We start from the raw sequence: 72,089 nt of genomic DNA on the forward strand, positions 1-72,089 counted from the left end.
CCTGTAACACGGGTGACTTTAACTAATAAACTGTACCAATTGGCCCAACCAAAAATTCTAGAAAAAAATCTGTAGACGGAAATGTGAGTCTAGTTCCAGAAAAAAATTACAAAACTGATTTTCGAGTTCTAAAACTCAAGTTATGATTTTTGAAGCGACTAGTACACAGATTGGCAGCTTGTCTGGAACTTTTCAATAAGTGGTTTGAAGTCTGTTAACACCTCGTGTTCGACTCCGGCGACGGTCTCGGTTCGGGGTGTTACAATTTTATTGGTATCAGAGCCATGGTTTAGTCGGTTCTAGGACTACCATGGCACGTATGAGTCTAGCTATACATGCCTTAATGTTAATGTTTAAACGTGTGATGACTTCTGACGGTTAAAATGTTTTTTTGTTTTGATTAGTAAATGGATCCCGAAGTAGAGAGAACCTTGGCGGATGACGTCGAAAGTGTAGCGGCTGCTCCTGCACAAGGGACGCCGCTGTTGAACCTCGGTCATCTGCGAATAATCAAGGTGAGGGGCTAAACAAGCCTTCTTTACCATGATGAATGAGTGGGTCGCATAATATGCCCGAACTAATCCATTGTCCAACAAATCCGAATTTGAATAATCCACCCAAAGAGCCCGTAATGCCATCGATTCGACCACGTGAGGGTGAGTAAGCCACCTGTAGATTTGATTAGGAAGCGGGGCTGAAGAGTTCAGGGCCGTAATTCGATGATGATGCCGAAGGGGTAGAGTTCGCTTGACAACACCATTGGTGTTTGATTATCATGCACACCGATGAATGTCTAAAGTGTGCTATATCCTTGTTGCGGGACTCACCTACTATTGGTGGAGGACCTTGATTTCCATAGTTCCAAAGCGAACGAGTTACTTGGGATTTCTTTCAAACGGAGTTTGAAAGAAATATATTAGTCAACGGTTCATTGATCAAAAGCGTAAGGAATTCACGGAACTCAAGCAAGGCCGCATGACAAGATCTCGAATCTGAACATGAGTTCGTAAGACTCGATCGGTATGCCGGGAGTGTGTGGCTGATGAGGTTGCTATGTGCAAGAGGTTCAAGAAGGGTTGAATGAAGATCTAAGATTACTAGTGGGTATTTTGGAGATAAAAGAATTCGTAACACTAGTTGAACGAGCACGCAAGGCGGAGGAACTTGGAAAGGAGAAGAAGAAGGCTGAATTTGAAGCTAGAGACTATCGCAAAAGATCGACGGGTAAAGCTCCGTTTTAACTGTAAAGAAGTTCGGGAGGACACCAATAGATCGAGGACGATTGCGGGGATTTCCATTAGACCACGACCATTGGCGGACTCCGAGCTACTTGGTAGCTAGTGTGGGCAATAACCGTCAAGAGAAATCAATGCCCCAATGTGGGAGAAGACACATAGGTGAATGTTGGGGTAAGACTACCAATAAGGCTTGTTACGGATGCGGTTCAAGGACCACCTCATTAGAGATTGCACGGGCTCGATGAGAAGAATAGGATGCAAGGTGCGAGACCTAGTGGAATGACAGCTAGAGGTAGACCACCAAGAATTTCGGGAGGTAGGGGTGGTAGTCGAGAGAGGGCTCTTGTCGATTATTCGATCTGAGACTCAAGCGCTCTGCTAGAGCATATGCCATCCGCACAAGACGAGAGGAGGCATCCTCCCCGACGTTATCACCGGTACTTTCACTCTTTTCGATACTAATGTGATTGCTTTGATTGACCACGGTTCTACTCATTCTTATATATCGAAACCTTAGCATCCAGTAAGACTTTGCCTATTGAGTCTCTTGAGTTTGTAATTGGTGTCAAACCCTTGGGTCATTACGTGCTTGTCAACAAAGTGTGTAAGAAAAGTCCCCTAGTGTTTGAGGTTTTTGTTTTTGGCGGACTTGATGCTTTTGCCGTTCGGCGAATTTGGCGTTATTCTTGGGTTGGATTGGTTGACCATGCACGATGCGGTTATAAATTGCAAAGGCAAGACTATCGATCCGAGGTGCGCTAATAACGAGATTGTTCGGGTTGAGTCTACGGACTTAAAGGGTTGCCACCGTAATATCGTGATGTTGGCCCGAAATATGTAAGAAAAGGGTGCGAAGCGTACCTTGCGTATGTGCTCGATGACAAGGAGTCGGAAGGAAACCCGAATTTGTGCGATGGTTTGTGAATTCCGGATGTTTTCACGAAGAATTACCGGGTTTACCACTGTTCGGAAATAGAATTTGGCATCGAATTGGTACCGGTACCACTCAATTTCGATAGCTCCGTGTCGTATGGCACCAATGAATTAAAGGAGTTGAAAGCTCGGTTGCAAGAATTGGTGGATAGAGGTTTTGCTGCTTGAGTTTTTCGCCTTGGGGTGCGCGGTGTTGTTCGTGAAGAAGAAGGATGGAACCATGCATTGTGCATCGACTATCGTCGACAACAAAGCGGCGATAAAGAACAAATATCCGTTGCCACGTATTGATGACTTGTTCGATCAATTGAAGGGAGCCTCGGTGTTCTCGAAAATAGATTTGAGATCGGGCTACTATCAATTGCGAATCCGAGATTGACGTGCCCAAAGGCGCCTTGAGCGAGATATGGTCACTATGAGTTCCTAGTGATGCCGTTTGGGCTCACTAATGCCCCCTACGGTATTTATGGATTTAATGAATCGAATCTTTAGACCATATTTGGATCGATTCGTAGTCGTATTCATTGATGACATCTTGGTCTATTCAAGAAATGAGACCGAACATCTTGAACACTGCGGTTAGTCTTTGCAAATTTTACGGGACAAGCAATTATATGCTAAGTTCAACAAGTGTGAGTTCGGTTAAGAGAGGTTAGCTTCTTGGGTCATGTGGTATCTGCATCGGGTATTCGAGTCGATTCGAATAAAATTTCAGCCATACTAAATTGGAAGCCTCCAGAAATATTCTTGAGGTTGAAGCTTTTTGGGGCTTGCGGTTATTACCGACGATTTGTAAAAGGCTTCTCAACGATAGCCATGCCGATGACGGCTACTCCAAAAGGATGTTAAGTTGAATGGACGGAGAAATGCCAAAAGGTTTCGATCAATGAAAACTTATTTGGTGAAGCCCCAATTCTAGTGCAACCCGAGTCCGGCAAGGAGTTTGTTATCTATAGCGACGCCTCTCTACTTGGGTTAGGTTGCGTATTAATGCAAGAAGGTCGAGTTGTGGCCTATGCGTCGAGGCAATTAAAGCCACATGAGAAAAATTATCCGACTCATGATCTCGAATTGGCCGCCATCGTATTCGCCTTAAAGATTTGGCGACATTACTTATTTGGTGAAAGGTGCCATGTATACTCGGATCACAAAAGTCTCAAGTATTTGATGACCCAAAGAGACTTAAATCTGCGACAAAGACGTTGGCTCGAGCTGTTAAAGGATTATGAGTGATCATTGACTATCACGGGAAAGGCGAATGTGGTTGCGGATGCCTTGAGTCGTAAATCGTTATTCACTTTACGAGCAATGAATGTGCACTTGTCTATCCGATCCGACGGTGTGTTAGTGGCTGAATTGAAAGCCAAACCATTATTGACACACCAAATTCGAGAAGCTCGAGAAAGTCGATGACGAGTTGGTTGCAAAGCGGGCTGCGTGTGTTCGAACAAGGACTCGGAGTTCCAAATCGACGATGACGATTGTTTGAGGTTCAAAAGTCGTCTGTGTGTCCCAAAGAATTGAACTCATTTCGATAATTCAATGAAGCCCATTGTAGCCGAATGGCAATTCACCCGGAGTACGAAGATGTACAATGATTTGAAACGTCGATTTTGGTGGCATGGTATGAAGCGAGACATCTCCGACTTTGTTTGAGATGTTTAATATGTCAACAAGTGAAAGCGGAACATCAAGTGCCTTGAGATTACTTGACCAATCACGATACCCGAGTGGAAATGGGATCGAGTCACAATGGACTTTGTATCCGGACCGCCATTGTCGACAAGTAAGAAGGATGCGGTTTGGGTCGTGGTAGATCGATTGACTAAGTCGGCCCACTTTGTCCCCGTCGTCACGGATTTTCAATGGACAAATTAGCGGAATTGTACGTTGCTCGAGTTGTGAGATTACGGGGTGCCTATTTCTATCGTGTCGGATAGAGATCCGAGATTTACCTCGCGATTTTGGAAAAAGTTGCAAGAAGCTTTGGGTACCAAGTTGCATTTCAAAGACCGCCTTTCACCCCAAACCGATGGTCAATCCGGCGGATAATTCGGATACTTGAGGATATGTTAAGATGTTGCGTCCTCGAGTTTAGTGGTTCATGGGAGCAGTATCTGCCGTTGATTGAATTCGCTTACAACAACGACTTTCAATCAAGTATTAAGATGGCACCCTACGAGGCCTTATGCGACGGCCGTAAATGCCGTGACGCCATTGTTTTGGGTGAGCTCGGTGAAAGCAAGATTTTCGGTGGATTTGATTAGGGATCTTTGAGCGAAAGTGAAGGTAATCCGTGAAAGTCGAAGATAGCCTCCGATCGTCGAAGTCGACGCGGATCGAGGCGTAAGGATATCGAGTATCGGTGGGTGATAAAGTGTTTCTCAAGGTATCGCCTTGGAAAAAGATACTCGAGTTTGGTAGTAAGGGCAAGTTGAGCCCGAGGTTCATTGGACCATATGAGATATCGAGGCGAGTCGGTCCGGTGGCATATCGCTTGATTTTGCCCCCGAACTCAAAAGGTTCACGATGTCTTTCACGTTTCGATGCTTCGACGCTATAGATCCGATCCATCGCACGTGATTAGTCCATCGAAATTGAAATTCAAGCTAATATGAGTTATGAGGAAGAACCGATTCGTATCCTATCGCGAGAAGTGAAAGAGTTGCGAAACAAGCGGGTTTCGCTAGTGAAAGTGTTATGGCTCAAGCACGGGATAGAAGAAGCTACTTGGGAGACCGAGAACTCTATGAAAGAACGATATCCAAACCTATTTACGGTAAGATTTTCGGGACGAAAATTCCTTAAGAGGGGGTTGTGATGACCAAAATAGACCCTAGCCGGAATGTGGTTTGGGACCACAAAACCGAGGCATAACAATAATTTAAAATTTATTTGATGCCTATAATATGTGAGTATTCATGTATGACATTTTTGATGATTGATTTAGTGTTATAAAGGTGAATTTCACTAGAAAGGACTTGTGTGAGAAAATTTAGAATTGAGATAGGCAAATGTGGAAGTGGCCTATTGATGCACACTAGGAAATGTTGTCCTTGCATGTCAAATTCCCCAAATTTGACTATAGTGGCGGCCATGGTGATGAATATGGGCAAAAGAAAACATGTTTCAAACATGTTTTGCTAGTGGTGCATGTTAGAAATAATAAAATAAGAGTATGAAAAAAAAAGGGAAAAAAAGTGTTCATCTTTCACCATTGCTCTTGGCGAATGTCCTAAGGAAAGAAAAGAAAAATTTTGCTCATCCATTTTCACTTCTTGGCGAAAATACTAAGGAAAAAGGGGAGGATTTTTGCTTCATGCTTGGTTTGGAAGAGATCTAGAAGGAGATTTGGCTAAGTTTGCATCAAGATTAAGGTATGTATGAGGTTGTGTTAGGGGTTTCATGCATGTCTTGGTTGCTAACTTGATGTGCATGTTAGCCATGGCTCAAATCTTTGTTATGCCATGGAAATGGTATTTGGCCAAAGTTGTTATGGTGTTAATGCCATTGCATGCTAAATATCAAGCTTGATAATGATTCATGTGATGGTAGATTGAGGGTTCTTAGATTTTCTTTTAGCATTTTTGAATGAGATACTAAGTTCTTTGTTTAACCATGACCAAATTGAAGCGGTATGGTGTTGTGGTATTCGCCATGTTGTATCCATAAATATGATTCATGCATGTTGTATGGTGAGTAAGATTTAAGCTTTGGATATGTGTGTATATTTGGATATAAGCCACTTGAGAATTGGCCATTGCACCTACATGAATATATGTTTGCACATGATGAATTGGTATGACATGTATACTATTTTGAGGTGTCTATTTGCTTGTGATGTTGTTTGGTTATGAAATAAATGAGAGATGTGTATAGAACTACAATATGTGATCGTTAATTAGGAAAATGTATGCTGTTTTTTTGTGTAGTATAAGGTGTAAAATTTGCCTCCACATAGACATGCATATTCGGCCAAAGGAAGTAGATTGGTGTGCATGTATTCGGTTAGAGGCAACCATATTGAAGCCTTATCTTGGCTTAGATTGTTGACCAAATGGGTAATAAGTGAGGATGGTTGCGAATATACAAATATACATATACATGTGTAATTGAACTATAAATGTATAGCAAGATGATTAAACTAGTTTATTTATCTATTAAGCCCAGAAGTTAAAGAAGGAGAAACAAGCAAGGGCAAAGCCAAGGACATCGAGTAGCCGGGTTGAAACCGTTATACTCAACACAAGGTAAGTCCTTAAGCACTTGTTGTGAGAACTCCTTGGATAGATATTTTTTGAGTGATTCTCCTATTTATTATTATGATTATATGTACAAATTGAATTTAGTAAGTTGCTTTACCATGATGAATTGACATAAGGCACAATGTGTGCAAAGACCATATGGCACTATGTGTGCGATTCACTATGGCACTATGTGTGCGATTCACTATGGCACTATGTGTGCGATTCACTATGGCACTATGTGTGCGATTCACTATGGCACTATGTGTGCGATTCACTATAGCACTATGTGTGCGATTTACTATGGCACTATGTGTGCGATTCACTATGGCACTATGTGTGCGATTCACTATGGCACTATGTGTGCGATTCACTATGGCACTATGTGTGCGATTCACTATGGCACTATGTGTGCGATTCACTATAGCACTATGTGTGCGATTTACTATGGCACTATGTGTGCGATTCACTATGGCACTATGTGTGCGATTCACTATGGCACTATGTGTGCGATTTACTATGGCACTATGTGTGCGATTTACTATGGCACTATGTGTGCGATTTGCTATAGCACTATGTGTGCGATTTGCTATAGTCACATTCGGTTGTGGAAATAAATTGTGCATGAACGAGGTAAGTGATTGAGTTACTAACTAAATATCGAAATTGGGATTGTACGGTTACGCATAAAGTTATCTAGTGCATTGTTGTTCCAACTTGAGGAAGCGGATTCAAATCGATTGGGCTGACTTGTCGTTTGATTTGGTTGAAGGATTGGGCATGAGATCGAACCAAAATCTTAGAAATTGCAGTATAGTTTGATATGGCTGGAAACATCTATTTTGTATTATTTGATTATTCACTTATGATTGTTATTGTTGATGGTAGAGTAGTGCTTACGACTTACTGAGTTATGTACTCATTTGGTGTGCTTATTTGTTGTTTATTTAGGTTCTTGATCCATTTTGCGTGCTCGGGACTGTCATCGAAGTCATCACACCGTCTAGCGACTTTTTGGTATCTTCTTCTTAGATGGTTTAAGAAAACATTTCGGCATGTATAGGCTATTATGTTTTGTTTGAACTCGGTATGTAAAATATTGCCTAGCCATGCGAAAATGGCTTATGAATGTTTTGAGCATAATGTTATAATTATTTGGTATGTATATGCTCATTAAGAGGCATGGAAGTGTTTGGCAATGACCAGCCATTAGAATGGGTCATCATGCTTATATTTTGGACCATATATGAAAAAGGGGTGGTTGAATCATAGAGACTATGTGTTAGAGAAAGTCTATCCTAGAATATGATGCTGGCAGCAACAGTGACGTGGATGTGAAAATCACTAAAAATAGTAGGAATAGAATTAAATAGTGAATAAATTATGTAAATGAACCTTGATGAGTCTATTTTCATACGGAGGAAACGAAACTGTTATATGAGTTGTATGTTGAGAGATATTTGGGTTTTAGTGGAACGGGGCCAGAACGGTTTCTGGATTCCCTGCTCGGACTTTGAAAATTCATTATAAATTAACCAGAAATAATTAGGAGTCATACCATATATGTATGAATTCCTCTTTGAGTCTAGTTTCTATAGAAACAAACGGTACCAGTATTGAAGTCCTGCACAGGGAGTTATTTGAGTTGTAACGCGCGAAGGTCAGTGTAGTCGGCCCCTGTAACACGGGTGACTTTAACTAATAAACTGTACCAATTGGCCCAACCAAAAATTCTAGAAAAAAATCTGTAGACGGAAATGTGAGTCTAGTTCCAGAAAAAAATTACAAAACTGATTTTCGAGTTCTAAAACTCAAGTTATGATTTTTGAAGCGACTAGTACACAGATTGGCAGCTTGTCTGGAACTTTTCAATAAGTGGTTTGAAGTCTGTTAACACCTCGTGTTCGACTCCGGCGACGGTCTCGGTTCGGGGTGTTACAATAGTAATGGATCCTGATCCCGACCGAGCGGTAGCTGATGATCTTGAGAGTGTAGCACCTGCTCCCACACAAGGGACAGCGCCGGCGGACTCTCAACCTAATGCTAGTAATCCAAATGATGAAGCTAGACAAGCATTCTATAGCGTGATGAATGATTGGTTCAACCAATACATTCAAACTAATACGGCTGTTCCACAACCTCCATTCCCAACAAACACAGCCCCCGCACCTACAATACCTCTGGTAACTGACCAAATAAGGTCAAATAAGCCCCCAGTTGACAGAATCCGAAAACATGGGGCTACTGAATTTAAAGCTACGGATAGCGACGATGCCGAGCAAGCTGAATTTTGGTTGGACAACACTATCCGGGTACTCGATGAGCTATCTTGTACACCCGATGAATGCCTAAAGTGTACTATCTCCTTGCTACGCGATTCTGCCTACTATTGGTGGAGTACTCGACTTCATTGTGCCGAGAGCAAGTAACTTGGGAGTTTTTCCAAGCGAGTTTGGAAAAAGTATATCGATCGAGATTTGTTGATCAAAAACGAAAGGAATTTCTTGAGCTTAAGCAAGGTTCTATGTCGATCAACGATTACGGCGAAAATTTGTTAGACTTAGTAGATACACTCGGAATGTATTTCGTCCGAGGCTATCATGTGTAAACGCTTCGAGGATGGGCTGAATGAAGATATAAAAATGTTCGTTGGCATTCTTGAAATACGAGAGTTCGTAGTACTTGTCGAGCGAGCTTGTAAAGCCGAAGAGCTTAGAAAAGAAAAACAAAAAGTTGATGTGGGAACTGGAGAGTTTCATAAAAGATCCTCGGGAAAGTCTCTTCAACAGGCATCGAAGAAATTTCGTGATGATGTGGGCCGGTCTAGAGGCACTTCGGGCCTTTTTAGACGAGATCGTGACCTACCCCCTGTGGGTACACGAGGAACTTCAGTCGCCAGTGTTGGGAATGAACGTCGAGACAGAACGGAGTGTCAGCATTGTGGCAAATGGCATTCTGGAAGTTGTAGATTCCATGACCGCTCCTGTTACAAGTGCGGATCAGTTGACCACTTCATTAAAGATTGCCCGAGATTGTCTGAACAGAATGTAGATCAGAGTGGGAAACCGGGCGCTACCACTGCTCGAGGTAGACCATCTAGAAATACGGGCAATGCTAGTGGTGGTCAGAGAGGATCTAGAGATGCTACGACCAGATCCGAGGCTCGCGCTCCTGCTAGGGCTTATGCAATCTGGCACGCCGAGGATGCTACCTCGCCAAATGTTATTACGGTACTTTCACTCTCTTTGATACTAATGTGATTGCTTTAATTGACCCTAGTTCTACTCACTCTTATATATGCGAAACCTTAGCATCCAGTAAGACTTTACCTATTGAGTCTACTGAGTTCGTAATTCGGGTGTCAAATCCCTTGGGTCGTTACGTGCTGGTCGACAAAGTGTGTAAGAAATGTCCCCTAGTAATTCGAGGTTCTGTTTTCCGTGGACTTGATGCTTTTGCCGTTCGATGAATTTGATGTTATTCTTGGGTTGGATTGGTTGACCGTGCATGATGCGGTTGTGAATTGCAAAAGCAAGACTATTGATTTGAGGTGCATAAATAACGAGATGATCCGAGTTGAGTCTACGGACTTAAAGGGTTGCCGGTTGTAATATCATCAATGTTGGCCCGAAATATGTAAGAAAGGGTGCGAAGCATACCTTGCGTATGTACTTGATGATAAGGAGTTAGAAATAAAACCGAATCTGTGCGGTGGTTTGTGAATACCGGATGTTTTTCAGAAGAATTACTGGGTTTGCCACCGGTCGGAGATAGAGTTTGGTATTGAGCTTGTACCTAGGACTACGCCGATTTCGATAGCTCTATATCGTATGGCACCAACCGAGTTAAAAGAGTTGAAAGCTCAGTTGCAAGAATTGACGGATAGAGGTTTCGCTCGACCAAGTTTCTCACCTTGGGGTGCACCAGTATTGTTTGTGAAAAGAAGGGCGGAACCATGAGGTTGTGTATTGACTATCGTCAGCTAAATAAAGTGACGATAAAGAATAAATATCCGTTACCGCGTATTGATGATTTGTTTGATCAACTAAAGGGAGCCTCGGTGTTTTCAAAGATAGATTTGAGATCGGGTTATTATCGAGCTATGATTTGAGATTGGACGTACCCAAAACCGCTTTTAGAAGCGAGGTACGGTCACTCGAGTTCTTAGTGATGCCGTTCGGGCTCACTAATGCCCTGCGGTATTTATGGATTTGATGAATCGGATCTTGAGACGATATTTGGACCGGTTCGTAGTTGTGTTCATTGATGACATCTTCGTCTATTCAAGAGATGAGACCGAACATGCTGAACACCTGAGATTAGTGTTACAAATTTTACGGGATAAGCAGTTGTATGCTAAGTTCAGCAAGTGTGAGTTCTGGTTAAGGAAGGTTAGCTTCTTGGGTCATGTGGTATCTACATCGTATTCGAGTCGACAGAGCAAAATTTCAGCCATACTTAAGCGGAAGCCTCCAGAAATATTCTTGAGGTTCGAGCTTTTAGGGACTTGCCGATTACTACCGACGGTTTGTGAAAGGTTTCTCGATGATAGCCACACCCATGACGAAGCTACTTCAAAAGATGTTAAATTGAATGGACGGAAAAATGTCGAAAAGTTTTGATCAATCGAAAACTTATTTGTGGAAGCTCAATTTTAGTGCGGCCGAATCGGGCAAAGAGTTTGTCATCTATAGTGGCGCCTCCCTACTTGGGTTAGGTTGCGTATTGATGCAAGAAGGTCGAGTTGTGGCCTATGCGTCGAGACAATTAAAGCCACATGAGAAAAATTATCCGACCCATGATCTCGAACTAGTCGCCATCGTATTCGCTTTGAAAATATGGCGACACTACCTATTTGGGAGAAGTGCCATGTATTTTCGGATCACAAAAGTCTCAAATATTTGATGACTCAAAGAGACTTGAATCTGCGACAAAGACGTTGGCTCGAGTTGTTAAAAGATTATGAGCTTGTTATTGATTATCACGGGAAAGGCTAATGTGGTTGCGGACGCCTTAAGCGAAATCACTTTGTTTACTTTCTGACGATGAATGTACACTTATGCATTCTACCCGACAATGTGTTAGTAGTGAATTAAAGGCCAAACCATTATTGATTCATCAAATTCGTGAAGCTCGAGAAAGTCGACAATGAGTTGGTTGCAAAGCGGAAATGAGTGTGTTCGAACAAGGAATCGAGTTTCAAATTGATGATGATGATTGTTTGAGGTTGAAGTTGTCTGTGTGTTCCAAGGAATTGAACTCATTTCGATGATTCTGAACGAAGCCCATTGTAGCCAATTTCAAATCACCGGGAGTACGAAGATGTACAACGATTTGAAACGTCGGTTTTGGTGGCATGGTATGAAACGAGACATCTCGACTTTGTTTGAGATGTTTAATATGTCAATAAGTGAAAGCGGAACATCAAGTGCCTTGAGGTTACTTCACCGATCACGATACCCGAGTGGAAATGGGATCGAGTCACAATGGACTTTGTGTCCGGACCGCCATTGTCGACAAGCAAGAAGGATGCGATTTGGGTTGTTGTTGATAGGTGACTAAGTCGGCTCACTTTATCCCGTCTTGCGGATTTTTCATTGGATAAACTAGCTGAATTGTACGTTTCTCAGATTGTGAGATTACATGGGGTACCGATTTCTGTTGTGTCGGATAGAGATCCGAGATTCACCTCGCGATTTTGGAAGAAATTGCAAGAAGCTTTGGGTACCAAGTTGCATTTCAGCACCGCCTTTCACCCCCAAACCGATGGTCAATCCGAGCGTATAATTCAGATACTTGAGGATATGTTGAGATGTTGCATCCTCGAGTTCAGTGGTTCATGGGAACGGTATTTACCTTTGATTGAATTCGCTTACAACAATAGTTTTCAATCAAGTATTAAGATGGCGCCTTACGAGGCCTTGTACGGGCATAAATGCCGTACACCATTGTTTTGGACCGAGCTCTATGAAAGTAAAATTTTCGGGGTGGATTTGATTAAAGATGCTGAACAGAAAGTAAAAGTAATCCGTGAAAATCTAAAGATAGCCTCCAATCGTCAGAAGTCGTACGCGGATCTGAAACGAAAAGACATTGAGTATCAGGTGGGAGATAAAGTGTTTCTTAAAGTTTCGCCTTGGAAAAAGATACTCAGATTTGGGCGCAAGGGCAAATTGAGTCCAAGGTTCATCGGGCCATATGAGATATCCGAACGAGTCGGTCCAGTTGCGTATCGTTTGATTTTGCCCCCTGAACTTGAAAAGATTCACGACGTCTTTCATGTTTCGATGCTTCGACGTTATAGATCTGATCCGTCGCACGTAATTAGTCCATCAGAGGTTGAAATTCAAGTCGATATGAGTTATGAAGAAGAACCGATTCGTATCCTAGCTCGTGAAGTGAAGGAGTTGCGAAACAAAAGGGTTCCGTTAGTAAAAGTGTTATGGCTCAAACACGGGATGGAAGAAGCTACTTGGGAACCCGAGAATTCTATAAAAGAATGATACCCAAACCTATTTACCGGTAAGATTTTCGGGGACGAAAATTTCTTAAGTGGGGGAGAGTTGTGACAGTCCAAAATTGACCCTAGTCGGGAAGTGGTTTCGGGACCGCTAAACCGAGTCACCGAAATGTTTGAACGTAATATTTATTGTCTAGAATATGTATTTATGAATGTGTGAAAATTTCAAGCTTTGATTTAGTCGATTGCATGTGAATTCAGTTATTAGGACTTGTGTGACACTTTTGAAATGTGATAGGCTAATCTATAAGGACCTAATAGTGCATGTAATCAAAAGGGAGGACTTGCATGTCAAATTTCCCCCCCTAATAGCTAGTGGCCGGCCATGACAAGGGATTATGGGCAAAACATGTCATGAAACATGTTGTGACAATGGTGCATGTGAGAAAAAATAAAATAATGAGCATGGGAATTGAATAATGAAAGGAAGAAAAAAAAAGAAAGAATGTGTGTGTTACCCTCCCCATTGCACGAGTTGAAGAAAAGAGAGAAAAAAATTGTTGTTCATCCTTTTTTTCATTTCTTTGAGCTGAAAATTCTAAGGAAGAAGGAAGGGGTTTTTGCTTCATGCTTGGTTTGGAAGAGGATTAGGAGGAGGTTTGGCCATACTTGTATCTAGATTAAGGTATGTTGAGGTTGTGCCATGAGATTTATGCATGTTTTTAGTTGCTAGCTTAAGTTCTTTGTTTAACCATGACCAAAATTGAAATGGTATGGTGTTGTGATGTATTCGGCCATGGTACATCCATAAGTATAAATTATGCTTATTGCATGGTAGGTAAGATTTGTGTTTTGGATTTAAGTTCATGTTTAGTTATAATCAACTTTGAGATTCGGCTCTAGCATATATATATATATATATATATATATGTTTGCACATGATGTATTGGTATGACATATAAACTATCTCAAGGTATATATTTTCATATGATGATGTTTTGGTTATGAAGTAAATGATTGATGCGTATTGAGTTACAATATGGAATCGTTAGTTAGTAAAATGTATGCCGCTTATGTGTGGTATTAAGTGTATAATTGGCCTCAACATGGACATGCATATTCGGCCACATGAGGGGATTGGTGTGCATGCATTCGGTTAGAGGCAAGCATATTGATGCCTATTCTTGGCTTGGAAAATTCGGCTAAGGAGAGTACTAACTAATATGTTGAGTTGATTCATGATTTCCGTACATATGTGACTTTAATGTCTAATGAAAATATGTGGGCTAAGTACCTTGAATTCTCTCTCGATGCTCAAATGATTAAATCAATTTACTTGTTAAATTAAGCTCAAGAGCAAAGGGAGCTAAATCCGATAAAGGGAAGGAAAAAGTGGTCGAATAGCCATCGGAATCATTCAACAACATCCGAGGTAAGTTCTTGAGTAATAGAGCTTAAATTATGATTTGATTAGATCATGTTTTAAGCAAATCAAATCATGCTCTTTGTGTGTGGCTATTGAGCGAAATTGTAAATATGATAAGTGTCTTGTGTTTGAGCTTTGGTAATGAGAATGTAATAAGAATGTGTATTGATTTGTTGATATATGTGCTTGGTTATTGAATGGTATCGGGCTAAGTCCCGAAGGCTTTTGTGCTAAGTGACTAAAACCGGGTTAAGTCCGAAGGCATTTGTTCGAGTTACCAAAACCGGGTTAAGTCCCGAAGGCATTCGTATGCGAGTTACTAAATCCGGGCTAATTCGAAAGCAATTGTGCGAATCACTATAACCGGGCAATGTCCGAAGACAATCGAGCTAGTCGCTATATCCGGTTAAATTCCAAAGGTACGTGATTCGGGAATGAGCAATCTTGCTGTAAAATTTCAGTTAATACACTTGCAAAAATTCCAGCAATGAGGTATGTTCGTATGTGCATTGGAATAGTTGAGTTCCTTGAATAATATTCGCTCGGTTGAGTAATGAGCTTAGGTATTTGGCTAAGATGATCCCTTATGTATGAACATAGGGGTTGGAATGTAAAGTAGAAATGATTTGAAAGTATGTATATACGGAATTATCCGTTTAGTTATATGAATGCTATACCTCGGTTGTGCTTAAATTCTTCGCTCAAACTTACTAAGCATAAATTGCTTACTCCGTTTCTTTGTTTCTTTGTTTTATAGATTTTGGCTTGTCATTTATCGGACTCGGGATTTTGGAAGTCGAAGTCTCCCACACTATCAAAGCCCCTTTTGGTACAATTTGGTTGAGCTTTGAAATGGCATGTATAGGACTACCCTTTGTTGTTTTTCAAGTACTTTTTGTGATGTATGTGTACGGCCATGCGAAAATGGCTCGTAGAAGTGGAGTATGGCATTAGACCATTTGTGTTTATGTATATATGTATGGTTTCATGATGTGACTATGGATTTGGAATGGAAGTGTTGGGCAAATGATCAGCCATTGGAATGGCTAAATATGATTATATGTGGACCTATGTATGACAAAACTCTAGTTGGTCCATGGGAACCACGAAATAGGTAAAGTTTACCTTGAAAACAAATCTTGACAAAGCAGAAGTGGTGTGGATTTGAAAAATCACTAAAATTTGTAGGAATGGAATTAAATGGGGAATAAATTATGTAAATGAACCTTGATGAATATACTTTGATATTCAAGTTGTAACGCGCGAAGGTCAGTGTAGTCAACCCCTGTAACATGGGAGACTTTAACTAATAAACTGTACTAATTGGCTTGACCAAAATTCTAGAAAAAATTCGTAGATGGACATATGAGTCTAGTTTAGGGAAAAATTACGAACCGATTTTGAGTTTTGAAACTCAAGATACGATTTTAAGGCGACAGTGATGCAAGAACAAACTTGTGCGAAATTTTTTATGGATTGTGAAAACAATTAAGTTAAGTCTGTGTGCACCTTGTGTTCGACTCCAGAACGGACTGGGTGCAAGGGTATTACAAAGCTAACATAAGGTACCTTTCTTGGCTGATCCTTTCGCTTTATGGCGTGCTCGTTTGGGTTGGGCGTCACTAAGAGTGCTCGGGCGTGGATTAACTCCAGTCTCCAATCAGGTGTGTATTTCTCGCTACTCTAGCTGTAGGATGGCTACTTCGGGCCGCGATGGGTCAAAAGGGGCCATGTGGGCCCAATGGGCCTACAAGCCCAATTGGATAAGTTGTTTGATTGTGTAGTAAATATTGGACTAGGCTAGGTGAATCTCATATCTGTGGCTAGATTTGGGCTAAAAGGGCCACACGAGTGTGGGCCCATTTGGGTCGAGAAGGGCTTTAGGCCCATTCGTATTGTTATCCCCTTTAGAATACTTTAGTTTACCAAATTCTTGAAATACCTCCGGTTGTAAAATTACCAAAGTACCGGTTTATAAAATTACCCAAATATCCTCGATTTGTAAAATTACAGAAATACCTCGGTTTGCAAAATTATGAAATACCTCGACATGTAAAATTATCAAAGTACCCTCGAATTACAAAAATTACTATTTTACCCTCGATTTACAGAATTACTATTTTACCCTCGATTTATAAAATTACCGTTTTACCCTCGATTTAAAAAATTACCATTTTACCCTCGATTTATAGAATTACTATTTTACCCTCGATTTACAAAATTACTGCTTTACCCTCGATTTACAAAATTACCGTTTTACCCTCGATTTACATAATTACTGTTTTACCCTCGATTTATAAAATTATCGTTTTACCCTCGATTTTCAAAATTACTATTTTATCCTCGATTTACAGAATTACCGTTTTACCCTCGATTTACAAAATTATCAAAATACCCTTGTAGGGCAGAAATGCTAAAATACCCTTGTATGGTAGAAATACCGAAATACCCCTGTAGGGTAGAAATACCGAAATACCCCTGTATGGTAGAATTACTAAAATACCCCTGTAGGGTAGAATTACCTAAATACCCTTGTAGGGTAGAAATACCGAAATACCCCTGTAGGGTAGAATTACTGAAATACTCCTGTAAGGTAGAATTACCGAGATACCCTTGTGGGGTAAAATTACCATTTTACCCTAGGGTGTTAAATGACTATTTTGCCCTTGTGGGCAAGTGGTGACTTAATTTGTGTGGTTGTGAATTTGATTGTGAATATATGTTGGTGATATGAATGACTTGACTGTGACTATTTGATTCAAATATGGGCATGATATTACGATTACGTATGTTGTATGCCATGACATTTATATCATTGCATGGGTTATGGGTTATATTGATGGAGGAAATCTTGAAAGTGGCTTGCCCACGTCTTGGAGGCTTTGCCTCAACTTATCGATAACTGAGCGACAATCTTGCAAGCTGTGGAGTGTAGGGTGAGTGGGTTGAGCTATTCCCACATAGAGTGTAGAAATTTGATACGGTGGAGTGTAGCGGTTGGTTATAATTTGGATTGGGTTGGGATTGCATTCACATCGATTTTGATTACATTTGATAATCTTGATTCGATTTTGATTACATTACCTTGTCTTGATTTCGATTCGATTACGTCACCTAATTTTGATTCGATTCGATTCTAGTTCGATAATGTTTCTTATTACGTAATGGGTTAAAGCCCATCTGCATCTTGTCTGTTATAATGGGCTAAGGCCCAATTGGTATTGAAACTGTAAGTAAGGTGGGGCGGACTTTTAATTCTTTTATATGACTGACTGTTCCTTTTATAGTAGGGGATTTCACACTGAGTTTTCGTAAACTCATCCTGTTTATTAACCTTTCAGGTAATTTCCAGCCTTAGACGGATTGGAGCTGCGAGGGGCTCGGAGGAAGCCACACACACTATTTATGTTACAATTTTGATTATTACTTTTAAATGTTTTATGTGGGTTGTAGTAAAGCCGTTGCAATTTTCTGGATTTCAAATTTGGAATTTTATTTATTGTTCTTATAATTGCTCGTATTAGAACACGGTTTTCCAAAGCAACTCATCGTCGTTCAAAACATCACGTAACCGCAATTGTTTTTAAATTAAGCTTCCAAGAATCGCCAGATTTTTACAAAGTTGTTAAGAATGTTATTCAGCTGAGGTTTTCTAACAAGGTTTAAAAAGGGTATAAGTTTTTAATTATTAAGAAGGGCTTTTAATGGAAACTTGGTTTTCGAAAAACACTTCAATGTGACACGCCAAATTCGAGCCAAACTTCCAGGCCGAGTTTGGGGGTTACACAACTTATCCATAACCTTTTTTTCTTTGTGACCCATGCTTTGTAATAGGACGACATGTAACCGTGTTAGTTATGGATATTGGCAACCAACACCGGGATGGGGATCTTGGGACTCACCTTCACCATCGGTAAAATAATGTCAAAAATCATGTCCGAGTCTAGCTTAGGATGATCCTAACTTACACATACAAATTACAAGTTAAAATAATGTAATCGAAAAAAATAAAGACCCTGACCAAGTCATATTATGTTAGAAAATGGAATGATCGCACTGCGCACTTGTCGTAACACAAATATGTGGACCAGAATACTTCTTTATCGTCCACAAGTTAGTCTTCTTCTGCAAAAATGCCAGGATTTTCCATTTGCACTTCTTGTCGCGATGTGCGTACTTTCCTTTAAATTTCTCCAAACAGGACTTCGTGACGTGATAATTCATGCCGTTCTTGAAGCTATATCACTTCAATGCAGCAACGAAAGAATATTTGTTTGGGTATTCCATGCCAACTTCCAATACCCAGACATCTAACAATGAACTTGCATGACCAGTTATTCTGTGCGGTAGCTGCCGAAACTCTAAACCACCCTCAATCAAGAGCTCGATGTCAGTTATGTGGAACAGAGGTTCATATGCCCTAAATCTTGGATCTGAATCCGGAGCATTGTCTAAGCCTCCATCATCAAAGTTGCAAGGTTTTAACTCTGTTGGAACCTGCTCTATTTCAAAAAAAAAAGTGTCTGAACCATTCGGACCACACTGTCAGATTGGATATGAGTTTGACTCCGATTCGTCAACTGCATCTGATGCCCTTTCTTCCTCACTTGCATCTTATTCCTTGCCTGCATCTTCTTCTTCATCAGTGCCTTCTTCCTCATCTACACATTCATTGTTACATTCAACCAAGGGATTCGATGTACCTTCGTCGGACCCAATTGTAAGAAGTAAGTCCTCAGTAATTCTGTACCCAATGTGCCAGCCAAAATCTACACCAGATTGGTGTCCGGTGTAGGTTGATGCCCTATGGTATAAGTGTTTCAGCCCTAGGACATCAATCCACAGAAGTTGAAATTGAATGCACTAATTGAATGTCGAGCTCGGGTGTCAAGGTTCGATTTGCGCTCATACCCCAACTGGTAGTGGCCACTGAAGTTTAAATGTGCCACAAACTGAAAAATGTCTACCCATAGACGTTTCAAGGCCATCATAGTAGAAGTTTTGTAAGAAGCCAATGAACCCACTGCACAACCGTGTAGTAGGACTTTCTACTTCAGCTTCGGTTCCAACATTAGCTGCAACGGTGGCTAAAGATGGACCACCTTCATCAGCCTCAACAAACTTAACATATAACTCCATTACATCATTTCCGCTTGAGCAGTGCGATGATATGACTACCTCGAGATCGAGCTCGCCTTTCATATCAAATAGCTCATACCTATAAGGGTTAACAGAAGCAAGATATCTACATTACAACCTCGAAATTCTTCCCTGGCTCGAACCCCCTAATTTTCTCCTAATTTAGTCCAAAGCTCAAGCAATTGAATGACAAGATTGAACGCCAATTCCACGGATTGGGCTCCTGTAAATACCACCCTGACTTTCGTATTATATATTTGACTATCATAGTAAATGGCGTATCTCACTTGTCGATTCATTTCAATATTGTTTACGAATTGGATGAGTAGAAGAAAAAATTCTTCAGAGGATTATCCAAAGAAATGCATACGACTCTCTCAACTCAACTCTTCGAATATGATGCGTGCCTACGTTATGAATATTTCGTTACTTTAATAGGTAAATAGAACAAGCAAAGTGGGAATGTATGCTTCAGAATCCATTTTTGAGGACACGCTTTAATCGAATAATGATAATGAAACGCTCTTCAGTGCTCAAAACCACGTTTCATAGATTACATATAAATTTCATCAGAAGTGTGTTTCAAAGGGTATTAAGTTCCTCAAAACATGCATAAGATTTCACTGTGATTCTCGAGGTCTAGTACTTCTTTTTTCAACCTTTAAGAAAAATATTAATTAAGGCTAGTCTAACTAGGCGAGCCTTCACTAACATTTTCAAAATCTGGAAAAAAAGTACTTGACCCCAAGAATCTTTCTGCAAATTTGAAGCACATTTTAAAGATATTCGATAAAGATGTCGGTCTTGCGGCGCATTTTTAACCACGAGAATTTTTTACTTTGCAATCTCACTCTTCCAACAAGCCTATAAAAGGGGCTTTCACTTCATACTCCATCATCCCTCAAACATTATCTCTCCCAACCTCCATCCTTCCACTATTTCTCTTTTTTCGTTTTCTTCCCAACTTCAGTGTAAAAAAATTCGATCGCTAATAAAATTTTCGTTTGAGGTATTCTTGAGTCGTCGGTGATGCGATATTGTTCTGAGATGCAAACATTTCATATATCCTATCGTGATAAGATCATTACCTCTGAAACTTATCCTTTGAAAGTCAGGTTCCGGGGTGATTTTTCTTTGTACAATCACATGTGGAAGTCTATGTAGAGGTCTCAATCAACGACCATTATGCAGTCATTGATCAGGGTATAAAGGGGAAATTAGTTGACGGTCATTACATGAGCACAAGCTCAAACTTTTCAAATACCTAAAAATGTTGCCTTATAAATACCATACAGAAGTTTGATGGCATAATCATACAGAAAAACTATGGGACTTCCCATTATAATCGGTGTAATTTTTTTATCAATTTCCAAGCAGCCGGTGCCTTTAATCTTCCTTCTTATTCGAAGGTTGGCACCGTCATGGATGCAAGAAGACTCTTCGGTGGGGAGCGACTATTTTGGTGGAGTAAAGGTGATGCTCCTTTCGAGGTGACAACGATTGTCGTTATTTAATATCCCATTAATAATTATAACCGTTGCCGCGCCAACTTGAGTTTGACCTATACTTCTGCCAAAACATTCGCTCTCCTCTTAATAGACCTCTTGTGTCCACATCGGTGTCAGCCTTCAAATAAAAATGAAAGGTTAAAGATTACTTGGAAATAGAGAAAAAAAATTACGTTGATTACATAAAAAATCTCTCTGTTTTACCCTATGATTATGGCCTCAATTTTATGTATGGTATATCTAAGACATCATTTGCGGGTGTCTAAAATGCTTGAAGTCGTGACTGCATAACGACTGTCAATTGGCCCCTATTATACTCGAACTCGTGATCATATCACGACCGCCAACTAGGATTTTCACCTAGACTTCGACTCATGATCGTATCAAGCACTGCCACCCCAAATCTCAAGTTCCCTAGGATGGGTTTCTGAGGTAATAGTCTTATCCTGCCATTATATATGAAATGTATGTGTTCTGAGGCGCATTATCATATCCTCGACCTCTTAAATCTACCTATAAACTTCAGCATTTTCACCCTTAAACCTTTGAAAAAAACTCTAACCTTAACAAAATTAATAAACCTAACAAAATTAAAAAACCCTAACCTTAGAAGAGAGTGTGAAAGCATGTCCAACCGGACGCGCTTTCACACTCTCTCCAAAATCAACCTAGTTTCCTAAATTTAAAAAAAAATGCCTAAAAAGCCAAATAAAAAAACCCAACATGTATCATTAATTTAGCCATAATATATAATAACATGAATTTTATAATGGAATTATTGATATTTCTTTCAATAGTGAAATTGACCTTTTTTATTTAATTCATTATTAAATATAATTAATTTAAATTTATGTAAAATTAAAAAAATATATAAGTAAACTATTATTTATTTAATTAAAATTTTATTGTCATTTTACATTTATTTTTAATATTATTCTATACAATCAAACAATTATTCGTATATTCAATTCAATCTAGCTAAATATTATAATATCTATTATTTTCCCATTCCTACTAACTATTTCATTCTTACCATTAGAGTGACCCAATCCTGCCACTAGCTTCTTTGCATTTTATTCCCAAAGAATAAATTGAATGGCAAAATCAATTATCAACTATGGAATTAAAAACCATTTCATTTAACTGAATAACATAATAGTAAAATATATTACACTTTTAAAATAGAAAACACAAATTCAAACCTTAAACTTGACACTATTAAAAGAAACAACCATAAACTCTAGTCATCAACAGTAAAATAGATGAAAGATTAAAAAATACATTTCATTCATTAAAGCCACCGCACTACAATGCCATTAGTCATTGTTGTCACAAATAATCATGTTCAGATGATCCACGTTTAAGTAAAAATACTATGAAAACCCCTACATTAAGAATTGGATTACAATTACATTCTTTACTTAAAAAATACATAAATTAATCTCTTATATATTAAGTCAAAGAGAAAACAAGTTCTTCTATTAAAAATTTAATTCATTTCTACTGTTAGAAACTAATTTCTATTTGTCATCATGAAGTACACGTAACGTGCCTAATTATTTCATCAACCACGCCAATTTTTAGCAATACAACAAATGAAATTTTTAACAAAAAAAAAAAATCAATTTACTCTTTGATCTAACGTATAATGATTAATTTGCTACTTTTTAAATTGAGAAAACAAAATACAATTTAACTCCTAGAAAAAGGACTTCCACAATACTTTTACCTCCAAAATTTATCACGTTAAGCATGAAAACTATAAATGGTGGGGGAGCATTATCCCTTCCATCAAAATGGATGAGCTTGAAAACGGTAGATCAACAAAGTCAATTGCCCAATGATCTAAAAAAGTGCAAATACTCCACTGTTCCCTAAATACGTAACAATAGGGTCAATTATAAACGAGCAATAGCTTAGTAGTAAATTTAGCACAAGGTGATTCCTTCGTGTGCTTGAAACTCCGTCCTCCCAATCAAGCAGTGCGTAGAGGTGGAGAAACCAGTATGACTCCATCTCCTCTAACAAAGAGGAATGGAACTGTACGCCTCGTAGTCTGAAACGGAGGGAGGAAATTGGGTCATCATCTAAAAACAATAAAAAACAAATCCTTTTTCTTTATCACATTCTGATTTGACTTGAAAAGTTCAAGTTCAATAGCGGCGTTAACATTTGTTTCTGCTGCAAATTCCTGATTCTTGCAATACCAGGATAAAATGAGTTCATTCTGTTTATCACTTGGCAAACACTTAAGTAGAAAAGTGCAAGGATAGAAATAGAACTGTCCAAAGGCCAGGCCAGGCTACAACCCGAACTTATTATTCTCTTTGCCTAGGCCTTGGCTAACCTAACCTGCTGGTCTGAATTCACTATTCAAATAATATTTTTAAAATATTTTTATAGTATTTATACATTTTATAGTATTTATTTCCAAATCTACCAAATAATTGATGGATAGAAAAGTCATCTTTTTCCTATTTTTCTACCTTTCTAATCAAGCACAAAATATATATTTTCTATCTTTTCACTATCAATTTTTCATATTTTCAATTTTTTTTCTACCCTACCACACAGTGTCTTAAAGTAGTTCCTTCATTAACTATCCCTTTAAGGAATCTCAGCAAAATGCACTTAGCTGTCGGTATCAGCTAAAGGAAACACTTCTCTTCAGATGAAAGCAGAAACAAGTTTCAATAAAAAGTTGAACTTCATAATTCAAATGAAAAACTAAATAACTTTGCAAATGCTAACACCAAACAAAACAAGCAGAAGCATTCTTCATGGAAAATATGGGCTTTAAACCTTAACATCAGAGATCTCAAGTTACCAGTGATCACTACAGCCAAAACTTATCAAACTCACATATCATCTATAATTCATATCTTAGCTTTCAGAACAGTTAATGCTATACTCCAAATTTTTGAAAAGGAGGCAGTGAAATAAAGCATACCCGAACAATCTCTTCATAGGTTTCATCATCTATTTCAACTGTTGTAACAATCTCTTCAACATCCCCCAGAATCATATTCAAATGCTGATCATATGCCTGCAAACCACATTAGAGAAGAACCGGGTATCAAACAGAAGGGCTACAACATTCTGAAACATTATGAGCAATTATATTGGAAAGTATTGAGAAAATAATTGCGAATTAATCAAAGTGATTTTGTAAGCACTAAAGAAAGCCATTGGCAATACAACAGTTTATTGAGACAAATAATATTATCACAATAATAGCCACATGCTGTAGTGAACCAGTGAATGGAATATGTTAACAAAACTAGCAAATCACGCGATGCATGTTTAGATTAGATCAACATTGCACTTTATCCAACCCCCAATATCACTAGTTGTCTACAAACCACTACATTTTGACTAAAAAATATTTAAAATATTATTAAAACAGATGGTGTTATTTGAAAGAAGAGAGGAAGAAAAACTGAGGATGAAGTTGGATTTGAGCAATACAACAATTCCATTTAAAGTTCAAAAATGATTTGATACCAAAGAACCTCAGCCAGAAGCATAGACTTTGTTTTGAAGTTCAGACACAGACATGAAAAACAAAAGGTGATCTAAAAGACTAGACTAGAACTTATCAGTGCTGTATGTCATAAATAAGCTTCTACACTTAACAATCATCCAATAAACTCACTCGTATGTTTATCCACGGAACAATTTCTTCTGAAGCTGCCAATTCAGAAAATATACTCATCGCCCAAAATTTTTAATCATTCCGTTTAGGCATTCCTTAAGCATGGCCGTGCAATCGACAGAAATTCATAAATAACGAAAATAAAAATTGCAATATCCAAAATGTGCTAACTTAAACTAGCACAATTAACAGAACCCAAGAAAACCCTAAAATGTGAAACCCTAAGAGCATCTGAACAGTAAAAATCGGAACCTAAAGAAGAACAAGTAAAGGGAACCCTAAAGCTTTATAATGAAAGCATAACAAAGTTAAAACGTACATGGAGCTTGCCACGAAGCTCGCGGTCGGAACGGAGCTTGACGTAAATACGCTCGTCGAGGCTAAGCCTTATCAGATCCAAGGGCTCCTTCACCGTGCTGTCTTCCTCGGTGGCCATTCCCGTTCGCCCTTTTTGTACACAAAGAGTAAACCAATGGTTTTAGCCTGCAAAAACAAAATTTTAAGTGCTACTGTTCTTCTGAGCGTGAGAAAGAGCCCGAATACATCTGGTAGAACCCGAGCACCCGATTTAACTGTCATTTTGGGCTTTGGCATTTTGGGTTCTAAACTTGGCCACTTTATTGTAATCGAGATGAACGTAACTAGATTAGAGTTACATTATTATAATTATAATCAAATCGAGTCAAAGAAATTAGTGTCAAGTTTGAATAAAAACATTATGATTTATTCGCAATTTTTAGATAGAGTTAGTCACATATAACAATTATCTGTATATAGTTTATTTTTCTTCCAATTAAACTTTTGTTTAATGGGAAAGAGGGTTCCTCATTTAGGTTAGTTTGAATTTTGTTAATTTATTCAATTAATTATTTAATTTTGTGCTTGTAATGATAAATTTTAATTCTATCCATTGATAAATTTGTTATGACTTCCAAGAAAAATAAACACTTCTAAAGATGATATAATAATAACAAATTATAAATAAATAAATAAAACATTACACAATAACTAAAATTTTATTAGCTAAAGATAAAGAATTTGAAACGATGATGCAAGCTCATTAATAATCTAAGCTCAAAAAGGAAAAATCATTTATCAACAACCACTAAAAATAAAAATAGAAACCCATAAAGAAAAAAATATCATTTTTTAGCCAACAACCCACCAATTTGCTAACGGTGACAATGAAGAAAACACAAATTGAGGGGAGTCATGATTCTAGTGAATGACTGCTCAAAGGAAGAAAAGAAAGTTCAAGGTAAGCAAGAATAATATTTTATTTCATGGAGTGAATTAAGGGTCGATTTACCCAAAAAAAGAATAAATTTAATTTCGCCTATTGGTTTTCTTTTTTAAAAAATTTTATTAATTTACGTTATTTTTGGAGATAAAAAGAAAATACGTCCTATAAAAGGTATTTTCAATCACATTAACTGAAAACGTATCTTATACAATTTATCTTTTTTGTCGATAGTTAAATATTAATGTTTTTGTCATTAAGACACGAGTTAGATTCTTCTCTTATTCATAAATGTATTTTTTATTTCATATTGTTTTAAGTTTTTTAATTAATATTTTGATATATTATCTCTTCATGGTTCTAATTTTTGATATATTATTTCATATGATTTATTCGCAAGTTTTTTATTTGAAATATTTATTTTCTCCACCTATATTGTGGGGTATGGTGATTTTAATATTATAAAATCAAATAATTACTTCAAATATCATTCTTATTTCAAATAAGTAAAATATTTCAAATATTATTGTTTTTCATCTATTATGGGTATAATATTTCAAATATCATTATGTTTATATGTGAAATATTTTAAATGATTATTTCAAATACACATACAAAAATATATAATATGTCAATTTACTACACTCATAATATGGATTGAAAAATAAATATTATACATATAAAATTTATTTACTGAAAATAATGATATTTGCAAAAACTATACGATTTTAAAAATAAAAATTATTATTTAAAAATATATTAAAAGATGAATTAAAAATAAAAAAATTGAAAACAATATATTTATTGATTATAAACATTAATTAAAAATTTTAAAAAAACTTGAAACAACATGAAATAAAAATATATATTAAAATGCTCATAAGAGGAATCAAACTTAGGAGTTAAAAGATGAAATCACAATTATCTAACATCTAACCCAAAAAAAAATAATGTGTCAAAATATTAATTAAAAATAAATAAATAAAACTTAAAACAACATGAAATAAAAAAAATACAAATGTAAATAGGAGAGAATTGAACCAGGACTAAAGAATAAAAGCACTAACATTTAACTATTTGACAAAAAAATTAAGTTATTAATTTTAGTGAAAATGTTTTTTATACGACGCATTTTCATTAGTACGACAATAAAAACGCGCCCTATAAGACGAGTTTTCCTTTCTGTCTCCTAAAACAATAAATATCAATAAATTTCTAAAAATAAAAACAACATAAATGATGAAATTTAATTTTTTTTCAGCATATATAGGTAAATCGACCGTGACTTAAGTGATGAATATCTACTCTTGAAAATAAGAATAGGGAACAAATAAAATAAGATTGAGGTTTATATATAACAGGTCCACATTAAAATATTCCAAATATATATAATAATAAAAATCTCCATTAGGTTTGTGAGTTATTTTTGGTATTAGAAATACTTGAAACTTAGATCACTTAATAATTAACGATTCACGTGATAATGATTGAATTTAATTTAATTTTTTAAATTAAACTCAAATAATTTATAAATATAAGTGTCTCAATTACATCTCTAGCCTCAACCTTGAATAAGTAAAAAAAAAAAAAAAATCATTTTCACTATTTTGCAATATTCTACAAAGTGAGTCAAAGTCTTGCATTGTGCAAGTTGTTTAGTCAACTTGTTGAGATGCACAAGGAGAGGCTAATGAAGAAGCTGAAAGAGTTGTAGTAGTTGAAGTTAGAGCTTAGGAAATAGGGTGGTTAACTTGTAACACTTCAAAGACCGTATTATTTTAGGAAGTGTATGAAAATTCGTGAAAACAAAATATTCGATTAATTACAATTTGTAGTAAAGTGACACATCAGAGAATTGTTATGAAGTATTATGAACTAAATTGAAAAGTTATTAAGTGATAAGGTATTAAAGTACAATTTTTCAAAAAAAGAAATCAGTGGAAAAATTAATATGAGATTATTAAGAGGGTATTCTAAACCTTCCATAAGAATTATTTAGTAATTAGATTTTATGAATTTTTTGAGTGCATGGGAATTATTGTTAACATTAGATTTTAGTTTAAAAACATGAAATAAATTATAGAGCACATATAACATCCTGTTTTTAATGATGTCCGAAACTGTGGTTTTGGGACTATAATTCTAACTGTTGTTTTAATAGGGTCAGAAGCGTGTAAATTATTGTACTAAAAAATCACACAAAGTTTAATTCCCAGGGAAGAGAGGTGGATCACAAGGATCTCTTAAATACCAAGTCTTTCCTTAGTCAGAATATTCCTTCTATCGTAATTTAATAGGACAATTAAATACTACTATTACACCCTCAAATATTGAAAGAAAAATAGGACAAGAAAGAACACAAGAATTTTAACGAGGTTCGGTAAATTATACCTATGTCCTCGGGCACTAACACCAGATGATAACTTTACTATCTCCAAAATATTACGAACAAATAGAATTCTTTAAGAATTCTCAAATGGGAGAAGAGAAAACTAAGAGAGAAAGATTGGTTGGGATGGTTGAAATGAGAAATGGTTAGGCCTATTTATAGTTGAGGTTTAGGGACTAACTTGCAAATGGCCTAAAAAAATTAGGGACCAAAATTGCAATTATCCCTTTCAACTTTAAACAACTTGCCAACTTTTTTTTCTTTCGGTGCCAATTGCACCTCCCACCATTTTTGACTTTTCAACACTTACCTTATTTGATTTTTCAACAATCTCCACCTTGAAGATTTGATTAGGATAATCACATCTTCACACATTTCCTTCAACTCCCCAAATTCGATAAAGCTATCTTTTGTAGTGCCTTCAAATGCGCTCTCGAGCGCCATACACCTGAAGGTGCTCAAATTCTCAGGATGTTAATCAAGTTCAAACAATGATTAAACTTGATTGTTGTTACCACCTTGGTCATCATATCTGCGGGATTATCTGTGTCGAAATCTTCAAGTAGAATTTTTCCTTTTCAAAGACTTCCGCACAAAGTGATATCTTACGTCGATATGCTTGGTTCTTGAATGATAGACTTGATTTTTCGCTAAATGAATAGCGCTCGATTGTCACAATATAGACTAATGTGACTTTGAACAACTCCCAAGTCTTTCAACAATCCATTAAGCCAAATAGCCTCCTTAATGACTTTCAGAATCGCCATATATTCGCCTCTGTAGTAGACACACCATCAGAGATCGTAAGGTAGACTTCCAACTCATGGGGCTTTAGCAAGAGTAAACAGATACCCCGTAGTTGAACGACGTTTATCTAAATCACCAGCAAAGTCGGAATCAACATATCCAACTACAAACTGACCAAGTGCTTCATCCTGCTCAAAAACTAAACCAACATCTACGGTTTTTCGAAGATACCGTAGAATCCATTTCTGACTTGCCAATGTCCTTTTCGAGGATCATGCATATACCGCTCACAACTCCAACAACTTGTGAAATGTCGGGGCAGCGTACACACCATCGCATACATCAAACTCCCAACTGCATTAGCATATGGGACTTTTGCCATATATTCTCTTTCTTCTTCAGTTTTCGGAGATAATTGAGCACTAAGTTTCAAATGAGAAGCAAGTGGGGTACTTACATGTTTAGTGTTTTCATTTACACCAAAACATTGTAATACCTTTTTCAGATATTGCTTCTGATTCAAACAAAGCTTGCCTCTCTGTCTATCTCTACTTATCTCCATGCCGAGAATCTTCTTGGCCTCACCTAGATCTTTCATCTCGAACTCTTGATTCAACCGAGCCTTGACTTATCTATCTCTTTTGGCTCTTGAGCGATTAACATATCATCAACATACAAGAGTAGATAAATGAAAGATCCGTCATCGACTTCTGCAAATACACACAATTGTCATATTTGCTTCTTGTGTATACGCTTTTCATAAAGCTATCAAATCGCTTGTACCATTGCCTCGGGGATTGCTTCAATCCATATAGCGATTTGTTCACTTACAAACCCAATTTCTACCACCAGCATCTGTATCCTTCGGTGAGTCATATAGATCTCCTCTTCTAACTCACCATGCAAGAAAGCCGTCTTAACATCAAGTTGAGCTAGCTCCAAATTCAACTGTGCTACCAAGGCCAACAAAATTCTAATGGAGGAATGCTTCACAACAGGAAAATACATCATTGTAGTCAATTCCCTCCTTTCGGCGTAGCCTTTAGCTACCAACCTTGCCTTGTAGCGAACATCTTTCTTACTAGGAGATCCATCTTTCTTTGCAAATACCCACTTGCATCCGATTGCCCTTTTACCTTTCGGTAATTGCGCCAACTCCCAAGTATTGTTCTTGAGAGAGATTGCATTTCTTCATCCATGGCGCTTTTCCATTTATCACTTTCTAAGCTTTGCATTGCTTCTTGATAAGTGATAGGAATATCATCATCAACAACGGAAGGCGCGAGGCCACCATATCAATAAATCGAGCGGGTTTACGAATTTCTCTCCTTGGCCTTGCAAGCAGAATCGGTTCTCGTGTACTTAATGGTTCTTGGGTCGAACCTCTTCAACCTCTAATTCCTCCATTGTGGTGGAGAATTAGACTTATTAACTGGGCAAATCCCCATCCGCTCAAACTCCACTGTTTTGGAGTACACTCCACTGCTTTGTGGAGTATCGCTTGTCTGAATATCTTCATCTGCTACCTTTTTCAATGTGGCGATTCATCAAAGGTAACATCTACTGCTGAGATCATTTTCTTTGTGCTTAGCACCAAAGAAAAATCCCTTCACTCGAAGTGATTCCCATAAAGAGAGCTTTCTTTGCCCTCGGATCTAACTTTGACTCCTTCACATGGTAATATGCGGTGGATCCAAACACATGTAAGGAATCATAATCAGAGGCAGGTTTTCAGACCATACCTCCATAGGAGTTTTTCTTTCTAATGCGAGATGATGGCAAGCGATTAACAAGATGGCGGCGTATGTCACACCTCACCAAAATTGCTTGCCCAACCCAAAGATTGGACAACATACATCGAACTTTCTCCAGAATGTTCGATTCATACATTCTGCCACTCCATTCATTGTGGTGTATCCCTAAGCGTGAAGTGTCGAACAATACCATACTCTTGGTACACATCAAGAACGGATCACTTTATATTCCCTCCATTGTCCGTCCCTAAGCCGCTTGATTTTCTTGCCGATCGGTTTTCGATCATAGTTTTCCATTTAAGAAAAACTCCAAGCACTTCATCTTTAGTTTTCATGGTATACACCCAAAATCTTCGGAAAAGTCATCAACAAAAGTAACAAAGTAGTGTTTTCCTCCCAACGAAAGTGTTTTGGAAGGCCCCACACATCTGAGTGAACATATTCCAAAATACCTTTTGTATTATGGATAGCGATGTCAATTTCACTCTCTTTTGCTTTCCCGAACACAATGCTCGCAAAATTTTAATTTGCAAGCCTTTGCACCTTTCAACAATCCTTGCTTTGCTGAATTTGCAAGGATTTTTCATTTGCATGTCCCAACTTCATATGCCACAACCGCATTGAGTCCAATTCTTTGTTCTTAGGAAGCTGCAATGATCGCTTCAATAAGCTGTACTACCTTGGTAGTAATACAAGTTATTTTTTCCGATGCCCTTCAATCTCACAAGTCGCCAGATGTCACTTCAAAACCCCATCTCTCATAGTAACAATGAACCATTGGATTCCAAGGCTCCCAATAAGATTAGATTTTTCTTCAAACCGGCACGCATCAACATCGTTAGAAATCTGGTTGATCCATCTTGATTCTTTAATTGGATTGAACCTATCCCAACAGCTTTCTGAGCATTGTCATTGCCCATATAAACAACTCCTCCATTTAGTTCTACTAAATCGAGAACCACTCCGGTTAGGGACATATGATAGGTACAACCCGAATCCAATATCCACTCATCGAATGGAATGACGATGATGATGCAACCGATGATAGTTCGAGTCTTTGGTATCATGCTTTACAACACAAGCATCTACATGACTTTTCCCTTATTCTTGACTTTGGACAATTTTTCTTCCAAATGGCCTTTCTCATGACAAAAGGCACATTCATCTTTCCAGTCTGGATTTTGACTTTGATCTCCCTTCGAGTTTTCTTCCGAGTGTATGAACGACCTCGGACTACTAAAGCTTCAGTATCTCGATTGAGTTTTTGTTTGTCCTTCTTTCTCTGTTCATAATCGTATAAAGGTCGCATGACTTCGCCGAGATATATCACTCCGCCATGAAGTAGAGTAGTTTCTAGGAACTCAAACTCCTCGGGAAGTGACCCCAACAACATCAAAGCCAAATCTTCATCTTTGAATGTCTCATCCATATTTAGCAAATCAGTGACTAACTGATTAAATTTGGTGATGTGATCATTCATTGTGGTACTTGGGACGTAAGTGAAGCGAAACAGTCTTTTCTTCAAGTGGAGCTTATTTTGACTGTTTTTCTTCAAAAAATTTTCTTCAAGTGCCACCCACAACTTATTTGTAGAAGTCTCCTTTGAAAAAGCATACCTCTCTCGAGAAAGGCATGATCGAATTGTGCCACATGCCAACCGATTGATCGCCTTCCAATCTTTCTCCTGTACATCATCTGGTTTCTCTTCATCAATGGCAATGTCTAGACCCTGCTGAAAAAGGGCATCTAGAACCTCACTTTGCCACATACCAAAATGGCCCGTGCCATCAAAGATCTCCACGGCCAATCTTGCATTTGCAATTGTCGGTCTTGTCCACATAGACGATGTTGAAGCTCCTACATCGACCTTTTTCTCCATAATCTTTCAATATACCTAAGGAAATCTTTTACGATGTGGAAGATCGGTTTAAGCTGCAACCACAGAGCATACTACGATTAACCTTCTGACTCGATACCACTTGTTGTTTCAATAGGGTCAAGCGTGTAAATTATTGTACTAAAAATCACACAAAGTTCAATTCCCAAGGAAGAGGTGGATCACAAGGATCTCTTAAATACCAAGTCTTTCCTTAGTCAGAATATTCCTTCTATCATAATTTAATAGGACAATTAAATACTACTATTATACCCTCAAATATTGAAAGAAAAATAGGACAAGAAAGAACACAAGAATTTTAACGAGGTTCGGTAAATTATACCTATGTCCTCGGGCACTAACACCAGATGATAACTTTACTATCTCCAAAATATTACGAACAAATAGAATTCTTTAAGAATTCTCAAATGGGAGAAGAGAGAAAACTAAGAGAGAAAGATTGGTTGGGATGGTTGAAATGAGAAATGGTTAGGTCTATTTATAGTTGAGGTTTAGGGACTAACTTGCAAATGGCCTAAAAAAATTAGGGACCAAAATTGCAATTATCCCTTTCAACTTTAAACAACTTGCCAACTTTTTTTTCTTTCGGTGCCAATTGCACCTCCCACCATTTTTGACTTTTCAACACTTACCTTATTTGATTTTTCAACATTAACAAACGAGTCAGTAAATATTATTAATTTAATATTTACGAGTGTATATTAAAGGTCATACTAAATTTTAGTTATGAAAATTTAATGTTTAAATAGTTAATTAAGTAAAAAAAGGATTAAATCGTGCAAGTTGTTAAAGTAAGTCATTATTAAATTATGTGTTGTATGGTTATATAATCAAGAATGGAGGGTTTTAATTAGTAAATTGACATATTGAAAACATAGTGGATGGTAATGTAGTGGGTTAGTATGAAATTTGATTTAAAAGAAAGGTTAATTAAGTAATTTAATAAATAAGTAAAAGAAAAGAAAAGAAAAACTAAACTAATAAAATATTATATCATATTTCTTCTCCACTACCACTGAAATTGGAAGGGGAAAAACACCATTGTTGCATCCATAAGGTTCGACAAGCTATAAATCATTGCATGGTATGAATTGTTAACCTGTTTTTAGTCATTTTTATGCTTTTGAGTTCGTTTTAGCTTAATCTAGTTAATTCGAGGGTTAATTTGTAAAAATTTTAAAATTTTAAGGACCTAACATGAATGACATAAGTGTGTTTGTGAATTTAGTTGATTGATTCTTGAGTTTAATAGTTAAATAGAAGTATTTTATAAAATAGTTTTGATGATTTTATTGTTTAAGGATGAAATGGTGTGCATGGTAATTATTGTGAAATTGTGTTAGACAAGGGTTGTAGTGAGGTCCTATGAAATTCGATTAGTTTGGATTTTGTCTATTTGTGGTCAATTTGTGAGTTTTTAATTTAAGGACTAAATTGCATAAAGAGTAAAACTTTAGGGATAATTTTGGAATATGATGTTAGAAGGACTTAATTTATAAATTTTGTTTATTTAAGTTTTGGAATTGTATTAATGAAATGAAATTACTATTTAGATCAAGAAACAAACCAAGTGGAGTTGAATCATGGGAAAACTAAAGGAACGGAATAGTTATCGATTCTTGCAACAGTTTTTGGTTAGGCAAGTTCGTAAGTTAATTTAATAGTTAATTAATTGATGATTTGTAATAAAATGCTTATCTATATATGATTGATTCATCAAATTCATTGGATTGAGAAACGAGAAAGACCATGATTGAAAGATATCATAGCATTTTACCTGAAATGTGTAAGACCATAGTTGAAAGATATTATGGCAGTAAACCGAAAATATGTAAGACCATAGTTGAAAATTATTATGACATTTAATCCAATACAAATAAGACAATAGTTGAAAGATACTATGGCACCACATCGGTAACGATCAAGACCATAGTTGAAAGATACTATGACACTACTTTGGGAATGCATAAGACCATGGTTGGAAGATACCATGGCATCCTTTGGAATGATGAATTATTTGGAAAGGTACATCATTGGAGTGAATATTTCATTAAACTATCGAGGTTTGTTGTACGAAAATAAATCAAATAGACATATAGATGCTTTATGATTCAATGCATAATTAAGTTTAAATACTCTTGATTTAGCCAATTATGTTACATTCTATACGAGCTTACTAAGCATAAATTGCTTACACTGTTTATATTTTTCTCTTGTAGATTTTGAAAAGCTTGATAGTTGGAAGATCGAGTCCGAATACACACACTATTTTGTTCATCATCTTAGTAGATGTTTTGGGTCATTTGGTTCTTTTGGTTAATTTGTTCATGTTTCTATGTCTGGTACTTGAAATGATGATATTTTGTAGTCATGTATATATGTTTGGTATTTTGGTTTAATGGTATTGTAGTAAATGCTTTCAGTCTTTAGTGGATGATTTATGATGATAATTATAAATGTTGTTTAAAAGATGTGAAGAAATGAAATATGATTGCAATCGTAAACCAACTAAAAATTCGACAAAGGCAAGTGTACCTATCAATTAATAGTATAGCTGCGGTGAGCACAAATATCGTTCCCATGAAGACTAAAAGTACTATAATTACTGTCTTTCCATTATTTAACTAAAAAATTAGAGTTATTGATTAAAACTAAAATTAACTAAAGAACAGGACAAAGAACGAATAGGAAAACAAATGATTAACAACCAAGAAGCGAAGCAATACCCAAGAAAGAATCCACCTAGATTTCATTTGTCAGTATTAATCTGAATTAAACAATTTCTTCACTTAATATCTTGATTCGTAGAAATCCTTATCTCTTTTGAGAGTAAAAGCAACTATCTCTAGGTTGATTAATTAAAATTTCTTTCTAAGTAAAACCGCTATTATCGCATTAACTCAATCTATAGATCTCCCTATTAGATTTGACTCTAATCCGGTAGATTTATGTCGTCCTATTTCTAGGATTGGATGCAACTCCACTCAATTATGCTAGATCTACTCTTAAGCATGGTCTATTCCTCCTTTGATTTAAACACATCAAACATGGATCAATAATCTAGAAATATTAAACAAATAATTAAGCACACATAATTGAGAACAAGATCCAAGTATTTATTGCGTAAAAGTGGAAATCAAATAAGAAAATCCATCCTAGGTTTCATCTCCCTAGGTATTTGGAAATTTAGTTCATGATAGCAAATAAAAACATCCTAGAGACAGTATAACCACAAGAAATAAAGAAACTCATAATAAACTTCAAAGAAATCAAAAGGAGATCTTCAATCTTGATGGAAATCTACTTCAAAGTTAGCTTCAATGGTGTTTTCCGAGTTGTTTTCTTGAATATTCTATGATAACTCCCTCCTATCTTCTTATTTGTGTTATATATAGGTCTTAGAATACCCAAAAAACCTAAAAATTGTGTTTTCCTGCATGTTTGGAGTGTGATTCGTGAAATCTACATGGTATGACACATGGCCGTGTGGCAGCCCGTGTGTAATGACTCAACCCACGTGGCTCTTGGAACTTGCTCTGATTTTCTTATTTTTGCTCGTTTTTCGCTCGTTTTACTCCTAATAATGAACTTTAAAGAAATCAAAAGGAGATCTTCAATCTTGATGGAAATCTACATCAAAGTTAGCTTCAATGGTGTTTTCCGAGTTGTTTTCTTGAATATTCTACGATGACTCCCTCCTATCTTCTTATTTGTGTCATATATAGGTCTTAGAATGCCCGAAAAACCTAAAAATTGCATTTTCCCGCATGTTTGGAGTGTGATTCGTGAAATCTACATGGTATGACACATGGTCGTGTGGCAGCCTGTGTGTAATGACTCAACCCATGTGGCTCCTGGAACTTGCTCTGATTTTCTTATTTTTGCTCGTTTGTCGCTCGTTTTACTACTAAATGTTCTCCTAAGTATAGAAACATGAATTTAAAGGATTAAGAGCATAAAATTCACCATTTTAAATCTAATAATCATCCAAAAAAGCATTAAGAATGAAACTAAAACATGTTACTTTTGGCATTTATCAAATATCCTCACACTTAAACGTTTGCTTGTCCTCAAGCACAATCCTCAATCGACAATCAAATTAGCCTCCCTCAATATATTGTTTTCACCAATCATGTTTTAGGACAATTCATAGATAATCATGCATTAGAAATTCAAACTAAAATGACACTAAAAAGAACAAGCAATTCAATAAGAGATTCTTAATGCATAAAAACATTAGGCATCTCTCCTATCTTAATAATTACCTAAAATTCAAACTCAACAAGAATTGACATCCTCACTAAAGATCATTCAAAGTGTTTAAAGTTCTAATAATATGCACTTAACATTTGAAGGAGAAATGTTATTACCATATGCTTGCTTGAAAATCAAATCTCCACCATTATAAAATGAGACGGCACACCAATCAGGAGGTCTTTCCAAGGTTGTAATGGGGCTTAGGTTAAGGGTATGAAAAATGTCATAAAAGTTGGTTATAATTGAGAGTCAAGTTGATAAGTTATAAAACTAGAAAAACAATCAGCTGCTGAATTAAAAGAAACTACATCAACAAGAATACTCACAAATGGAAACGAGCTTGTCAACAGAAAATGACACTAATTATTCAAGCTCAATCAAAATTTTTTTTTCTCTTTTTTATGTTTTTTTCTCTTTTCATTTGTTTTTTTTTCAATTTTTTTCTTTTTCTTTTTTTAGAAAAAATTATAATAAAATAAAATTCAACAATTCAGAAAAAAAATGAAATATAGTTTGGCAACTAACCAAATTAAATCTCAACAAAAAAGGTAGTCATTAAAAAAGGGCACATTGGGTTAAGGGTTAATGTTAACGGATTAATAAAAAAATATGTTAAGAGCAATGGGGTTTACTAGTGGTTAACACAACAATTAAGGTGGTTAAAAATTAAATGGGTTAAATCCTAATTGCCTCTATTATCTTAGTATATCAAATCAATAATGTGGTCTAGACATGTATAATCGAAGTAAGTTCTAAAACTCCAAATCAAGTTGACATACTCACAACAAAAAATAAAATGAGCAAGAAATAAAATATATGCTCTATAGGCTCAAAAGCTCACAAGAAAATATGATTTGATATCAAACTTGCAAATTTAAAATTTCAAAAAAAAATTTCAGTTCAGGGAGACAACTTAAAATTATAATTTCTAAAAAACAACTTATCATACTTGAATCTCTCGTGCTTTAAATTATAAACCACACAAAGCACAAAAATCCACAAATTATTCCAAATCCGAATAAATAAAAACGTCAAATTTAAAGAAATTAATTCAATGTTAGGTTCGATAAAATTACTTAAACACAAATAATAAATTCAGGGGCTATATCTCACAAACAATTGCTCACACTTAAGATGTATATCGCCCTCAATGTACAAACAATTAAAATCATAGAATAAGTACAATATCATAAGGAGGAAGAGTACTGAAACTGCCATTAATTTGGATGAATTCGTCAGAATATTGAAAATCAGAATCGTGGGAAATTCTAAATGAAATGCATGTTTTTGAGCAAACTAATAAAAAATAGACAAAAATGATTAAGAAGATAAAGAGATAACAAAATAGAAAAACAACCGACAAAACAATAAAAGTACAGTGCATTGTAAAATAAAATAAAATAACAAAAAAATATAAAACTAAATGAAAGCACTTTAGTTGGGGTAGGAAGGAAACAAATAAAGAACAAAAAAATTAGCTTTAAAAATGAAAAAGAAGTACATGGTCATATGCCACGCCATGTGAGCCACATGGCCGTTTGGCCAGGTTGTGTGCGCCACATGGCCGTGTGAAATCACCTGAATCATGTGTGATTCAAAAATAGAGAAAAATAAGTCCAGTAATGACACGGCCTAGGACACACCTGTGTGTCCAGGCTGTGTGTCAGGCTGTGTGCGATACTCCTTCGTTTCTCCCACGCTCATGTGCAAACCCGTGTGTCTCACACGGCCATGTCTCTAGCCCATGTAACTCTCTGTACCCGTGTGTGACAAATTAAAATTGTAAAAATTAGCTTCAGTATGCACATGGCCTGAGACACGTCCGTATGTGCGGACCATTTTTTTTTTCAATTTATTTTCTTTCTTATTTTCTTTTTTCTTACATTTTTAAAAAAAAATTCTTTTAATTTTTTTCATTTTTTTTTCAAATTCTTTTTAAGGTAATAAAATAAATGTACTAATTTTTATTTTTTTCAATTTTTTTTCAAAACTTTCAGATATTTTTGAAATATTTTTTTATTTTTTCATTTTTAAAAATTACATAAAAGTAAAATAAATAAACAAAATAAAAACACTCGGGTTGCCTCTTGAAAGCACTTATTTAGAGCCTAAGCTTGACTTCCCTTTTTTAAGCTCACGGTTAAGGTGGATCTTGGAGCTGAAGCTCCTCTCTCTCGTTTTCAGTATTACCACCAAAATAAAGTTTGAGACGATAATTGTTTACCTTGAATGTGTCGTAATCAGGGTGTGTTACCTCAATGGTTCCGTATGGAAATACGATTTTTACCACACATGGGTCGGACCCTTTTAACTTAAACTCTAAAGGAAATATTTGTGGATCCAATTTTTCTAACAGCACTTTGTCCCCAACTTTGAATTGGTTCATTCTCTTTACATGCACATCATGATGTTGCTTTGTTACTTTCTTTTTCTTTCTCGGTTTCTCTTCAACCTTCGTTCACCATTCATCTAGTTCATCGAGCTGCAACATTCACTCCTCACTTGTCCCTTGAGTTCTGTCACTTTGAATAAAATATGGCTCCAACACGTTTTCATGAAGGATTTCCTACAAAGAACGTTGAGCCACATGATTACTAACATTAACAAAACAATTAGTACCATCTCGCTCACTAGGGACACACAAAATTACTTGCTTGAAGAGTAATCTTTTCACCACCTACAAGAAGCACAAGCTCACTAGTACCTACATCAATAACAACTCAATCTCATCATGTAACATCCCAAAATAGGGCCTAAGAGTTTTAAGGGTATTTTAGGAATTTCAGCCTTAAAGTGTGCAGAATTTTGCAACATTGTATATTGATAATGTTTTCAAATATGGTTTTTAGAAAATTAAAATAAACATTGTATATTAAGAGTTTGATTTTTTTTTTAAAAAAGGGTAAAGTACATAAATGGTCACTAAACTATTGTTCGCATTTTAAGTTGGTTATTAAAACTTTTAATTTTTTTTATTTACTAACTAAACTATTCGAAATCAAGTTTTTTGGTCACCAAACATTAACAACCATTTGAAATTTGACGAAAGCGTTGACATTTGCTTTTTTATTGGTATAATAATAAATTTAGACTTCTAATGTTTACACATTCTATCAATTTGTTTTTAAATATAAAAATTCAAAAATTTAGCCCTTAGTGTTTACAAAATTTGTCATTTTGGATCAAATTCTAAAAAATCAATAAATTTAGCCCTCAACATTTACAAAATGACAAATTTTTATTTTTAAAATTTTGTAAATTAAAAAAAACTCAACACCCAAACCTCTATTTCTCCGACCTTTATCTATAATAACATATCAATTCTCCTAAAACTCACTATCCAGTCCCTTAATTATTTTATTATTTATTTAAAATAAAATACGTGATTGTGAAGTTATTTTATTTATTTTATTATTTATTAATTTAATTGTAAAGTTTTTGAAAGTTGTTCTTGTTAATTTCTTGAAGAATTAGACTTGAAAAGATTTTAAGCTTAAAATATGAAGAGGGCTAGACTCTAAAATTAAATTAATTAATTTTTAATTTTATAAATTAGAAAAAAATTAAATAAATGTAAAAGCTAAACTTAAAAATTATTTAAAATTTGTGAACATAATAAAAATACTAAAAAAATGTAAAAATTATAACAAACATTAGTGTTTTTCAAAACCATAACATGATAATTGTTTTTTAGTGGAAGAAATACTATTACAGCTGCAAGAGTCACCGATATTGCCTTCAGATCATGATTTTGGACAAGTTCAACTTATGTGTTAAAATTATTATTTTGCCCCTATACTTTTGACCTTTTTACAATTTAGTCTCTAGGCTCGTAAAAGTGAAATTCACGAAATTTCACTAAATTCAAGCCTAGCCGAAAATCATATATGTTCATATCAGCCCATACATTTCACAAATTCACAGATTTAATACAAATTTTTTTATTTCTCAATTTAACCCTAATTCACATTTTCATTAAAAATCACTTAACAAAAGTTATTTAATTAACAACAAGGATTCATTTTCTTCCATTAAACTTCAAAAAATACTAACATGCTCTCATGGTAAACCCTATGTTTTCCATCATTTTTCAAATTGGTCCCCTAGTTAGTTAGGTTAAGCAACAATGACCCCGAAAACACAAAAATCATTAAAAACGAACACCAAAATCACTTACATGCAAGGAAAACAATGGCTGAAATTTGAAGCTCGAATAATGGTGTTTCTTTTTTATATTTTTGATGGAAAATGAAAGAGAATGATGACCAATTTGTTTTATTTTACTTTATTTAGTTTTTATTACCTAATTACCATTTTACCCTTACCTAACTTTAAAATTTTCGCAAATATCATGCCATGCACATCCACTAACTCAATTAGTGGTCTAATTACCACATAAGGACATTCACTTTAAAGTTCTATGGCCATTTAACACCTTTAGCTAATAGAACACAACTTTCGCACTTTATGCGATTTAGTCCTTTTTCACAAATTGAGTATACAAACGGTAAAATTTCTTAAGAAAATTTTTATACCATAATACTATCATGCTGTAGACCACAAAATAATATTAAAATAAATTTTTAAAATATCGAATTTGTGCTCCCAAAACCAATGCTCTGATTTCACTGAAAACGGGCCGTTACATTTGTCCCATCAACTTGTCTTTCCTTTATCCTTGCCATGTGAATCAATTCATTGTGCCTAGACAAGTACATTTCACCTTTTGATTCATTTTTCCTTACTCCCCTCTCCCCTCCCATTGTTGTCCCTCTCCTTACCTCCTCATTTTCTTTTAATTTTTATTTGTTTTGGCTACCTTTCCACCACATTTGCTTTTAGTTCTTCTCCTCTCTTCCACCACCCATTGCAAACTGAACCACCATTGGACCTTCTCCTTACTGCTACTCATCCCATCCATTTTTCTCCTGTAACACCCCTAACCCTTATCCGTCGCCGGATAGGGTCACGAGGCATTAATGAACATAAACACAGTTTCGAACATTCTCATATTATTGAAAGTCATATTCTTATATACATATAGAGCATATAACTAATTAAATATAGAACATTTTGCATATACAAATCACAAGTTAATTATTTTAATGATAAGTAAATGCCAGAATAAAATTAAATATTTTATTCCTTAATTCTTTATATGTGCAGGTTTGACCAATAAAGTCATTTTACAAGGCATTAGGTCTCTTAGCATATAAGGCATTTTCAATCCCACAAATGATTAGAAATAATTTATGAAACATTTAAGTTACACCAACTCCATCTTTCCAACTTAAGTTAGAAAGTTTACCAAATACACATCAGCAATCAAATATAAATACTTGTTACTTATTAACTAACCATTTTGCTATCAATACATACTTAACACCTGCTCAATATTTATCTTCATCAATTGTATCTATTTTACAAATAATATGGGCATAATATATGCATAAATATTTCCAAAACAAACTGAAACTTAATGACAAGTATCATTCGATTATACACATATACCAACCCCAGTATAAGCGCAATATACATATACATATATAAGTTCAATTAACAAAGCATATTTGATTAGATTAGCACATATCTTTTACCATAACGAACAAATCATGAATTATACATATCATTATTCCGAACCATAAAGGAACGCCGAATATACCTCTTGCATATATCTTGATTGTTACCTAACTAGTATATGATATACTTAGCTCATTTAACAACCATTGTTTATATCATGTAACCAATATGAACATCATATACCTTGGATGTACTCCCAATATAAGCTTATTCCAAGACCAAATATTAACACAACCCTTAACATTATAACTACCACAATTTACAGAAAAATATATGTATGTGCCGAACTAACAATCAATTATATTCATTATCTCTTATTATCATTTAACCGAACATACTTGTCAACTAAATGAGATTTTTACTAACATTACAAGTCACAACCTAAACATTTTAACCAAGAGTAATATAACAAATATAATTTATACCTACAAGTATATCATGGTTGAATAATTCATACTACATCCAATTCACCAATCAATTTCAAAACACAATAACATACATCATAAATATCATTCATCCATACCAACTAATATTATAACCAAAATGAACATGAACCATAATCAAACATAATCGATTTCAAGCAAGGTATTTAAGCCATTTTCACATGGCTTATATCATACATAACTAAAGTCCAACATTTCAAAAGTATGTCTCAGCTTATACATGCCATAATTCAAGTTCAACTTATTAAATACCGAAATAGTAGATAGTGTGATGAACTTTGTTGACGATCCCCGAACTCGTAACTTGATCCAAAATCTATAAAACAGAAACAAACGCACACAGAGTAAGTTTTTATAGCTTAGTAAGTCATAAGCAAATAAAAACCCCAATAATATAATCAACTCAATCAAATTAAACCAAATTATATCTTCATTACCACATTTAGTCTCAAAGTTACAAATTTCATAAATAATACATTTTCATACACAAATACTACCTTGGCCGAATGCTCATATAGTCAATTTAACATAATATTATACAACTTCTAAAGCCAAATAATCATTATAAAACCTAATCCACATACACGCAAATACATAAGCTTATGTATCAAAATATAACTTCATATACATATTCTAGTTATGTGGCCGAATATACCAAATCATGTATGCACATAGTTAAGAGCATCTCAATAATACCCAAATTATTTATTCACAAGGCCGAGTACACATACCATATTCATATATATTCTTCATTTGCATCACACGTAATTTGTAACAAATATCAAGTTGTTTATCTACCTTATTTCAAATAGGTAATAAGCTAATTCATACCTGGTCATTTAACTCGTTTCACATATTCGTTCACAATATACAATTTCCCGATGAACCATTTAGAATTGGATAGGACACTTGGATAATCACACATATATCGTACAATGCCAATGTCCCAGACGTGGTCTTATATGTAATCACATATCGATGTCACTATCCCAGATAGGGTCTTACTCGCACACATATATCGGAATCCTATGTCATGACATATGTATCCTAGCTATTCCTAAGGTTCATACGGAGCTTTCAGACGTCGTAACTCGGTCGAAACAAATTTAGAAATATAGTAGCCAAGCTTGTGTACATTCGGCTATTATAAATATAAATTCATATATTTCATTTCAGCATGTATAAGTTGCTTTTAATTAAAATTAAATACATCTATTTGCATATAAACTTACCTCGGACGTTGCAAAATGGAACAGGATGACTAGTCGACAACTTTAGTTTTCCTCTTATCCAAATCTGATTTCTTTGGTTCTTGATCTAAACATATTCAAATTAAACTCATTCAAATATATTTTCATTCAATTTAGTCCAAAAAAACATAAATGGGAAAATTACCATTTTACCCCTAACATTTTATAGTTTTTACAATTTAGTCCCTATTGCACAAAACACAAAATATGCAAAATCTCAACATACCCATGTTAGGCCGAATGTTCCTAGTGTTCATACAAGTTCATATATTTCATTTTTTTCACATTTTAGTCCCTCAAATTATTATTTTTGCAATTTAGTCCTAACTACTCAAAATCATCAAAAACTCCAATACAAAACATGTTAACCCAAAACATATCTTTCATATTTCATCATCAAACAACAAAAATCACAAGCTTTAAACAATGATGGAATTCAAAATATTCATCAAAATGAAAAATTCAAGCATGGGTCTTGAAGATAACTTAGCAACGATCTCAAAAACGTAAAAATTATCAAAAACCGAGTAAGAACGAACCTTGAATCAAGCGCGGAAGGTTGCCGAAACTAGATTTCTTTTATTTCTTTCTTTTGCTTCTTTTTTCGGTGGATGAACGATGTAAAATAATGAATATATTAACTTTGGTTTTATTTAATATAAGTTTATTAACTAAATTACATATATAACTTTTATAATATAATTTAAAACCATTATAAACCTTGGCTATTACCGTCCACTCTAATTGCCAATGGTCTAATTGTAACATAAATCCTCCACATTTAAAGAAAAAGCACTATTCGGCCCATTTTTATAATTAACCACCAAATTTTTATTTTACGCGATTAAGTCCTTTTATTTAATCGGACACTCAAACGATAAAATTAAAGCATAAAAATTTCACACATACAAATTCACACAAAATAAACATAGAAAAAAATTTTAAATATTTTTCTGACTCAGATTCGTGGTCCCGAAACCACCGTTCCGATGAGGGTCTAAATCGGGCTGTTACAGCTCCAACGATGTCCCTTGCACCACCACTCACCACATTGGCCACCACCTTGCACCACCATCGAAAAAAATTCCATCTTTCTCTCCACTTTTCTATTTTTTTCCTTTTTATTTTCTCCTTCTTTCCTCTAGTGCCGCAACACCCTTCTTCCCTCCTCCTTCGTTGGATTCTCGCCGGATTGTTACTCTCGCCGCCATGCCACTACTGGCTTTGGTGATTCATTTCTTTTCTTCACCATTTTCCAGTATCTACCATTCTCTTTAGTAAAAAAAAATGATATTTCTTTTATTTTCATTAGTTTTAAATTATTTTCATATCATATTCTAGTCTAATCTCTTTTCTGAATGATGATTTTTCTCTAGACTCGATTTCCTCTTCAACTCAAGATCCCTGTGATCCAACATCCCTTTAGATTCAATCGAGTTAGAGTAAGTATGGTAGTGGGATGAAAACCACTGTTTCTTCCCTACTATTTCCTTTAGGTCGATTGTTTATAAGGGACTATAGTGTATTTCCTTTGTGTTTTAACACATCGTATTCTACTATTGATGAAGGGTCGATTGATACCATTCCAGAAATCTCCATAATTTCAGAATATAAATCATCATTACGAATGATTATTTATGAGAGTAAGTTCAAAATGGACAATTTAGTTTAAGTGAGTAATTTCATAATATGTTTAAAAAGACGATTTAATAGAAAATCACTTTGATAACATATCGGTATTCCATTGGTTAAGATCCAAGTGTGGACATTCTTTAAAGTGGTGTATCGCATCGGATTTACTATCAGGTGTGGGTTTAAATTATTAGAAAATTACATATGAGATTTATTGTCAAATAATATATATTTATTTAAAATTTAAACCTTGTTAAAAATCTCCATTATATGAAATATTGTGAACACATTATGTACTCAAAAAGGGATGTTAAATCCGTAAAAAGGATGATACTCTAATAAGTACCTCGAACTGATTGTTTTAGAATCATATGTGATAATTGATGTGATTTAATGAATGTTGTGAAATTATGTATACATTCCCATTTCTCATGATGTGTGATATGATGACATTCTATGATAGGCATGATATATAAATCATGTCATCGATATTGGAATTGAGATATGATTGGTATGTTAAGCATGCTTATAGTATTGATTATGATGTAAATTCGATTCACATATTAAACATGCCCTACATGATATTATCCAAGTTGCATGTTTCAACATGCCCAATTTGACAAATGATATCTTGAAATGAAAATACATTTGCATATGTTCATTATGACCATATCACATGCATAGGGTGGGACATTGTAAGGAGGAAGAATTGGTGGCTTCATCCACCTACATATGGGTTCGTCCACAACCTACATGGCAGCTTGTCTATGAATATTGGTAGCATTGTCTACAACCTACATGGTGGTTTATCTACAACCTATATGGCAGCTTGTCTGCGAATATTGGTGGCTTTGTCCACATATTGGAGTGTTTGGTGGATGAGTCCTGGGGAACTCTTTTTGGAGTGTAGCGGTGATGGGTAGGATGTTTTATATAAATTTATACAATTGTTCTACAAAAATTGCACTGCCATGATCATGTGCATAAAATTGATATGTTGTATGATAAGTATGTGCATAAAATTGATTAATTGGTCATTGTGAATCCAATTGAATGTAGAAAATTTAAATATATTTTCTCACAGATTCTTTTATGGTAAAGTTGTCTTGATTTTAATGGAATTAGAATTGGGTTGAAAAAATTATTTAATTGAGAAATTAATTTATATAAATTAATTGATTAAATATATTTAATTTGGGTGGGTTAGAATAAATTATAAAGTGTTAGGTTAAAGTTAAGGAATCACATATAATTAGACCCAGTATAGGAGAGGCTTAACTCCCTTAATACGGAATACATAGGATGACAAATCTTAGTATTCCCATCTAGGTTGCTGGCCCTCTCCCTAAATAATAGGGAGTTGGATTTTTTCTATCAAAATAATATTTCTTATTTAAGAGAGATTTACTTTCCTACTAAACGTAAAGAAAATATTTTTGGTTCTGTGATTGATTTGATTTATTCGAGCCCACACTCGAAGCAGTTTGTGGTGTGAGAATAGTGCAGAAGATCGTTTGGTCAAAAGGCGAGAACGATTAGGATTCGCCTATCCAAAAATACATGTACGAATTTAACTAGAATTTATTGCTATGAATATCAGAAATCGGGTCAGATTTTAAATGTTTTTTTATTTTTTTTATTGTTATGAACCGAATTTTTTTTCAAAACTTAACAATTTAGTAATCTAAAGCTTGAGTATGTTAGATCAAATTTAGTTAATAAAAAATCTATAAAAATCTCCTGAAAATAACTTGGTTACCTTAGTTAATTGCGACCGTAATTTGAAGAAGGAAGCTTAATCTTCTTTTCTCTTTTCGATTCGGTTTGAGAGGTAGGAGATGAAGACATTATTTTTTTGTTTTCTCTCACCCGCTAACTATATATATAATTAGTGGTAATTAATTACATTAATTAACTTGTGGTTAACAATCTTTATCTAGTTTAAACTAAGTAAATAGAAATAGATGAGAAAGACTGTTTTCATCCACTAATTCACAAACTTTAATGGCTAATTAACTATTAAGCCCTTTGCATAATTTCTAATTGAGTCCACATGCATTTTCCAATTTTAAATTCTATGGTGATTGAACTTTTATAATTTAGTCCGTATACTATAATTAATTTTTTTTCTGTATTTAATTTATTAATTATTCATTAATATATTTTCATACTAACTTCTTAAATCCTTCTATTCATATATTCACCGACTCGGTTTATGAAATTGACTCGATTTTTCAGCATAGGCTAAAATCGAGTTATTACAATATTTAATTATAATGCAGAAATATGTATTTAGCCCCCCCGAACTTGACACCTACTCCCAAGTTGGTACTAATGTTTTTTATCCCATGTTGATATCCGAATTTTCATTCTGTCAAGAGTTTTGATACTTTTTTATAATAGTGTTAAATAAAGGACACATGACTCTCTTAGGTTGGGACACGTGACATTGATGATGTCATCATCTATTTTTTTATAAAATATTTAAAATTTTAAAAGTAAATACATAAAAATTATATCTATATTTTTAAAATATAAATTATAAAAATATATGTATCTAAAAATTAAAAATATTACAAAAAATCTAAAATTCAATTTTAAAAAACCCATAAAATGTACATCTTTTTCTAAATAAATTGCAAACAAATTAGATGAAGATTAATTTTAATATAGAGATAAGTGCAAATTATTACGCAATTATTCAAATTGACAAAATACAAAGATGATGATTTGAAAAAGGCTTACAGGAAGCTTTTTCATTTTTCTTTTTATTTATAAATTATTTGTGAGGTTTCATAGAAAAATTTGGGTTCCTCAATTGAGAATGATATTAGTACGATCATAAATGAAGTTTATAAAAATCACAAATTTACTGAGTTTTTGGGTGTTCTAGTCATTGGGTTTGTCAAAATCACAAATTTACATTTAAGTTTATCAAGATTTTATTATATGTGTTTAAATATAATTATAATTATAATTATATTTAATTATATATTTTAGAGGATCAAATTGATAGAATGTGTAAGTATTGAGGATTAAATGTGTTATTACACCAGTTAAAAAAGCCCATATCATCACTTATGTTAACTATTTAATGAAGAGTGACTAAAATAGAAACGATCTAAAACGTGATTGACCAAAATAAAAATAATTTAAAGTGTTAGTGACTAACTTGAAAATTTTTATAATTGGGTGACTAAAACAAAAACACGTTAATAATTGGTGACTAATTCTATAAGTTACCTTAAAATTTGTAATTATAAGTAACTAAACTTACCTCAGTCTTCAAATATTGTAATAATTTTTTTATTGATAAGACGTCTTAAGTGAAATCCATAAAATATTATCCTATAATTAGTGGTTTAAATCTCAGCTTCGCCGAATGACAAAATCTAAGATAAAATGAAGTTTCATGCATATCCTAGTGCACTAGTGCTTGTGCTACCTCGTCCGCCTCACATAAAACACGAGGAAAAATCCAGATAACCGTCAAATCCTGTAAGAAAAAGACAACGAAACGAAAACACTTGACTCCTTATCTTCAGTGACGACCGCTCCCTCGCTACCCTCCTCTCATCCCTCCACGTGTCTCCCGAAGCTTCCATTTCCAACAGATAAACCCTCCCTCCACCAATCACCCACGGGCCACTACCCTCCTCAAACAATCTTTATCCTCTGCACCTCGAAAACAGCACTCTATTTTCTTATGTATATATTAAAATAACAATATAAATTATTTTTCTTGCTGCCTTATTGGGTCACTTTTTTTCTTTCGTTCAATATTTGGCTCTTTGTTTTTGTTTTTTGGTTTAGAGAGATGGATCATGCAGCAGATGCTCATAGGACTGATTTGATGACAATAACACGTTTCGTGTTGAACGAGCAATCCAAGTATCCTGAGTCTCGTGGGGATTTCACCATCTTGCTTAATCACATCGTTCTTGGTTGCAAGTTTGTTTGCTCTGCTGTTAACAAGGTCTCTTTTATATATTCTTCTTAATGTGGTTTTCTTTGAATCTTTTCTCCTTTGATTTCTTTTCCCAAGTAAGCTCTGGGTCATGTTCTGTTTAAACAAGTAAAAGTTGGGTCATATTTTTTCTATCAGATTATGCTATTGGGATAGTTAGTCTCTATTTTCAGTCTCAACTATAAATTTATTTCATTATTGGTCGTTTTCTTATTGGTGATTTTAATGTATTTGCTGTTTACTGGTGCAGGCTGGTCTTGCCAAACTCATCGGACTCGCTGGGGAGACTAATGTTCAGGCAAGTAGTTGCCAAATGCCAGATATGGAATTTGCTTCTCTTTTATGGTATTAATATTTCATACTAAGTACGTTATCTATTTTGATTAAAGGGTGAAGAACAAAAGAAATTGGATGTGCTTTCAAATGAAGTCTTTGTCAAGGCTTTAGTAAGCAGTGGCAGAACAGTGAGTAGTTGGATGACTTTTTAGTAAGCGTTGGAGATGCTATGATTTTCTCTTAACATATTTGGATGTTATACCAGTGCATCCTTATCTCGGAAGAAGATGAAGAGGCGACTTTTGTAGATCCCTCAAAGCGTGGGAGGTGCTTTTAGTAGTTCTTCATTATGTTACTTCCATTATATTTAGATGTATTAAATGTGTCTATATAAGATTCTTCCTCATGTATATTTGATTAGAATTTATCTTAAGTAACGCAGGTACTGTGTTGTTTTTGATCCTCTAGATGGTTCCTCCAACATTGACTGTGGAGTTTCCATTGGAACAGTATGGCTCCTCATCCCAAACCCAGAAATGCAATGCCATACTTTGTTTTCATGGGGATAATTATTGTTCTAAGATAACTTGATATTGCAGTGGTCAACTTAATGTGTTCTCTTTCATCTAGATTTTTGGGATTTACATGATAAAAGATAACCATGAACCAACTCTAGATGATGTACTGCAACCTGGTAAGCAAATGCTGGCAGCTGGCTATTGCATGTATGGAAGCTCTTGCACGGTAAAATGTTTACTTGTTTATATATGTCTAGCTTTTGCTATGAACTTATGTTTTCTCTTTGTTTTTCTTTGGGGATAATTAAAATTTCCCTTTCATTTAGTTTGTCCCTTTTAATTCTTTTCCTTTTTCCTTACTTTTTACGTTCTTTTCTCATGCAAAGAGAGTTGGGAACTGGGGTGATGATAAAATTACATTTCTGTTAAAAAGGAATTTCATTTCTATTTGCATATTTGTTGACCTATTTCAAATTATAATGTGATTGATTGCTTATGTACTATGCCTTGCACTTGTAATAATGATTTTTCAGCTTGTTTTGAGCACCGGAGAAGGAGTTAACGGATTCACCCTTGATCCATCTCTTGGAGAGTTCATACTAACTCACCCAGATATCAAGGTATAATCATTATGTAAATATTGGAATAATCACGTGATTAGCTATTTACTCGATTTGCTTCTTTCACCTGAGGACTGAATATGAAAACTCTAGCTTTGTTTGCTTCTGGTTTACGAAATTATAAATTATAATTACAAGAAATTCTGTAGTTTTTTAAACCATTCATGATTTACAGCAAACATGATCAAAATGGTTAATATGTTCCATTTTTAGTTCTGTTACTTTATAAGGTCCGGATTTTGTCTCTGTATAACGACTCTGATTTGTTTGAGACAACTTACAAGCTTTGATTTATCATGTCTTTTTCAAAGATTCCAAAGAAAGGGAAGATCTATTCAGTTAATGAAGGAAATGCTAAGAACTGGGATGGTCCAACGGCCAAGTATGTCTTAATTCAGTTCAGAAATGTCTTGTTTTTCTCTGCAGTTGTCTTAGTTTCTTTTTCTTTTTAACTTCAGATATGTGGAAAAGTGCAAGTTTCCCAAAGATGGTTCTTCTTCAAAGTCTCTGAGATACATTGGAAGGTATCACGGATTCTATCCTTACTGCCTGTTTTATTTCCAGTTACCATTGAATACTTCGAAGTTTGAACAATTCTGACCTTATGAACCTGTAATTGAATTACTCTCTTTTTCGGAGCACTTGTATGTTTTTCATTAGGTTACTAGGATAGTGCATTGTTTTTGGGAAAGTATTCATCAACAGTGACTATATTAATTCTCACATCTACATATGTATATTTGGTATTAGTCCTAGATTTGTTTCTTTAACATGGACTCTGGTTTTGTGATGAAACAGCATGGTAGCTGATGTCCATCGTACATTACTCTACGGGGGTATCTTTTTGTACCCTGCAGATAAGAAGAGCCCCAGTGGAAAACTACGGTATATTAAATGCAATTACGGATATAGCACTATTATTATTATTATTTTACTTGCGGACTCATTACTAAATTTGAGCAATGTGTGTGAAGCAGTGTTCTGTACGAGGTCTTTCCAATGTCGTTCCTGATGGAACAAGCCGGAGGTCAGGCATTCACCGGCAAACAACGGGTATTTAAACTAAAACATTTTCAATCGATTGTATGAGATGATGTTTTTGTGCTCATAGTTACTTGATTATGTTGTTGCTTGCAGGCACTTGACTTGGTGCCAACAAAGATACATGAGAGATCTCCAATATTTCTTGGCAGCTTTGATGATGTCGAAGATATCAAAGCACTCTATGCTGCTGAAGGGAAAAAGGAATAAATGTACAAATTCTCACTCTCACTCTACTTAGATAGCTTCACTTGGCTTCGGTTTTAAATCGTGTTTAAAACATATATTGTATTTGTTACGGGAGTTTTACTGTTTATCCATGGATATATTTTTAAATTTGTTTTGCTCCTGTCATGTTAATCTTTTCTGTATCTTTTTGAGTATCAACTTGGGAAGAAATTTTGTTCGGCTTCTTCACTTAATTTTATTTTAATCATCCAAAATAATATCAGTAAATGCGCTACTTTCAGATGATAGGTAAATATCATGTTTTACTATTTATTATTCAGATATTTTTATATACTTTTTTCAGACTTGTAGATACTAAGTACTAGTAAAATTTTTTTATCTATTTTTCATGAAATCATGCATGGATCAAATATATTATAGCTAATTCTTTAGAAAAAATGCATCTTCCACAAAGGAATTTAATAAGTGAGATTTTAAGTAAGTGTTTATATAATTTTTTTTGTTCGAAGAAATGATTCATCAAAATAACGAGTCACCATTGATATCGAGACATCTGAGATCGCCAAATGTTTAGAAGGTTTCTCTATTTAATCGGTTTCCTTCTTCTTGTTGTTAGATATCTTGTTCGTACATACCTTCTCTTTGTTTCCTGGGCCTATAGTGAGTTATAGGCAAAGTTCGAAAAGATCAAATCTTTGATGATTTTATCATACATGATCAAGTTGCCAAAACTTCTGGATAGATATCTTACATCTGAGCTGAATTATTTTTGGTTAAGAATCTCTTTCTAGTTGCTCTACAATAATTAGGTCAAATTTTATGAAAAAAATATTTGGATCTTAAGATTATACTAATCAAATCCTTAATATTGCATAAATATTGATTTTAGTATATTTAGAATAATATGATTCTACAAGTTCACGAAATACTTGATGCAAAATTGGAGTTGGCCAAAGGACACTCGATAAATTGATTTCTCTCTCTTAACCTTTTCCCTTAATTACACAAACTCTGAGTGATGGAAACTATAATTTTTATGCATATTTGTGTGTATAACCCTAATGGGTAGAGGAACGATCCATTTACAATGATCAACTTTTAATCTAGTATGTCTATCAAGTAACTTGATGAATAGATAATATTCAACTTGTATTAAAAGCAAAACTCTTATCCCCTTTAAATTGTGCCACATAGTTTTAGACTTAATTGGGTCCACAATAATGGGATAAAATTTTTTATATTTTTCCACTTGTCCTAATGAGGTAAAACATATCTTTAATAGAATAAACATTGAGCACACATGAAAATAACACTCATCTTATCTACCACATTAAAGTGAATCGAAAATGCGAGTTATGGTAGTTGTATATAACTTAAGTCACATACTTCTTTCCATATATTACAATATTACAACTCAATATAATAAGTCTTTAAATAACTATAAAGATTTTCCTATTTTAAAAATTATCTGTACATAATCATAATAAATAGGAAATACGTCCATTTTAATTTAGAAAAACCATAATTGAGCTTAGAGTGTCACAATATCATAAACTTTCTGTAACACCTTTAACCTGTTTTGATTGTCAGATTAAGGTTACAGAGTATTATGACACATATCGAATCAAATGACAGTAGAAAAACATTCAATTATTTAATTAAATACTAAATATTCAAAACCAACCATAATTCATAGTATATATACGATTACATGCCTTATATTGAGCTTACAAGGCATAAAAATCAATTCAGGAACAATCGGGGACTTATTTGAAACAAAACAGAAAAATGTAGAAAAACTTGAAAATAATGGTCACACAGACGTGTGGCCAGGTCGTGTGACATAGCCCAGTCTGTGTGGCTCAAAGACATGCTTGTGTGACCAAATCATGAATAGTTCGAAAATAGGGTCACACAGTCATGTCACAGACCGTGTGCCCACCTATGTGCAAATCGAAATAGAGTCACACGGCTGTGTCGTAGATCATGTGCTAGACAATTTGTGGTTCAAAATAGAGTTACACGGTCGTGTAACAATCTATGACTATGTGGGTCAAACTTGCACCAAAATTTAATAGTCCACATGGTTTTGTGGTGTGACCGTGTGTGGCACATGGTCGTGTGATAGCCCGTGTGCACCTAAAATAGCTTCCAAAATAAGGCAAAACTATATCAATTCCTTAGGTGCCAATCCAAACCAAAATGAACCATTAACATGCCTTTAAAACACATTAAAACAAGTTTAAAACATACCAAAACATTCAACCTAAGTGCTTAACCAATGTGCCCTCATAGGCACTACATTTTAAATATCAAACTAAAAGCACATTCAAAGGTCACAAATCTTACTTTGTACACATATCAAGCATGCCATTACATCCATTCCATTAACATGAGATTTACAATATTTCAACCACTTTCAAAAAGCAATAACCACACAACTAAAGACACAAATAAAAAAAGACATAACAAACCAAAACAAAGATAATACACAAGTATGCTTAACCAAAGTTAAACAATATCATTATAGGAAAAGGACCCAAAAGCTCCCATACATGCCATTTATAACAAACTCAAAAGTGACCAAAACTTCTATCGAGATGAAGAGTGGATAGTATGTATGCTTTGACTTGATTTTAACCGATTGTGTAACACACCTCACCGGTATTCAAAGCCGAAATAGGGTTACGAAGCATTACCAGACTTATTACACAAATAAACATACATTACTCATACATTTTCAAATTTCAAATAAACGTCATTCAAAATCATTCGTATCGTCCCTAATACGAGCCTACAATGCCCAAAACATGCATTCAGGGTGGTTTGGGACTAAACCGATAACTTCTGAAATTTTTGGAAAACTTAGAAAATTTTACAAAATACAGGGGACACATGCCCGTGTGGCCTGGCCATGTGTCTCACACGGCCAAAGACACGCCCGTGTCATAGGCTGTGTGGACATTTGAAATGGGATCACATGGTCGTGTCCCAGCCCGTGTCCGACTCCGTGTAACTCTCTGACTTGGGTTACACTATAACACCCCTAACCTATATTCATCGCCAGAATAGGGTTTCGAGCATTACTAGGATTTACATATCATTTAACAAAAATTTCAATTAAATACTTACCGTTTCTTCATAAGTATATATCATTCATTTCATTATATCAATATTTCATGCACCATCATTTCCATATATTTTATTTATATTTATTCCGGTAATAGTTCATATTAAACTTAACATAAATTATATTCCATGTACTTATACTTATTTCGTTTATCTATCTTCATAATTATTTCATGCAACTATTTTGTACATATATTTCCATATGACTAATTCTTGTAAACATTTCACACAACCATTTTGTACAACCAATTCATATAACCATTCATCATCTGATACATATTACCTGAATATCAATTGTTCAACAGATGTCATAGCGTCTCCCATCCACGGTCTTATTTATCTTCGACATGATGCCATAGTGTCTTTCAAATATGGTCTTACTCATTTTCTGTCATGTTGCCATGGTATCTTTCAATCATAGTCTTATTCATTTCTTGTCACGTTGCCATGGTATCTTTCAACCATGGTCTTATTCATTTCCTGTCATGTTGCCATGGTATCTTTCAACCATGGTCTTATTCATTTCCTGTCATGTTGCCATAGTATCTTTCAACTATGGTCTTATACATTTGAATCGCGATGCCATAGCGTCTTTCAGCTATGGTCTTACTCGTCTGAATCGTGATGCCATAGCATCTTTCAGCTATGGTCCTACTCATTTCTGGTATGATGCCATAGTCCAACTATGGTCTTACACGTGTATTGCCATGGCCCAGCCATGGTCTTACACTCGTGGTGCCATATCTCAGATATGGTCTTATCATTAGGATGTCATAGCCTAGCTATGGTCTTACACATATACTGCCATGGCCCAGCCATGGTCTTATTCGTCAATTCATCACTGATCACTGAATGGTCATACTCAATTCAGCGTTCTGCTCAATTTGAACTTTTGATCCGATTTCCATAATTTAACAATATTCATAATTCAATACCAAACATATGAAATAATCATTATATCAGTCCTAATTTAGCAAATAATCATGAAAGTTCAACCATATGAACTTACCTGGCTAAATTACAGAAATACCAAAATTTAGGGGCATTTTAGAAATTTTCTATTTTTCTCTATTTTCCAACCCGATATTTATCTAAATTGATAATTTCATTCAATTTATTAATTTAAATAATAAAACAATTTATTTCATGCAATTTGGTCATTTTTGACATTTTTACAAAATTACCCCTAAAGTTTTACTTTTATTCAATTTAATCCCTGAGCCTACAACATGCAAATTAGCCATTTTTAATGTAAACCCATGTTAGCTGAATATTCACATATATTTTTCTCCTCCTCTCCATTCCACATCCTTGATATGTACATAATTCCACTATATGCTTATATACTCATATCAAGCTGTCCACTTGAGTCATTGTCACTAAATTATTCATATCTTGAGCTAAAACATTCTAAATCAAGATCCGCTTGTTGTTTTAGAAACTAGACTCAAATATATTTCTACCATAAAAATTCTAGAATTTATAATTAACCAATAAGTATAGTAAAATCTTCAAATTTATCCATGTTCTGCTGTTTGACAGTTTCAACCTTTCTGTACTAAAAATTAATTATCTCTTAGTACGGGATTCGGATGATGTTCCCATTTGTTTCTATTGAATATAGACTCATTAAGGATTTTAAAATATAAATTTAAGCCAATAATTATTTTTCTATAATTTTTAATGATTTTTTTAAAGTCAGAACAGGGGAACCTAAAATCATTCTGACCTTGTCTCACTAAATTTATTATATCTCACAATTTACGATTCCATTGCTTACACCGTTTCTTCTATGAAAAACTAGACTAATTTAATTTCATATTTTATTCAGCCTCTAATTTGATTTTCACAATTTTTGGAGATTTTTCAAAGTTAGACCACTGTTGCTGTCTAAAATTATTTTAGTACAAAATGTTGATTACCAAGTTTATAACACCCGTATTTCCTTTCTCTACAATATTTTCCATCACTTTCTCTTATTTTCCTTCACTAATATATCAAGAACATAAAACTTTATATAAGAAAACTCTACATTCACATCATTTCCATGCTTTTTCAACAATATTACATTTAAAAATATATTGAAATCTTGATATTCTTACCTTGTTCTATTGATTTCAATCTCTATCTTGATTTTCTTTCTCCTCTAGCTTCTATTTCTTGAATCTAACTTGATATTCTAGCTCCCGATAGTCTCCTTGTCATCTTTCTCTCTTGATGGCTATGGAAATTCTTTTGATTTCTAAGTGAAAATGGTGGATTTTTTGTGAAAGGACCAAATTGTAAAGAAAAGAAAGTTTCTTTCTTTCTTTCTTTCTTTTCTCTTCATACGTTGGGTGCATTGGAAAAAGATGATGGCTCTTCATCTTTCTTTCCTTATATACTCTAAATAAAATAATAATAAAATAATAAAATAATAAAAGATCATTTAAAAATCAAATTAAAATACTAATAAACTAATATTTATTTATTTAATTAATCTAAAATATCTTCAACACTATCATTACTTTTTAGATTTCTCTCTCTTTCTAATTAACAATTTTGCCCTTTATGATCGTCTAAAATTTCATCCTTCAGTCATCATTTCAATTTGGTAAAATTACAATTTAGTCCCTTATAATTCTTCGCCTATTCAATTTGGTCCTAATTCATCCATTTTTCTTAGTTTCTAGATCATTCCACCCTTAAAATATTTACACTATTAGTCCTTCAAATTTTTTATATTTACACTTTTAACCCCTTAAATTTTAAGTATTTACTCTTGTGCAACAAAACTTTTCTCACTTTATTTAGTCCTTTCTTGAGTTAATATATCATAATATACTCCCCAATGTTGACATAAATCAAAATTTCCCTTTTTGTCACTTTATTTCCTTATTTTACTATATCAAAGATAATATCTTACTGTAAAAATTTTCGAGGTACTACACACACGGCCAACCACACGCCCTTATGTTCGGCCAATGTGCCATTCGAAATGGCCACACACGCACATGTGCCAGGCCATGTGCTAGGCTATGCCAGACCTGTAGGGTATAATGACTTATGTCATACGGCCAAGTCACACGCCCGTGTGCTGGGCTATGTGGAGCATATTGACTTGGTTTTAAATTAAACACCAGGGGACACACGGCCATGTCACCTGATCGTGTGTCACACACGGCTGAGACACATGCCCGTGTGGACAAAAATAGGCTATGTACCAAGTCATGTTTCTCACCAATTATGCAATTACCTACATCAACCAATATTGCATATAACCGTAGTTCCAAATGGAATTTAAACTCATCTAAACCATGTTCAATTCATGCTAAATTCATATCATTAACCATATGAAATACAAGTACCACAATATGCTATTCAATTTATATCACATTTACATTCACAAATCACTTAACTAAATACTTCATATATGCACTTTCTTACCTAAAATTTCATGCATACCAAAACTCCAAATATCAACTATTTGATACTCAATTTACCAATTCATAACAACCATTCACCATAAGCATTTACCATATGCATAACAAAGGTCATTTACACACAGACACATATATATATACAACCAAAATAAGCCAAATCACATGGCTATATACATAACCAACCACTTAACATTAACAAGCCAACTCAAATGGCTAAATTCATTATCAACATATATCAAAATGACCAAAGCTCCTATACATTCCATATAACCAAAATACAAAGATTCAAAAGTACCAAAGTGATAGCTTGATAGTGTGATGAGGTCTCCGACGATTCCAAAATTTGAGCTAGCTTCGATATTCACTATAAAACATAGAAAAGTAAATAAAGTAAGCTATAAAGCTTAGTAAGTTCGTATAATAATAAACTCATCTTACCATACATACATAATTTAAGCAATTTAATATATCATAATATAATTCATATTGATACACAAACCTATTACATATTTATTCACAAGGTTAGATATGAACTTCATAATTTCTTCAATCAATGCTAGCATGGTTTGTTTATTTGCACACATCTACTATCTCGTAACAACCTCATACTTATCTGTATCTCTAATATATCTGTTGAACCATTCAGAATACTATCGGGTACTCAGGAATCTCGCACCTTAAGTGCCAATCCATAGCCGAAGCTATTTCAATATCACATCATATATAATGCTCACTCTCGAGCTATCAACGGGTCTGCTCACACAAGCTGACGGTCATGACAAAGCTACATGGTGTTTCTCACACAAGCTGATGAGAATCTGCAACACATGTCGGATAACTCAACCACCGGTAGGACGTACAGACCAGTACCCAATCACAAAACCCCTAATGACATGTCATTCGTATCCTAATCTTTTCCTAAGGTTCAACCGGGATTTCTTAATGCCGAATCTGCAAGGTCATATTCACAAATAATTTAATAATAAAGCATTTAAAACACAATTATACAAATGCTTATTAACATACGAACTTACCTCGAATGCAAAAACGACGAAATGGGTCGATTAGTCCAAAACCTTATTTTTCCCCTGATCTAAATTCAAATTTCACTTTTCTTGATTTATGTAATATCAAATTTAACTCATTTAATCATCAATCTATTCGATTTAGACCAAAAATGCACATTATAGCAACTTTACACTTTTGCCCCTAATATTTCAATATTTTACAATTTAGTCTTTATCTCATAGATACACAAATTCATGCAATTAGGTCCCTACCCATGCTAGCTGAATTTCTAATATTACCATAACAACCCATATTTGTCATTTATTTTACAATTTAACCACAAAATTTCAACATTTCTCAATTTAATCCCTAAATGACAATTTTGTAAAAAATCACTTTACAAAAGTTGTTTATCTAACAACAAGCATACATTTTCTATCATTAAACATTAAAATACACATAAATTCATCAATGGAAAAACCCTAAACCTTTAAAATTTTTACAAATTAGTCCCTGGGCTAGCTAGATTAAGATGCAACGATCTCAAAAGCAGAAATCATTAAAAAATGAGTCAAAATCACTTACATCTAGCTAGAGAAGTGACCAAAACCTTCAAGCTTTAAAAATGGCTTCTTCCTTGCTTAATTCGGTGGTGATGAAGGGAAAATGATGGTATTTTTATGTTATTCCTTATTTTAGTTAAGTTATTCATTAATTTAATATATTAACCTTTGTTATAATTCATTAAAATTCATTTAATCATGTCCATATTTGTCCACTCACATTAACCATGGTTGAATTACAACATAAGGACCTCTAATTTAAGATTCCATAGCTATTAGATACCTTTAGCTAATAGAACACCACTTTTACACTTTACGCGATTTAGTCCTTTTTATCAAATTAAACATTCAAACTATAAAATTTCTTCACGAAATTTGGACACATTCATACCATCATGCTGTAGATATTAAAATAATAATAAAATAAATTTTTTGACCTTAGATTTGTGGTCCCAAAACCACTGTTCCAATTTGACTAAAAACGTGCTGTTACAACTCTTCCCCCTTAGGAATTTTCGTCCCCGAAAATCTTACCAGAAAAGACGTTAGGGTATTGTTTTCCCATAGTTTCCTCGGGTTCCCACATAGCTTCTTCAACCCCGTGACTTTGCCAAAAAACCTTCACCAAAGCTATGTTTTTTTTCTCAACTCTTTAACATCTCGAGCTAAGATTCTGATTGGTTCTTCGCTATACGTCATATCAGGCTGAATTTCAATCTCTGCAGGAGAAATAACGTGTGACAGATCTAATCTATAACTACACAACATCGATACATGAAATAAATTGTGAATATTTTCTAACTCTGATAGTAAAGCTAACTGATATGCTACTGTTCCTACTTTTTCAATAATCTCATACGGCCCGATAAATCGTGGACTCAATTTGCCTTTGCGACCAAATTGAAGAATCTTCTTCCACGGAGACACTTCCAAAAATACTTTGTCGCCAATTTGAAATTCAATGTGTGACAGCCCAAAATTGACCCTAGTCGGAATGTGGTTTTGGGACCACAAAACCGAGGCATAAAAATAATTTAATGCTCATTTTGATGCTTATGATATGTGTTAATTCGTGTGTGACATTTTTGATGTTTGATATAGAGTTATAAATGTGAATTTCACTAGAAAGGACCTAGTAGAAAACTTTGAAAGTATGATGGGGAAATGTGTGATGACTAATTAAAGCATGCATGCAAAACAATGGCCTTGCATGTCAAATATCCCTCTTTTATAGGAGGTGGCCGGCCATGACAAGGAGTATGGGCTAAACATGTCATGAAACATGTTTTGTTGGTGCATTAGGGAGAAACAATAAACAAATAAGTATGGGTAATAAAGAAAGAAAAAAAATGTGTGTGAGTGAATCCCCCTTTGCGTGCATTGAGGAAGAGAAAAGAAAAAATTGTTCATCCATTTTCATTCTCTCTTGACCGAAAATACTAGAGGGAAGGGAGGAATTTTGCTTCATGCTTGGTTTGGAAGAGGATTAGGAAGAGGTTTGGCTATACTTGCATCAAGATTAAGGTATGTTTGAGGTTGTGCCATGAGATTCATGCATGTTTTAGTGGATAGCTTGATGCTCTTGTTAGCCCATGGTTCAAACCTTTGTTATATCATGGGGATGGTATTTGGCCAAGGTGGATTTTGTGTTAATGCCATTGCATGTTAAATATGAAGCTTGCTAATGAGTGAGAGTTTGATAGATACTATGAGGTTAAACTTCATGAGGTTGTAAGCTTGTAATTTGGATGATGAAATTTATGCTTTGTGAAGGTAAATTGTGTGGAAGGAGCATTCGCCATGGTAGTAAGATGAAATGCAAAATGTTAGTATTTGCTTTCTAGTGTATAAATGTGTATTAGCGAGTTTTGAATTTGAAATGAAACGAGATATAATCAATACGAGTAGCCATACTTGTAGGAAGTATTGAGCATAATTGGCCTCAACATATACATGCATACTCGCCACATGAGAAGATTAGTGTTGCATGCTTTCGGTTAGAGGCAAGCATATTGATGCCTTTATCTTGGTTAGGAAAATCGACTAAAAGGGATGTGAGTTAATATGTTGAGTTGATGCATGATTTCACATGTATGTGACTTTAATGTCTAATGTATAAATATGGGCTAAGTGCCTTGTATTCCTCTTTTCGATGCTCAAATGATTAAGTCAATTTGTTTGTTTAATTAAGCTCAAGAGCCTAGAGGATCAAGTTGGATAAGGGAAGGAAGAAGTGATCGAATAGCCGCCGAAATCGTTCGACCACATCCGAGGTAAGTTTTAAGCGATTAATCGTTGAGTAAATTCAATCATAATAGGACATAATGAGTTGATTTGATAAGATATGATGTGGCCATGATATGTCTTAAGCCCAAATGGTAAGTTCATAAGTGTTTGGACTTGGAAAGTTAAGAGCAAATTGTAATAAATTGCTTGGACAGCAGCAGTAATGTGATTTTAGAAAATCACTATAAATTGTTGTTGTGGAATTATAGGCTGAATAAAACATGTAATCAAAGCTTAGTTGGTCTAGTTTCTTATAAAAGAGACCGTGGAAGCAAAGGAATTTCCTATAAAGAGATATTTAAAGTTGTACGGGACAGTGTCGGAATGACTCCGAAATCCCCTGTTCTGTTTTTGGAAAATCATTATAATTTGTACAAAAATGGTTATGAGATAAGATTTATATGCTTAGACTCCTTAATGAGTCTAGTTTCAAATGGAATCAAATAAAACACATTATGAATTCTGTACAATGAAAAATTTGATTCGTAGTGAAGAGTGGTCAGATTGGTCAAACAGTGAAACAGGGGAAACTTTAAGAAAAATCTGGTATTGATTGGCCAAACCTAAAATTCTGAAAATTTTATGGATGAAAGATACATGAGTCTAAATTCGGGGAAAATTAACGGCAATTGATTTTGAGTTTTGTAGCTCCAGTTATAAACAATTTAGTGACTGTTGCTCAGGAAAAGAAAACTGCTTGTAGTGAATAGGTGATTTTGTTGTAAACTTTGATGAAATTATTTGAGTTGCTTATGAGCTATTGCTGAAATTGATGTACAAGAAAAATATGAAATATGTATGAGATGTATATATGTGATACGGCCTAATGGCCAATGTGATGAATGTGAAAGTGTATATATATGTGATAAGGCCTAATGGCCAATGTGATGAATGTGAAAGTGTATATACATGTGATAAGGCCTAATGGCCAATGTGATGAATGTGAAAGAGTATATATGTGATAAGGCCTAATGGCCAATGTGATGAATGTGAAAGTGTATATACATGTGATAAGGCCTAATGGCCAATGTGATGAATGTAAAGGTGTATATATATGTGATAAGGCCTAATGGCCGATGTAATGAATGTGAAATATATGTGTGATATGTATATGTGGTAAAGCCGAAGGGCTAATGTGAAATATATGTGTGATATGTATATGTGGTAAAGCCGAATGGCTAATGTGAAATATATGTATGCCCGAAGGAAGAGTGAAATAAAAATACGAACAACTATGTTAGATTTGGTTGTTATCTGTTGACACTGCTTAAAACTTACTAAGCATTGTAATGCTTACTCTGTTTACTTTGTTTTCCTCTGTTTTATAGATCTCATTGGAAGCTACAGGCTCGGGGATCGTCAGCAAATAGTCACACTATCACTACCCACCGTTTGGTACTGCTACGTTTTGGAATATCTTATGGCATGTATGGAATAGACTAGTAGTGAGAGGATATTTTGGTCAATGTATAGGACTACCCCTTTTGTTGTGGGTCATGGACCCTTTGGATTTGTATAATTTTGGATAGCCATGCGAAAATGGCTTATAAATGTTTTGAGCATAATGTTATAATCATTCGATATGTATATGCTCATTAAGAGGCATGGAAATGTTTGGCAACGATCAGCCATTAGAATGGTTCATCTTGATTATATTTTGGACTATATATATGCAAGAGGGTTAGTTGAGTCCTAGAAACTATGTGCTAGGTAAAGTCTACCCTAAAAATAGATGCTGGCAGCAGCAGTGATGTGGATGTGAAAAATCACTAAAAATAGTAGAGATGGAATTAAATAGAGAATAAATTATGTAAATGAGCCTTGATGAATCTACTTTCATATGGAAGAAACGAAACGGTCATATGAGTTGTATGTTAAGAGATTGTTAGGTTTTTATGAAACAGGGCCAGAACGGTTTCTGGAATCCCTGTTCCGACTTTGGAAATTCATTGTAAATTAACCAGAGATAATTAGGAGTCATGCCATATATGTATAGATTCCTCTTTGAGTCTAGTTTCTATAGAAACAAACGGAATCAGTATTTAAGCCCTGTACATGGAGATATCCCATTCGTAATGCATGAAGGTCAGTGTAGTCGAACCCTGGAATAGGGAAGAATTTAACTAATAAACTGTACTAATTGGCCCGACAAAAAATTCTAAGAAAAAATATGTAGATGGAAATATGAGTCTAGTTTCAGGTAAAAATTACGAATCTGATTTTTGAGTTGTGGAACTCAAGTTATGATTTTTAAGGTGACAGTGACGCAGTTAGCCAGTCGTCTGGAAAAATTTTTAATTGGATTGCGAGAGTAAATGAATTAGTCGGTTAGCACCTCGTGTTCGACTCCGGTAACGGTCTCGGGTACGGGGTGTTACAATTTTATTGGTATCAGAGCTACGGTTTAGTCAATTCTAGGACTAACGTAGCACGTGTGAGTCTATTTATACATGCCATAAAGTGATAAAATGATAGTGTGATGATTTTTGACTAGTAAAAGGTGGTTGCTGTATTGTAATGAATCTTGATCCCGATCGAGCTGTAGCAAGCTTCTGACTATGAGAATTTGCGATATAACTTCACTTAGATATGCCTAAACTATTAAGTTGATCAGGTACGTATCATGTACTCGTATTTGAATTTTGATTCGGATTGAATTAAGGGTATATGTGATTTTTGTATGTGGCTATGGAGCTGGAAGTTGAATGGTCGATAAGCATGTTGTGTTTGTATTCAAGTAATGTAAATGATATACTAATGTGTATTGCTATATGTGTATATGTACATGAGAATTGAGAATGAAATATGGATGTGACGTGATTATTGATATATGTGTACATGAGCATTTGAATGATACCCGGGCTAAGTCCCGAAGGCATTTATGCTAGTGAATATATCCTGCTAAGACCAAGGCATTTGTGTGAGTTGTTATACCGGGTTAAGACCAAGGCAATTGTGCTTGTGGTTATATCCGCTAAATTCAAGAGCATTTGTGCTAATGATATATCCGGCTAAATTCAAGAGCATTCGTGCTAGTGATGTATCCGGCTAAATTCAAGAGCATTCGTGCTAGTGATGTATCCGGACTAAGTTCAAGAGCATTCGTGCTAGTGATGTATCCGGACTAAGTTTCAAGAGCATTCGTGCTAGTGATGTATCCGGACTAAGTTCGAAGAGCATTCGTGCTAGTGATGTATCCGGCTAGGTCCCAAGAGCAATCATCTTTGGTGGACGTGTATTCGACCTTCGTGCCTAGTAGGCTTCGTCTTGCCGTAAATTGAGCAAAGTTTAAGTGTTCATTACTATCTGAATTCAAATTTATATGAGACGATATGTTTAAAAGTGTACATACGTGATGTTTATAGACTTGGGTAAGTCATTTCAATGTGTAATAACGAATGAATAAGAGCACTATGTGTGTGAATGATTAGAGGCACTTGTGTGTGTGTAAATCCTTTAACCGAGCACTATGAGTGCGAGATCGGTCGATGGGCACTAAGTGTGTGAAGTGGAATTCATGTAAGACCTCGTCTGGGACTAAGGCATTGATTTGAGATAATGTGTAAGACCATGCAGGACATGGCATCGGCTCGATATATGAGAATATGTAAGACCATATCTAGGATATGGCATTGTAAGAGCTATATGTGCTTGAATTAGTTGAGCCCTTACAAGTAAGTAGTCGTCAGTTGATAAATGAGCTACGGCCCTTGGCTAAGTTGATCTTTTGTGTATGAACATAAGGGTTGGTAATGTGAAGTAAGTTTTGAGTAAATAGAGCTTAAATTATGATTTGATTAGATCATGTTTTAAGCAAATCGAAATCATGCTCTTGGTGTGTGGCTATTGAGCGAAATTGTAAATATGATAAGTGTCTTGTGTTTGAGCTTTGGTAATGAGAATGTAGTAAGAATGTGTATTGATTTGTTGATATATGTGCTTGGTTATTGAATGGTATCCGGCTAAGTCCCGAAGGCTTTTGTGCTAAGTGACTAAATCCGGGCTAATTTCGAAGGCAATTGTGCAAATCACTATAACCGAACTATGTCCGAAGACAATCGAAGCGAGTCGCTATATCCGGTTAAATCCTCAAGGTACGTGATTCGGAGATGAGCAATCTTGCTGTAAAAATTTCAGTTAATACGCTTGCAAAAATTCCAGCAATGAGGTATGTTCGTATGTGCTGAATGAATTAAATGTTCGGTGTGTGGAAGTTGAATATTGAGATACGATGGAGTTATAAAGGATATTTATTGGGATGTTTGAGTATATGTGTAATTTCGCCAGATTCTGACTTATACATGGATGAAAATGTGGGTTACAAATATGTGGGTTGATGATGTGAATTATACATGTTAGTATGTGCTTGATATGTGTTTGAAATGCATTTGTGAATTAAATTAAGTGATTATTGCTTATGAAATCAAGAGAATGAGATATATGTGCATACTTGTAGAAATGTTCATGTGTTTGTTTTAAGATAAGAAAAGATTTTTTTTGATCGATCTGAAATCGATAATGAATTACAATTGCTATCGATGAGGAAATGTTCATATAGATGTAATTCAATAAGAGGACGTTATACTAAACCATGCGTCGGTAAGATTTTGGGACGAAAATTTCTTAAGTGGGGAGAGTTGTGACAGCCCAAAATTGACCCTAGTCGGAATGTGGTTTCGGGACCACAAAACCGAGGCATAAAAATAATTTAATGCTCATTTTGATGCTTATGATATGTGTTAATTCGTGTGTGACATTTTGATGTTTGATTTAGAGTTATAAATGTGAATTTCACTAGAAAGGACCTAGTAGAAAACTTTGAAAGTATGATGGGAAATGTGTGATGACTAATTAAAGCATGCATGCAAAACAATGGCCTTGCATGTCAAATATCCCTCTTTCTATAGGAGGTGGCCGGCCATGACAAGGAGTATGGGCTAAACATGTCATGAAACATGTTTTGTTGGTGCATTAGGGAGAAACAATAAACAAATAAGTATGGGTAATAAAGAAAAAAAAAATATGTGTGAGTGAACCCCCTTTGTCGTGCATTGAGGAAGAGAAAAGAAAAAATTGTTCATCCATTTTCATTCTCTCTTGACCGAAAATACTAGAGGGAAGGAGGAATTTTGCTTCATGCTTGGTTTGGAAGAGGATTAGGAAGAGGTTTGGCTATACTTGCATCAAGATTAAGGTATGTTTGAGGTTGTGCCATGAGATTCATGCATGTTTTTAGTGGATAGCTTGATGCTCTTGTTAGCCCATGGTTCAAACCTTTGTTATATCATGGGGATGGTATTTGGCCAAGGTGGATTTTGTGTTAATGCCATTGCATGTTAAATATGAAGCTTGCTAATGAGTGAGAGTTTGATAGATACTATGAGGTTAAACTTCATGAGGTTGTAAGCTTGTAATTTGGATGATGAAATTTATGCTTTGTGAAGGTAAATTGTGTGGAAGGAGCATTCGCCATGGTAGTAAGATGAAATGCAAAATGTTAGTATTTGCTTTCTAGTGTATAAATGCGTATTAGCCGAGTTTGAATTTGAAATGAAACGAGATATAATCAATCTGAGTAACCATACTTGTAGGAAGTATTGAGCATAATTGGCCTCAACATATACATGCATACTCGGCCACATGAGAAGATTAGTGTTGCATGCTTTGGTTAGAGGCAAGCATATTGATGCCTTTATCTTGGTTAGGAAAATCGACTAAAAGGGATGTGAGTTAATATGTTGAGTTGATGCATGATTTCACATGTATGTGACCTTAATGTCTAATGTATAAATATGGGCTAAGTGCCTTGTATTCCTCTTTTCGATGCTCAAATGATTAAGTCAATTTGTTTGTTTAATTAAGCTCAAGAGCCTAGAGGATCAAGTTGGATAAGGGAAGGGAAGAAGTGATCGAATAGCACCAAATCGTTCGACCACATCCAAGGTAAGTTTTAAGCGATTAATCGTTGAGTAAATTCAATCATAATAGGACATAATGAGTTGATTTGATAAGATATGATGTGGCCATGATATGTCTTAAGCCCAAATGGTAAGTTCATAAGTGTTTGGACTTGGAAAGTTAAGAGCAAATTGTAATAAATTGCTTGGACAGCAGCAGTAATGTGATTTTAGAAAATCACTATAAATTGTTGTTGTGGAATTATAGGCTGAATAAAACATGTAATCAAAGCTTAGTTGGTCTAGTTTCTTATAAAAGAGACCGTGGAAGGAAAGGAATTTCCTATAAAGAGATATTTAAAGTTGTGCGGGACAGTGTCGGAATGACTCCGAAATCCCCTGTTCTGTTTTTGGAAAATCATTATAATTTGTACAAAAATGGTTATGAGATAAGATTTATATGCTTAGACCCCTTAATGAGTCTAGTTTCAAATGGAATCAAATAAAACACATTATGAATTCTGTACAATGAAAAATTTGATTCGTAGTGAAGAGTGGTCAGATTGGTCAAATAGTGAAACAGGGGAAACTTTAAGAAAAATCTGGTATTGATTGGCCAAACCTAAAATTCTGAAAATTTTATGGATGAAAGATACATGAGTCTAAATTCGGGGAAAATTAACGGCAATTGATTTTGAGTTTTGTAGCTCCAGTTATAAACAATTTAGTGACTGTTGCTCAGGAAAAGAAAACTGCTTGTAGTGAATAGGTGATTTTGTTGTAAACTTTGATGAAATTATTTGAGTTGCTTATGAGCTATTGCTGAAATTGATGTACAAGAAAAATATGAAATATGTATGAGATGTATATATGTGATACGGCCTAATGGCCAATGTGATGAATGTGAAAGTGTATATATATGTGATAAGGCCTAATGGCCAATGTGATGAATGTGAAAGTGTATATACATGTGATAAGGCCTAATGGCCAATGTGATGAATGTGAAAGAGTATATATGTGATAAGGCCTAATGGCCAATGTGATGAATGTGAAAGTGTATATACATGTGATAAGGCCTAATGGCCAATGTGATGAATGTGAAAGTGTATATACATGTGATAAGGCCTAATGGCCAATGTGATGAATGTGAAGGTGTATATATATGTGATAAGGCCTAATGGCCGATGTGATGAATGTGAAATATATGTGTGATATGTATATGTGGTAAAGCCGAAGGGCTAATGTGAAATATATGTGTGATATGTATGTGTGGTAAAGCCGAATGGCTAATGTGAATGTTGTAACATGTGATTAAATGTACATGAAACTTGGAAATATGTTCCGGGTGAGACCCGATGACTACGTGTGGAGATTATGTCCGGGTAAGACCCGATGACTACGTGTGGAGATTATGTCCGGGTAAGGCTTCGTAATAAGAATTGCTTATAAATATACGCAATGCGAAAGGTTAAACAGGTATGTACTCCAAGTTTATATATGATGCACACGAGAGCAATCTATGGGACTATTCCTATGATTATGTGACATCGGTTTAGTGTGAGAGGTTATGTGAAATCATACGATATATCTATGTCACATGAGCTCACTTTTATGTGAGAGTTTATCTGCCTATTGTATATGATGAGATGTGCATATTCGAAAAAGGGGATAGTATGCCCGAAGGAAGAGTGAAATAAAAATACGAACAACTATGTTATGATTTGGTTGTTATCTGTTGACACTGCTTAAAACTTACTAAGCATTGTAATGCTTACTCTGTTTACTTTGTTTTCCTCTGTTTTATAGATCTCATTGGAAGCTACTGGGCTCGGGGATCGTCAAGAACTAGTCACACTATCACTACCCACCGTTTGGTACTGCTACGTTTTGGAATATCTTATGGCATGTATGGAATAGACTAGTAGTGAGAGGATATTTTGGTCAATGTATAGGACTACCCCTTTTGTTGTGGGTCATGGACCCTTTGGATTTGTATAATTTTGGATAGCCATGCGAAAATGGCTTATAAATGTTTTGAGCATAATGTTATAATCATTCGATATGTATATGCTCATTAAGAGGCATGGAAATGTTTGGCAACGATCAGCCATTAGAATGGTTCATCTTGATTATATTTTGGACTATATATATGCAAGAGGGTTAGTTGAGTCCTAGAAACTATGTGCTAGGTAAAGTCTACCCTAAAAATAGATGCTGGCAGCAGCAGTGATGTGGATGTGAAAAATCACTAAAAATAGTAGAGATGGAATTAAATAGAGAATAAATTATGTAAATGAGCCTTGATGAATCTACTTTCATATGGAAGAAACGAAACGGTCATATGAGTTGTATGTTAAGAGATATTTAGGTTTTTGTGAAACAGGGCCAGAACGGTTTCTGGAATCCCTGTTCCGACTTTGGAAATTCATTGTAAATTAACCAGAGATAATTAGGAGTCATGCCACATATGTATAGATTTATCTTTGAGTCTAGTTTCTATAGAAACAAACGGCATCAGTATTTAAGCCCTGTACATGGAGATATCCCATTCGTAATGCATGAAGGTCAGTGTAGTCGAACCCTTGAATAGGGGAGACTTTAACTAATAAACTGTACTAATTGGCCCGACAAAAAATTCTAAGAAAAAATATGTAGATGGACATATGAGTCTAGTTTCAGGTAAAAATTACGAATCTGATTTTCGAGTTGTGGAACTCAAGTTATGATTTTTAAGGTGACAGTGACGCAGTTAGCCAGTCGTCTGGAAAAATTTTTAATTGATCATGCGAGAGTAAATGAATTAGTCGGTTAGCACCTCGTGTTCGACTCCGGTAACGGTCTCGGGTACGGGGTGTTACACAATGTCTTTAAGTTTCAAATCCGCTTACGATTTCTGTCGGTTTGAAGCTGCTTTCAAACTATCGCGAATTACTTTCACTTTATCTTCGGTCTCTCTAACCAAATCAACCCCATAGATCTTTTTCTCACAAAGCTCAGTCTAGTATAACGGAGTTCGGCATTTGCGACCATAAATGCTTCATACAGTGCCATCTTGATACTCGGTTGAAAAATGTTATTATATGCGAATTCAAGCAACGATAAATATTTTTCCCAGTTGCCTTCAAACTCTAACACACAACAACGAAGCATATTGTAACACCCCAAACCTGGCCCAGACGTTATGGCCAGATCTGACGTGTCACATAGACTTATGGCTTAGTATGCATTATCTAGTTTAAGTGATTGGGGTGGTCTTTGTAAAAAAAAGTGGTTGAATGAAAAGCCGGTTTATCAATCTTTAGGCTATCCATTTGTTGTGCTTGTTGAGTCTTGAAAACATTCATTAATTTTGAAAACCCGCGCAGCCTAACACTAGCAGTT

General features: G+C 34.9%; 2 protein-coding genes and 1 long non-coding RNA gene across 4 annotated transcripts; 2 read left to right on the top strand and 1 right to left on the bottom strand.

Annotated features, from left to right (window-relative positions):
• Nucleotides 1-22,573: 22,573 nt before the first annotated feature.
• Nucleotides 22,574-25,168, bottom strand: LOC108487517 (sm-like protein LSM3A). Its single transcript, XM_017791873.2, has 3 exons — nucleotides 24,923-25,168; nucleotides 23,899-23,994; nucleotides 22,574-23,004 (listed from the first exon to the last, which is right to left on the bottom strand). The coding sequence occupies exons 1-3, from the start codon at nucleotides 25,037-25,039 to the stop codon at nucleotides 22,924-22,926; spliced, it is 294 nt and encodes a 97-aa protein (XP_017647362.1). The 5' UTR covers nucleotides 25,040-25,168; the 3' UTR covers nucleotides 22,574-22,923.
• A 24,087-nt stretch (nucleotides 25,169-49,255) lies between these two features.
• Nucleotides 49,256-52,613, top strand: LOC108487126 (fructose-1,6-bisphosphatase, cytosolic). 2 transcript variants are annotated; one of them, XM_017791373.2, is made up of 12 exons: nucleotides 49,256-49,768; nucleotides 50,010-50,057; nucleotides 50,149-50,223; nucleotides 50,301-50,362; nucleotides 50,478-50,544; nucleotides 50,666-50,779; nucleotides 51,087-51,173; nucleotides 51,485-51,555; nucleotides 51,632-51,697; nucleotides 51,972-52,058; nucleotides 52,148-52,226; nucleotides 52,311-52,613. In XM_017791373.2, the coding sequence occupies exons 1-12, from the start codon at nucleotides 49,610-49,612 to the stop codon at nucleotides 52,422-52,424; spliced, it is 1,029 nt and encodes a 342-aa protein (XP_017646862.1). In that variant the 5' UTR covers nucleotides 49,256-49,609; the 3' UTR covers nucleotides 52,425-52,613. The 2 variants fall into 2 exon arrangements, with proteins under 2 accessions (XP_017646862.1, XP_017646863.1); XM_017791374.2 differs by having other exon boundaries at nucleotides 49,270-49,768; nucleotides 52,151-52,226.
• Nucleotides 52,614-62,709: 10,096 nt separating this feature from the next.
• LOC128283797 (uncharacterized) lies at nucleotides 62,710-64,510 on the top strand. Its single transcript, XR_008274207.1, has 2 exons — nucleotides 62,710-62,798; nucleotides 64,140-64,510. It is a non-coding gene; the product is annotated as an uncharacterized LOC128283797 (long non-coding RNA).
• Nucleotides 64,511-72,089: the final 7,579 nt, after the last annotated feature.

Source organism: Gossypium arboreum, chromosome 2, assembly GCF_025698485.1.
Source record: "Gossypium arboreum isolate Shixiya-1 chromosome 2, ASM2569848v2, whole genome shotgun sequence".
NCBI classification, from domain to species: Eukaryota; Viridiplantae; Streptophyta; class Magnoliopsida; order Malvales; family Malvaceae; genus Gossypium; species Gossypium arboreum.

Bases quoted from the DNA above. Each gene is read 5' to 3' on its own strand.
- LOC108487517 (XM_017791873.2), bottom strand. From the start codon at position 25,039: ATGGCCACCGAGGAAGACAGCACGGTGAAGGAGCCCTTGGATCTGATA. The intron at 23,995-24,922 runs GTACGTTTTAAC...TGTGGTTTGCAG, and splicing joins AGCTTCGTGGCAAGCTCCAT to GCATATGATCAGCATTTGAA. The intron at 23,005-23,898 runs GTATGCTTTATT...CCTCCGTTTCAG, and splicing joins CCTATGAAGAGATTGTTCGG to ACTACGAGGCGTACAGTTCC.
- LOC108487126 (XM_017791373.2), top strand. From the start codon at position 49,610: ATGGATCATGCAGCAGATGCTCATAGGACTGATTTGATGACAATAACA. The intron at 49,769-50,009 runs GTCTCTTTTATA...TTACTGGTGCAG, and splicing joins TTTGCTCTGCTGTTAACAAG to GCTGGTCTTGCCAAACTCAT. The intron at 50,363-50,477 runs GTGCTTTTAGTA...TAAGTAACGCAG, and splicing joins GATCCCTCAAAGCGTGGGAG to GTACTGTGTTGTTTTTGATC.